The sequence below is a fragment of the Plectrocnemia conspersa genome, unplaced genomic scaffold (assembly GCF_051122295.1).
Source record: "Plectrocnemia conspersa isolate PC_06_02 unplaced genomic scaffold, ASM5112229v1 ptg000005l, whole genome shotgun sequence".
NCBI lineage: Eukaryota > Metazoa > Arthropoda > Insecta > Trichoptera > Polycentropodidae > Plectrocnemia > Plectrocnemia conspersa.
The window spans coordinates 21201324-21255237 of record NW_028277169.1 but is presented as its reverse complement, the minus strand read 5'-3'; the positions used below and the strand labels follow the sequence as shown (position 1 = coordinate 21255237).

Sequence of the window (53914 nt, the reverse complement as noted above, 5' to 3'; positions counted from 1 at the left end):
GACCCAGGAAGCATCCGGCGCCACCACGCGCCTCCAGCGAGAAGCCACCGAAGTGCTGCCGTAGACCAGGCTCGAGTGGACCACGCGTGACCCGTCACGCACCCGTAGGGCTACGCCCCCGCGACTCCGAGCTCGAACCGCATGCTCGGGGCCCGTCACGCGCGCGCCCTGTGTAGCTGCACCGACGCACCACAGGGCCCCGAAAGGTGCTCCCGGACATGCCCGTTCTTCTCGCGCCCCCTGGAGCCCTACGCGCCGCCCGGGTCTACACGTGTTCCACTCGGCTTGGAGCGAAGCACGCCGCGCGTCACTGGAGGCCGCGCCGCCACACCATACGTCACGACTTTGCTACTTTTGCGCCGCCAGCATTTAATCAACAGCAGCGCCAAGGCCCCCATACCTCCCCCTGGTTATAGTTCGCAATTGTAAATTGCTAGGGCCGGAGCCGTATGGGGGCCAATATAGATTTGTTATGGCCAAAACTGGTCGGCGCAGAAATAGCGGTGTTGTGACGGCTCTCTCTCTTCCGGCAAGCTTGTAAGGGTTCGGACGCGTGCCGTCGCGCGTCCGCCCCATTCTTATAATGTAAACCGTAACCTCAAATAAACATATTACTGCAGCGGCTCAATCTGTGTCTCATTGCCAACTGCCATCATCACAGCCCCTAAAAGTTTTTAGTAGTTTAAATGTTTGTTATTGAATTATATGTGAGTGAACGGTGGACGAGGTACCACCGACTGCTGTCTTCTCGTCGAGGTCCACCAAAAGAAAGTGTTGCCCTCCGCCACCGTCACGTCAGTGTTACCAGAGTGCTGCCAAGCTTTGTCCATAATGAATGAAAATATCGCATTTTTAATTTCCCATACAAATTCAGCAAATTTATGTAATACAACCTGATGGAATATTTATTATTTTTTCAGTTATATTTATATTGAATGCCAAACTAAAAAATGGCGGTTTTGCTCAGGCACTACAAAATATTATTAAAAATTGTATTTCTATTTACATCATTTTCTCACTACTCGAAATTATTTCATACTTGGACCAAATATTAAATTCAAGAGTTTTGACGTCTCTCTGTCATCATACAGTTGTTATAATGGCGTTGCCGCACGACTTTAAAATCGGTATTATGTCGAAATATATTAGTACTTTCATTAATGTTTTTGCGCAAATCAAAGAAAATCGGATTTAACAAATATGAATATAAATTTCACAAGTTCTAAAAAAATATATTGTAAAATTTTGGTGTTTTTTTTATAACATTCGAAAGACATACATACATGATAGTTATTCTTATTAAATATTAAGTTTAATCTTTGCAGAACATGATATTGAAAATGACAGAGATACATTTGATTCTGTTGGCACAATTAAATTTAAAGTTGAGGTAAATAAAACGTAATATGTAGCTCGTAAATATCTTTATGATATTAAATACTGTTTTTTTTTGTAGGTAAAAGATATTAAATACGAATATAATAGCAGTGAAGAAACATATATAGATAACGTAAACGACATGTTTGAAATTGGTTAAGACTTATTTATGTAATGTATAATGTTACATTTTAATATATTTTAATTATTGTTAATATGCTTTCAGAAATGAACGATGTTAAAGATAATCTATTTAAAAATAACTCAAATTATGTGGACATTTCATCTCAGCAAATTTCAAATTTTAAAGTAATACTGCAAGTAATATTTAAATATTTGTTTTTCTACTTATAACTTATCTAACAAATAAAATACAATTTTAGAAACAAGAAAAAGAAAAACATCTTTATGTTCAACATGGTGAAGTCGATATTACTTGCGATTCTTATAAATTTGAATGTAAGAATTGTGGTAAAACATTCAAAACCCAAAGCATACTTTCTATACATATCGATGGTTGTAACTTTCATTGTAAGAAATGTGGAAAAGTATTTAAATTTAAAAGCAGACTTACAGCACATATGATGGCGCATAGTGATGCTCGTGACTTTGATTGTGAAAAATGTGGGAAATCATTTAAAACAAAAAAAACAATTTCAATACATATGAAGATACATAATAACGCTGATATCTTTGAATGTGAAAAATGTAGAAAAGTATTTAAAACTAAAGGAAATCTTTCAAATCATATGAAAACTCATGGTGTTGCTCTTGTTTTTGCTTGTGAAAAGTGTGGAAAAATATTAAAAAGTAAAAGCACATTTACAGTGCATATGAGAATTCATAGTAATTCTCGTAACTTTGAATGTGAAAAATGTGGAAAAGCATACAAAACTAAAAACGCTATTTCAATGCATATGAAGATCCATAGTGATGTTCATGACTTTGAATGTAAAAAATGTAGAAAAGTATTCAAATTTAGTAATTCATTTTTAAGGCATATGAAGATTCATAGTGATTCTTGTGACTTTGAATGTAGTAATTGTGGAAAATCTTTTAATATGAAAAATGCACTAACACGACATATGAAAACTCACAGCGATGCTCATAATTTTGAATGCGGAAAATGTGGAAAAGCATATAAAACTAAACACACACTTTCAATGCATATGAAGATTCATAGTGATGTCTATGACTTTGAATGTAAAAAATGTAGAAGAGTATTCAAATATAGAAACTCATTTTTAAGGCATTTAAAGATTCATAGTGATTCTTGTGGCTTTGACTGTAGTAATTGTGGAAAATTATTCAATATGAAAAATGCACTAACACGGCATATGAAAACTCATAGCGATGCTCATAATTTTGAATGTGAAAAATGTGGAAAAGCATTAAAAACTAAAAACATACTCTTAATGCATATGAAGATTCATAGTTATGCTCGTAAGTTTGTATGTGCTAATTGCGGAAAATCATTCAATATAAAAAGTCAACTTTCGCAACATTTAAAAACTCATAGTAATGCTCGTAACTTTAAATGTGAAAAATGTCAGAAATCGTACAAATTTAAATTCGAACTTTCGCGACATATGCACTCTCATAATGATGCTCGTGTCTTTGAATGTGAAAAATGTGGAAAAGCTTTGAAAACAAAATGCGGTATATCAATGCATATTAAAACTCACAGTGATAAATGTATCTTTGAATATGATAAACATGAAAAAGAAAACAAATTACTCAAAATAAATTGATTATTAATTATAATTTTGAAACGGTTGTATAATAATTCCTATTTATATTTTTCGCTGTATTTTAATAAATTTGTAAAAATACGACACCTGACTTATTATTTATATGGTTGTTATAATTTATCAATTTTAGAGAAAGTCACTTTTATCAGTAGTAAAATCAAGTCATTAATTTTTTTCTAGTAGTCTCATTAGTTGGATGAAACAAATGCTAAAATTGCAGCGAAAAATGTCTAGGCAAAAAAGAGCCAAATAATCTACGATTGCTTCTTATATTTAATTAACGGAACAGTGAAGACATAAAACTATTCTAAGAACTTTTTTAATCCTTTGGATGGAAAATAATGTGGGCTCATATTTGGACTGCAATAAAAATGTTTCTGCATACTAATCATCTAGTGAAAAAGTAATGTTTTTGTTTATTATTTAGATTGGCGCTGTCCGACTTCTCTTAGGCTAGTGCGTGCCTAGCCTTAGGCCGGTTTCACACATGCCTGGTGGATTTGCCCGGCACCGGGCTGGCGTCGTGTAGTGTGGGTGGTGTTGTATGGGCAGTGTCGGGCCGGCGCCGGATGGATTCGTTCGGCACGTCTGAAATGGTCAGTACTAGCCCATACAACACCACCCCCACTACAAGGCGCCGGCCCGGTGCCGGACGAATCCATTCGGCACGTGTGAAACTGGCCTTAGTCTACGGGCTATTTTTTCTTTTGAAAACATTTCGTGGGCCAAAAAGTCTTTTGCCGTTGGGAGCTAAAAAAAGATCACCTCAGGCACATTTACGAACAAAAATGTCTGAGATAATCTTTTTTAGCTCATTTTTTTAAAATGCAATTTTAAAAACAAGAATTGATCCGTGGGCCGCCAGTTGGACAATGTTGGCTTGGATCAATGCGGTAAAGATAAGATTAAAAAATAATGTTTTATTAAAATATAATATTTCTGAATACAATGAAAAATCTGAAAACAAAAAACGACTGTCCCTGGAATAAACCTTAATTAAACCGATAGAATATCTTTAGGCCATTAGGTAAAATATCGATTGCACAACTCGAGGAACACAGAAAAAAAAAATATAGAAGTGATCGAAAGAGGTTGCCACGACGAATTACATGCGAACTTGTTTAATCGATTATTGATGTTTTTTTACTGTTTTAGCAGTAATGAAGTTTAAAAGTGGTGCAATAATATAATAATATTTTACATAATTACTGTTTCTTTGTTGTAATCAGGCTTTCAAACTGAAACTGAACCGAAAACCGAAAAAATCGTTATTTTTATCGGAACGAAAACCTGAGCTGATCCGAAAAAAAATATCGGTTTATTTCGGTTCGGTTTATGTCAAGGTTTATGTCGTTATATTAAAAAAATATTTGGAACAAATTATAATTTAAAAAAATATTAATTTCAATCACAAATGAACAAGCACGATCATTTTTATAGTGAAACATCCTATGAAAAGGTAGACAATTTAGAGGATATTTTAAGAAGTAATGAATTGGCCATAGAGACGTAGATTTCCTATTTCTACAGGTGTGGACATTGAATTCATATTGAATAACTTTAACCATGTACCAAGATTAAATTAATTATTATTATTTATAATATTGTTTTAATTAATATAGTTTGATTCTAATATAAATAATAGAATAAATAAAAAAATTATACAAATGAAAAACATTTAAAAAATAATCACTCAAAGCTGAACCGAAAACCGTAAAAACCGATATTTATTCCAGAACGAAAACTGGAACTAAACCGAAATATATTTTTTTAATTCAACCGAAACAAAAAAAATGGTTCAGTGCCCTCGTTGTAATATACGATTTTTAAATATCTTTTTTACATTTGATAATGAATTTCAAAGTTTTTTTACATTACTGTCCAAATTATCCTGTTTTGAATCCTATATTTTAGTTTATTTGAATATAATGTAATACTTATTCAAAATATAACATATTAAATATTAGTTCATATTTGTAGAGGAATATTTTGAAGTTTTTAATTTCTAGATGAATATTACACTAACTCTAAAAATACAGTCATATACAATCAAAACACATAAAGAATAATTCAATTTCAGTTCCCAAATTCTTTTAAAGAAAATTAAGTACTTCGGTCTTTTTTTAGTTATCGAACATTTGATGTATTTCATTTTTTATGAAAAATAATATTAATTAAATTGCTGCCTTTGGACTTTTCGCAGTAGCCGATCGTGAAATAATGGGACCTGTGAACTATTCATGCAAAACATCTAACGTTGCACCCGATGTGTGGCCAGTTTTGTTGGAACTATATGTCTTTCACATCAAAATCTTCGATTTCGTGCCAAAAATAATCGGTTATCAAGTGCCTATAGCGCTCACCATTGACTGTTATAGTCCGACCTTCATAAATTTTAAAAAGTAAGGCACAATGACGCCGCCCGACCACAATGCGTGCCTCATCAATAAAGATTTTTTTTGATGCTAGAATCTGCTATAACCAATTGCCAATCAGTGTAAAGAAATGTCACACAATTTTATTTTCAAGGTCGTCGATGACGGCAAAATATTCCTACCGACTTGGCAGATATATTCTAGACAGGTCTTCTTTTACTAAGGATTTAGGTGTGAATTTTGAAGAACGTTGAAAATTTAGCCAGCACAAAAAAAAATTTAGACAGGTAGACGTCAAACATATAATATCAGTTTTAGATTTGGTCTAGATATTCAATAATTTTGAGCAGCATGGAAATAGGGTAATTAAAAATGTTTTTACGAAATATTCTAGAGATCCACCAAAACAGTTTTCTTTTTATCGACTAGAATACTAAAAAACAAAGACGATATTGGGAAAGGGGGAGGGAGGGTTCTCCTCTTGAATTTGTCCAGATAAATGCGTCATATAATAAAATAAAATAAATCTTACTGAAATCGAAATATTAAAAACGACCACTAATTAGCCAACTTTCCTCCCCCTGAAAAAATGTGAGATCAGAAATTTTCGGGTTATCCTTCAGAAAAATCTTAAAAAAACAGCCTCGAATCAATCCCGAAAATATGTTTTTAAATATAGCATTTCTGTGAAATCATATCGGAATACATTTTCACCGGTTAATATGTAGGGGTCCGTTTATACATATTACTGCAGCGGTTCAATCTATATCTAATTGCCACCCGTCACTATTTTTACTAGTAAGAATATAATTTTTCTGGCAAGTGTTAAATGATTTCAACTATTCCATACGCAGTAATATATACATTCACATACTTATCATTCTTTTTTATATTGTATGCGATGTATAAATGTTACAGCAAATGTATATTTTTTAGTGAAGTCCAAATATATTTTTACCCAAACACAATCTACACGAATTAACCTAATGAAAGTTCTAAAACTAATTATAGCTTTAGAACTTTCATTAGGTCTAGTCCAAAATACAAACTAAGCCAACTCCTCTCTCGGGGGAAAATAAGTAGAAAAAGAACTACAGACAGACGTCACATTTTGCATATTGCTTCATAGTCTGTTTGCACTTTGATATTACACTATGTTTTAAAAATGTATTAGTAATCCTTACCGATATTATTACGAACTACTGATATGAAAATATTAGTCAATGTATATTCAAACCGCATGTTGGTCAATAGGAGGGCGCAAAAATAATATATATATATATAATAATAATAGCTTTTAATTAGAATTTTAAACAGTAACGTCATTGAGGAGAGGGAGTGGGGCAGCTGGTGATAATATTATGGGAATAGTAATTGCCTTAAGTCTACCATAAAATTAAACAATTACTATTTACCGTTTTGTATCATTTTTAATTACAGCAATTTATTTTATATGGATTAAAAATCTATTTTCTACATTTTTATATGTATATAAACGCAAAAAAATTTCTAATTTAGTCATTAAAAAATTATTGAATCAAAGCTAACAATATTTTTAGCAACCTTGTACATAAAAATTGCCAATGAAATATAATTTAAATCCAGAACTGAATCTCCAATGAATTGATATATTATAACTATTTCCATACTGCGAGTGTTCAGTAGTTACAATTTAAAACAAATCCAATTATTTTTCAGTGAAGGCATTGACATCTGCTTACAAAGATCGATTATTAATTTAGTTAAACTATAAATTATTCTTTCATATTTTTAAAAAAAAATAACAAATATGTTTATCTAGTTGTCAGTCTTTATATAGAGAGAAATTAAATCGAAACTATTTTTTAACTGACATCGTTATAGTGATCACATATGAATACAGCAGTTTGTTTCTAAAATTCGTAAATTAAAATAATAAAATTAATAATAATGAGACAAATGCTGTATTTTGAGCTTAGATTTATTACAGTATAGCAATAATTATTATACATAAATTACAATACTTTATACATCAATAATTAGTTCAATTTTGTTACGTCTTTATCATATTTACCATGTTCAAAGAAAGTCATCGCTATGAGTTGTCATAATATGTTGTGAAAGTTTAAGTTTAGTTTTAAATGTTTTATTGCAAATATAACATATAAATGCATATGCGTCACTATGAGTTCTCATATGCATTGATATACCACATTTTGTTTTAAGTGCTTTTCCACATTTTTCACATTCAAAGACATGAGCATCGTCATGAGAGTGCATATGTCGTGAAAGTTCGAATTTCAGTTTGTATGCTTTTCCACATTTTTCACATTCAAAGTTACGATCGTCGCTATGTGTTTTCATGTGTCGTAAAAGAATGGCTTTATTTTTTAATGCTTTTCCACATTGTTCACATTCAAAGTTACGAGCATCACTATGAGTTTTCATATGTCGTGATAGTATGGATTTAGTTTTAAATGATTTTTTACAATTTTTACATTCAAAGTCACGATCATGGCTATGAGTTTTCATATGCAATGTAAGTATTTTTTTGCTTCTTAATTCTTTTCCACATATTTCACATTCAAAGTCACTAGCCGCTATATGAATCCTTTTATGCACTAAAAGTGAATTTTTAGTTTTAAATGCTTTTCCACATGTTTCACATTCAATGTCTCGGGTATCGCTATGAACTATCATATGCTCTGATAGTCTGCTTCTAAATTTATAAGCTTTTCCACATTTGTCACATTCAAAATTACAAGTATTGTTATAACTTCTCATATGATCTGTGAGTATGTTTTTGGATTCTATTACTTTTAAATCTTTTTCATAATCGAATATAAGAGCATCACTGTGAGTTTTCATATGTTTTGAAAGACTTGATATAGTTTTGAGTGTTTTCCCACATTTGTCACAATCGAAGGCATGTGCATGAAAATGAGTTTTCATATGATTTGAACGATTTATTTTAGTTTTGAATGCTTTCCCACATTTTTCACAATCAAAGTCCCGAGCATTGCTATGTGCTATAATATGTGCTAAAAATCTACTTTTAAATTTAAATACTTTTCCACATTTTTCACAATAAAAAACCTGAGCATCGCTATGAGTTTTTATATGATTTGAAATTTCGCATTTAGTTTTGAATGTCATACTACATTTGTTACATTCACATTTATAATGCTGAGAATATGCATGTTTTTCTTTTTCTTGTTTCTAAAATTGAATTTATTTATTATCATATTTATTGTCAATATTTACATAAATTAAATTTTCAAAATATATTTTAGTAATACTTGCGTTGCCACTACGACATTTGAAATTTGCTGAGATAAAATGTCCATACCATTCATATTATTTTTAAGTATGTCTTTAACATCGTGCATTTCTGAAATAATATATAATAACCAATAAAAAAAATATACTATTTTATATTTTGTAAATATTTGTAACCTGTTTCCAACATGTCGTCTACATTGTCTATGTATGTTTTTTCACTGTTGTCATAATATTTGCATTGTTCAAGAAACTAAAAATAAAACAGTATTTCAAATCATAAACGGGTTTTACGTGCTACATATCATATTTCATTTACCTCAACTTTACATTCAATATTTTTAGCAGAAGGAAATGTTTCTTTATCATTTTCAATATCAGCTTCTGTAAAAAAATTTTTTTAAATAATATATAATTTATGTTTCTTACTATTAAAATGAAATAAAAACACAATATGAATCAACAACGATTAACTGAAGGCTTGTGAAATAAACGTTATATAAATGTAACGAAGGTAAACTTATAAAATTGTATAATTTGCTTGCTCTTATTTTGATTTTAAAGTTTTTTTGCGATATTCCACTCTTTCGTTTCAAGTGAAAACATTTGACGTGCTGCAAGATATATTTTAAACTTACGTAGTCACCGCATAATCCTCCATTGCACAATTAATATTGAATAGTTAATCGAAGGTTTCAGAAGTAGTTTAAGCGAATTGTGTCACCAAGGAAACACAATTGAAAATAATAAGATGGATTGACATATTACCGGTTTTAAAAAAGTCTGGTAACGCCATTAAAACACCCAACGTTGACAGCTAGACGTCAAACCAATAAGATCTTAGTTTTGGTCCAAATATTAAATAATTTTGAGCAGTATGAAAATTAAAAATTATAAATATAAATTTTAATTTAAATTACACCTAGTAAAATAGTGTTACATTTATTAGCTAAAACCAAAATAACGTTGTGTTTTTGATTTAAATATTAGTTCTTTTAAATAACTCTGAAAATATAAACCTGAAAATTTTTAATTGTTTAATAAGCCTTAAAAATCCCCAAAATATGCCTTACCATTATTTATAAAAATACACTATCGTTCATTAAACTCTATGTTATTATCCGTTTTTGTATCCCTGCGCCTTTATTTTCGTCGGGATACGATTCGGTGAGCTCTGTCAGAAAGTTGTATGTCGCTGAAACTACTGAAGAGTTTTGTCGACAATGAAACTATTCTCGAGGAATTCAAGTTTTGGGTTCCAGAACGTGTTCGAGAATTAAATTGAAAATTGCAGTTAACTTTCGTATATTGTAATATTGCGTTCTGACGTATACAGTTTTTAAATGTTTTTCAATAAAATTGTATGTTTGATTAAATTTTATTTAGTTCGGAATTAGGGCGTGTTTCCGGGTTAAATATACTATTTTCGAAAAAATGTAAATATTCTTCGATTTTGTTAAATCTTCTGCCTAACCTTGTCTTTCTATTAAAGATAGTTTGTAAACCCAGTCTTTGTGACCAATTGAATTTTACCTTGAGTTTTAGAAATGAAAAATCCAGAAGCGCGTCCAATGGGATGAACTCGTAGAGCTGCAATACTAATGGATTGGGGCTCGTGCCAGTACTCGCATGGTACCGGAACGTAAGCTGAAATCCAGTGCTAGTTTTGTGCCTAAGTGCTTGTGTTGGAACTTGCACGAGGGCTTGCGCGAGTGCAGGCAGTGACTTTGAAAAGGATGCAAAGTAGTTTTAATTCTGGTCGCCTTAGCAATATATAAATACAAATTAAAATTTAAAACACAAATAGAAATAAAAATACAAATATTGTAAATTATATGTAACAACAGTGTTTTATATTGTTTTTATATAAACAAGTTATATAAAAACAAAATAATTTTGTATTAATTTACAAAAATATTCTTTATATTCGAGAACGTTGAGGCTGCCAACAACGTATTCCGTCCAAACTCTGTAACCACACAATTTAACCTAAAGCCTAACACAGCGATGATGATGTCAACTAAGTGTTGCAATGTTTGTGTCTAAAAATGTGTCAATCCGTTTTTATGTATTTTTTCTCATTGTTGTTTATTTCCTTAAAAAAAAACGTTTTTTTAGTTGTCCGGTATTTTGCACCAGATTCTGGAGTAAAAGTAAAACTTCCAATCAGTTGCTAGTGAAACTACAAACATATTGACAAACTATTTAATGTAAGTTATCAAAACTAAGATGACCAGACGTCCTCATTTGAGAAGGATTGTCTTCCTCAAAAACATTGTTCTCCTTTGTCCTCCTTGAACAAAAATGTTCAAAATGCCTTTTTTTTTAGTTCCCGTAGCAATTTCTCCTTCTCAAAAAAATTCAAAGATGGCATTTGAACAATTTTTTTTGAAATGATTTTTATTGTTTTCAGTTTCCGCAGCAACCTGTCCTCCTTTATTCTCTTTGGACAAAGATTTCCGTGATAACTATTTTTTTAGAGCCCATAGTAATTTGTCCTTTCTTGTCCTTGAACAAAAGTTTCCAAAATGGGCATTTTTATGGGATGGCGTAATAGATAGAATATGCAAAGGCTTAAGTTTCGGTTGCATGAAAATGGTCACACTATGCTCAAAATAATTTATTATTAGGACCAAAAAGCAAATTCACTATAAAATAGGAAGCAGCAATTGTGACATCTGTCAACGACGAGTTGTTGAAATGGCCTTTCCACAGATTTTCAAAACCGGTATTATGTCAATCCACTTTATTATTTTTAATTTTAAAACACACCATGTTTGTTTACATGAAATATGTACATCAGCGTACGAAATGTAATAGTAAGATGCTTCTCTTTTGCTTTTCAGTTACCATAACAAAAATAAACCAAAAATAATTTCTTTGTGTATAGATTTTTAGAAACAATACATCGAGTTTATATTAGTACGAAATGAATAACAAACATTTTTTTTATTATTGTGTGACATTTATTTCGAACGTTTTTTATTATATATTCTTGGCTTTTCTTTTGTAGTAAGTCATTTAAATTAGATGTTACTTTTGTATATTAAACTTCATCTTTACAGAACCTGATATTGATAACTATAAGGAAACATTTGATTCTGTTGACACAATTATATGTAAAGTTGAGGTAAATGGATTTTCATATGTACTACATTTTCTGTGACATTTAAAAAAAATGTTTTTTTTCTAGTTGGAAGATGTAAACTGCAAAAATGACAGTAGTGAAGAAATAGATAATGTAGACGACATGTTAGAAATAGGTTAGGCATATACATACATACATATGTATATGTAAATATACTATTTAAATATGCTTAAAATATTGATTGTCATATGCTTTCAGAAATGCACGATGTTAAAGATAAAATACGTAAAATTGGTACATTTGATGTGGATATTTTATCTAATGTTGAAAAAACAACGCAAGTAATAATTTAACATATTTCGATTTATTTGCATCCGAATATTTGCAATTTATCTAAGGAATAAAATTTAAAATTTTAGAAACAAGATAAAGAAGAATGTGACAGTGTTAAATATGTTACTGTTGATATGCATTGTGACTCTTGTAAAAACAAATGCAACAGTTGTGGAGCAGCACTTAAATTTAAAAACAAACTTCAAAGCGATGCTTGTAAGTTTGAGTGTGATAATTGTAGAATATATTTCAAATTTAAATGTAGACTTTCAACACATGAGCACACTCATGCCAGTGTTCATGGCTTTAAATGTGAAAAATGTGGAAAAGCTTTTAAAAAGAAATTCATACTTTCACGACATATTAAAACTCACAATGATTCTCATAACTTTGAATGTGGAAAGTGTGGAAATGCATACAAATTTAAATTTGAACTTTTACAGCATATGAACACCCATACCGATGTTCGTAACTTTGAATGTGAAAAATGTGGTAAAGCATTCAAAACTAGAAGAAAACTTTCAGTCCATATGATAACACATAGCGATGCTCGGGACTTTGGTTGTGATACATGTGGAAGAGCATTCAAATATAAAAATGTACTTATGGTGCATATGTATACACATGATGACAGTCGTGGCTTTAAATGTGAAATATGTGGAAAAGCATTTAAAACTAAAAGCATTCTTTTAGCACATAAAATAACTCATAACAGTACTCGTAACATTGAATGTGATAATTGTGGAAAATTATTTAAAAGTAAATCCATACTTTCACGACATATGAAAACTCATGATGGTGCTCGTAAGTTTGCATGTAAAAAATGTGGAAAAGCATACACATTTAAATTGGATCTTTCGTTACATATGCACACTCATAACAATGTTCGTGATTTTAAATGTGAGAAATGTGCAAAAGCATTCAAGTTTAAAAAGGGACTTAAATCGCATGTTCAAACTCATGACGATGCTCGTGACTTTGAATGTGAAAAATGTGGTAAGACGTTCAAAACAAAAGGTGTTATCTCATCACATTTGCAAAATGTGCATAGCGATGCTTGTGAAAAATGTGGAAAAGCATTTAAAAAAAAATGGAGTGTTAAAAAGCATATAAAAACTCATAATGATGTATCTGTTTTTGTATGTCTGAAATGTAATAAATCCTTTACAACTAAACTAATTCTTTCTCAACATATTATGGAAATACATAATATGTGTGCCTGTAAATTTGTTTGTGATAAGTAAGTTATTAATAATTATATTTTTGTAATTTATAGATTAGAATTCTGTTTTATAGCAATAAATTCATATTGTTTAATGACTATTAATAGGAATATTTTGGTTTATGAATTTTTTGTTCCATTACCCACTGTCAACCAGTCGCTATCGACTGTACTTTCTATAGTCTTAAATGGGTGTTTACGCACATGGTCGTCAGGTTGCCCGAGCGACCAGGCGGTCGCCGCAACCAATAGAAGCAGGGGTTTGAATGGATGCTTTTACACGAGTGACTTTTGTGTAAAAGAAAGCTTAATTTGAAAAAATGAAATAAAGTGACATAATACTAGTTTTGAAAAAGTGCGATAACGACATTGCAGCAATTTGACAGATATATGTCAAAACTAAGTGGATTAGATTTTTTGTACAAATATGAAATAATTTTGAACATTGTGAATATGTAGGAATTAAAAATGTTTATAATGTGTATAAATGTAATATGTAATTGAAACATTATTATGTAATTCAGTTATAAATTAATATATTTTCTTTGTAATAATTTTTCTGGAAAATTTATTTCTAATTCAATTTTGTGCTTCTACAGGCAGTGGCGTAGCTAGGGGGGAGGGGGGCAGACTGCCCGGACGATACTTCTGGCCGGTCATAAAAGATATACAGTACCTGGCCATATTATTAGACCCAGTGTTTTATGTAAAGGCAGACAGCTCAATTATGTTTCAACTCGATTTTTATTATCTATGATCTTGTTATTTAATTTTACTGACATTACTAGGAAGTAATTTGCATACTTGCAGTCCCACTACATATGTCAACAAATATTGGTACTTCTGATATTTCTTCTTCAATATCAATACAAGATTGCTAATGCAATTGGATTTTCGAGAAGTTCTGTGAAGAATATCAAGAAAAATAAAGACTCTGGGGTCACTGTAGATCCAAGAAGAAGGGGTTCTTGTAGAAGGCGTCGCATTACAACCCTTAGGAATGACAGTAAGATTTGCGGTATTTGTGTTGAAAATCGAAAATTATCAGTTCGCTTATTGACCAAAAAACATAACATATGAAGGGATAATAGTTTCACAGCGAACTGTAAGGCGTCGATTGGTAGAATTGGAGTTGGACGAGAGTAAGCCGGCCCGAAAATCAAAACTCACTTCGACAATGATTAAGAAGCGTCTTGCATGGGCTCATAAATACAAGAATTTCCCTGTTGAGGATTGGAAATAGGTAATAGGGTTGTTTTGATCGCAACTAAGTATGTTACGAATAAAACAATCCCTCTTTAAAGCGTATTTTTTATTTGAAGGTATGCTTCTCACATGAAGCTGTGTTTCAATTTTTGATGGAGAAATCAAAATTTGCGTAACAAAGGTCAGGCTTAAAACACATACCAGAATGTATTTTTGTCACTGTTAGGCACCCAACTTGTGATCATGATTTGGTGAGTAATTTCTGGGAAAGGAACAGGCCGTTTTTAGATAGTCGAGAAGGCGATGCGTCAAGACCAATACAAAAAGGTATTTGAGACACGCCTTATACTACAACTCGAAGAATAGTTTCCTGGAAGCGAGGAACCGAACACGATGGTGCTCCTTGTCATAAAATTGTATCAATTGTTCAGGTACCTTTTGGCAAAGTTTTTTATTGCAAGTGCTTCTTATAGGCGAAGAAAAATTTGCATTTCAAAAGTCCAAATAATTTATTGCCTTTTAGCAAGTCTTTGTGAGTAATTTCGACGTATTCCTAAGGAGTGGTCCCCGACACTTAAATATAATTATAAAATCATTTTAAAATAATATAAATATAAAACCTAAGCAATAACCTAATGATACAATAAGGTTCATAACTTGTTTAGTCATGTAAATAATAAATAAGATAACAATCATACGAATTAAAAAACAAGATAAAATATTTTTAAAGCTATCCTTAGTTAACTAAAATGGCAATCTTATACTTATTTATTTAAAAGTAAAATGTTGTGATTATTTTTGTCAAAGGGCTTATTACAATCAGTACAGAAGCAACTTACATATTTATAAATATTTTTTAAAAATATTTCTCAATATGTAGTTAAATTTTGGTCAGCAACATTTTCACTCACTTTGGTTAGCAGATTAACCCAATAGCAAGAGCTCGAAACATATAAACGAGTGCAATTAAACGTAGCGAGGTTTCAAAATTAAACTGTGGCTCGTTGGGCAACAAACAACTGTGCGAGCAGACATCAATTATGTCACCTTTCATCACTGTGCGCCATTGTGATCGATTCGCTACAATCGAATGCAACTCGAGAATGCAACTGAAACGATACTGACACAGTCGCAGAACCTTTAACTGAATTATGCTAATTCGTCGTGACTTTAGTTAACTAATTGGCCATTAAGCAGTCAGTCGGCATTAATCATGACATGTGCTGGATTAAAAATCAAAAGTGATGATGAGCAGAAATTGCAGAATTACCTTTAATGGTTGCTAAATTGGCAACGTGTAGCAACTTGATGTATATGAGCTGTTTTATGTATAAAAAACGATTAGACGTTTTATACAGCGAAGAGGCATTTGAGAGCTTTGAGGTCGAGCATATATGTATAAAAGGTTTAGAATAATTGCAAGAAATGTAAGGGATGTATCAAAGACGAATGCGATATATTATTAAGGATAATAAAAGTACAGGAGCTTTTGGCAAGAATGCCATATTCAAGCGAAGTGTTGATATTCATCACGATAAAAACGTTTTCAAGGGCCGTAAAGACCTCGAGAGTGACGAGAGAGATGGGCAGCCTATCACATTGACCACCGATGAAAATATGAAAAAATAAGGATATTGTGCTTAGTAGTCGCTAATAAGAAAAATTACTAGAGATATTGGTATTTCATTGGGTTCGTGCGTAGCAATTTTGACTAAAATTTTAGGTATTATACAACTATACAAAAAAATGTTCCGTACTGTTAATTTTTCAACAAAAACAGCATAGTAAAGAAATTTTTAAGGATTTTTTTTAATAAAGTCGCCGATGACCCAGCATTACCACAACGCCTCATAACAGGTAAAGAATCATGGATGTATGGCTATGACATCGAAACAAACGTCCAATCGTTTCAATGAAAGCACCAAGAAGAGCTAAGATCAAAAAGCATTTCAAGTTCGATCGATTGTGAATATATTACTTACCATTTTATTTTATTTTAATGGTATAATGATATATAAATCCTACAATAAATACACCTTGTAGTTTTACGTCGTTTATGTGAGACAATTCGAAGAAAACGATTAGAATTGTATGCAACAACAACTCTTGACTAATACCACGATAACGCACCGTTTCCCACTTTAATATTGACTCGTGAATTTTTAGCCAAAAATGACAACGTCCTGATGCCGCATCGGCGTCTTGACCAGATATGGCCCGCTGTATTTTTCTTATTTCACAGATAAAGAGGACATGGAAAGAACAACGTTTTGCAACCATAGAGAAGATGAAGCCAAAATCACTGAGTAAAGGAAAGACTATACCAATTTGTACATTCCACAAATGTTTTGGGATTCGAAGAAAAACCAGCATTAGTGTAATACATTTACCAATTTATATGATAAAAATGAAAGTGAAAAGCTACTGTTTTTTTCTATTCACAACTTTGTGTAAATATTTTACTAGTTCTATAGTTTTGAATGATCCTGTACTCTGGGCCAAGGAAGTGCAAGTTACTTCAACAAAAAATCAATGGCGGTTTGTCAAATATCTGATTTAATAAGCGATTTCAGTTCATCGCCGAATTTTTAAGGGTCTTCTCGATGTCAGAACAATTCTTTTGTGCGGTACAATGCATGCCAAACGTGTTAATTTAAGTTAAACTTTCTAAAAATATAAATATGTTACAACAATTGATATTCTGGATGTTATTTAGATAGATAGAGAGTGGATCATTCGTTCCGTGTCTGCGTCGAAAAATCTCCAAATGTTACGATTGAAGTGGTAGTGCTTATTTTCTCCTTATACTTGGGCATCTGTGTCGATTCGTGTGTGCGATTCAATGGTACCGAGTTCAGGGATAAGCTCTCGGAACTAAAATGGAAAGGCAAGAAATAAGTGGGAGGTAAGAAGAATAAGTAGTATATGATGATACGTGAGAAGTTAAATAGGAGAAGATCTACGACTTATCTGTTTAGCTCTTTACTGACCAGTCATGTGTGATTTTGCTGGTATTATTAACCAGTTCTTAAATAATAAGATGGTTGTAACGCTGTAGGTGCATTGCTATTTTGTGCTTCCGCGAACCGTCTTCATAAAAATACTCGTATAGGACCGCAAAAAATCCTGTTTTAAAAGCGTTTATTGCATTGAAAAGGAAATTTTAGCGCTTTATTTCTGGTCAATTGCCTTTAAAGTTTCTTTCGGATGGCCCCGTTTGAATGCCGTTGTTTGTATACATTAGAGTCTCCAATTCGAGTAATCGAGTACTCGATACTCGAGTATTTTTGTCTATTTTTCAAGTACTTGATAATCGAGTATTTTGAAAATTACTCGATTAATACTCGAAATTAAAAAAATTTAAAATATTTCAGAAACAAAAATAACTTTAACTCGGTCCGGTAAAGGTTAACGTCTTGCTTTTATTTGGCGTTTATGCCCGAAGTCCCGAGTTAGAGCGGTTACTATCAGGTATAATTTTTTCATAGTTCCATAGTTGCATAGTTCCGGTCGTCGGCTATGTTAGTGGGTACGACGGAGAAATTTCTTTTGTGTTTTCTGTTCGACAGTCCCGACTTATCTAATTTATGGCAATGAACAATATGAAATATCAACAAAAAAATTTTTTTAGGTTTTATGACTATGCAGTTGTAGCGTAAAGTGTTGTAAATTGTTTATACTGATCTCTCAGCTTAAAATATAAATCAAAACAATTGTGTGTTTTAAAGGCATTTAAAGTAAAGTCAGTTCTTTGCGAACCGTTTAGCTCTAGAGTGAAAGGGATTCACCCAAATACATCTTCGAAGGTTATAGATTTAAATTCGTCGCATTAATCAGAAGAAGTTGAATATTGTATGTTGTTAAGAAAAAAAATCTAGTCAAGAAGAATTACAAAATGCTATTTTGGCAATAGTCGAAGGAAATAAGAGAAAAGCAGAGAAGGGAATGAAAGAAGAGAACATAAAAAAAAAGTTCAAAAAATTTTATATCTATAAAAAGCGAACAGATATAAATTAGAAGCCTTATCCAACGCGTTAATGACAATAAGACCAACATCAACAGCAACGGAAAGGGTTTTTTCCATAACGGGAATAATAAAACCAAAGGTTAGCAGTAATATTAAATTCGAGACACTTTTTGCATTATTGTTTTTAAAAAGTATGTTTGTGAAGTTAAAATAATTGTAAAAAATAACATACTAATTATTTTATTTATTTATATATATATGCACGAATTTGAATAATAGCTATTTTGGTACATTTGGTAAATACTCGAAAGTACTCGAGTACTCGAGTATTTTAAAATTTTAATATTCGATACTCGAGTAGTTGATGGTTCGAGTAATTGGAGACTCTAGTATACATGTGTGTGGGAGCAAAAAATCAATTAGTGTGGATTGTACGATTTAATTACAACATTTTACATTTATATTGCCATTCATAATTAGGTTATAAGCATATGTCATTAATAAAGAGCAGAGGACCCAAATTGGATACTTGCGGTACTCCAGAACGAGCGAACGAGTACTATAACACATACTGGCGACGCCTACTGAAGTAACGTTTAAAAGTCGGTATAGACTACGTAGACCTGAACTTCAGAATCAAGGGACTTAGTCACTGCCTTCAAGATGGATTGTGACCGTGGAACGACGCGGACGAAAACCATGTTGTTGGTCCACTAAAACTTGTTTTTAAATATATTTGTAAAAATATTAAGCGGTGAAAGGTCTAATGTTTTCGATACTCGATTTAACGCCATTTTAATAAATTTTGGGGATTTACGTACATTTTTAAAAATCAGGATACTATGAAGTTTTAGTGACAAATTGAAAATATATTGAAGAAGAAGCCTAATAGCTTTTCAATATGTACTGAGAACAAACAATTTCAATCCAAATTGAGAGAAAAATGATTTAATAAATTAACTGCTTAAAAGGCCGACTAGATTGAGTAAAAAATAATTTGTTTTATTATTCTAGCATCTAAAATATATTTCTCATGTATTTAATCTATTGAAATTGAAGTGATGAGCCAAAGCCTGAAGCGCGTTTTGCCCGGTTAGAAACTAAAAGTATTTTTAGAAGCTTTTTGCTTCATTGTGTTGCTAAGACGTTGGTTTTGTCTCTACTACTAATGACAGAAATAACTATAAGAAATACAAGGAAAGTATCTGAAACAAATGTTTTTTATAGTTTTTGGTCATGAACATGATCCGAAACCCAATTCCGAAGCATCGTCCTTATTAGCGCTCATTACATGCGCTGTTATGTCGTTTTTGGAGAACCGTAGCAGTTGTGGACACACATTTGATAGTTTATTGTCCGCTGTGACCCACATAACAATACGATTTACATACAAACATTGCGGACGTTAAAATATCTTGCAAAATTTACTTCACGTTGCTTTTATATAGATATTGTGTGACTGGTTTCACTGACAATTCCCAGAAGCGTAGCACTTGTTGACGCCCATCTTTTTTTAATTACGGATTTTAATTACTTTTATTTTGAAGAGTTGCTTCAATAGTGGAAATAAAATATTACTGTGTGAATAGGATGACAATTTAATTGTATTTTAGAGTTACGTATTATTAACATATGTATATATATAAATATTTTATTGGAGAAAAAACTTGAATTCATAATTTTCTTTATGAATGTATGTATCAAAATACTGCACAATCCAAAGTTAAATAGAAAGTTTTTTTTACTTTTTTTCATAAAACTATGTCACTATTTCAATATGTACTATGAACTCTGCAAATATTATCAATAACTCACTTTCACTTTGTAGCAAAAATTCAATTACGTATTTTTTACAATTTAATCCCATGTTACGGCATATAGAGTAAAAAACATATTTTCATTTTAATAAATATTCATTTTACATTATCGATTTATAATTCCAAACACATATTAACAATCCAATATTTAAGATTATACTCGGTTAAATTTAAAAAAAAATATTGTCATATTTTTAGAATACAGTTTTATGTAAGTAATACATAACTGATGCAGAATATATTGGACATTAATATTTAATTCTTTGTTTAAATAATAAAAATATAATTTATATATTAGTTGTATTTTAAGGGTAATTTTAGAAAATTGTATTTGTATTGTGAGATTGTGTGTTAGTAATGTAGTTAAGAATATAATACTCAGATTACCTAATAAAAAAATACAGTGCTGTTATCTTTAGAATAAAAATAAATTTGTTATAGACTGTTTATAATTATTACCTAATCATACATTAATATTACTGATCGTTTTATTTTAAATTTACATATGTTTCATATACTCAAAAGTTAACTATTGAATTTTTTGCAAAATATAAATATTATGGTCTTATCTTAAGCCTTAGATCTTAGACAACTTACTAAACAGTTTAATTAAACTAATTGTATTTATGTTGTATCTTAAATTGAACATCCTATAATTTTTATTTTTATCTGCTACTGCTATATTTGAGTTTATATTATTTTTATTGAATAAGTTCTTTATAATAAACATATTCTCGATAAAATTGAACAAAGGATCTGTATATATTTTCGCCGCACAGACACGGAAATTACGGATTCCATAAAATGACAACGTTATCAATTTGACATATTTCATAATAAGACTTTTTTTTTAACAATATTATGACTTACAATAAGTGAGAATCTAATGAAGCACATCTAAACCATATTTTGAACAAAAGGAGATCGCAAAAAATAAGGCGTCCCTGCCAAGTGCAGCTAAAGACCGGAAGGAAATAATTAATAAGATGGCTGCTGACGTCTGGAATCGGACATGACACCAGAAGAAAAATAAAAATGTATCATTACACAGTTAAACAGTCTAATAATATTTGTGTCAGACAATAACAAAAATGGTTCCACCCCGAAACATCAACATTGGTTGAAGACGATGGACAGCCGCCCAATTCTCAAGAGAATACTGCCGTACTGAATCAATTCCGCCACATCATACAAAACTACCGCTTTGCTTTCGATATAAAATAAACGAGAGCTTAGCTGAACTTATATCGAGCGGAGTTACGCCGAATCGACCGAGGCGACCATTAGAAGAACGAGAAAAGCAGCAGATTTTTTTATATCGTCCAAATTATACGGCTCAATTTTAAACTGTTGTGATTAAAAAATAATCTATACTTATATCTCAATTTATGAGGTACGGGGCTAAGTAAAAATATAAAAAAATAACACTCAAAATCATTTATTTTTGTTCCACGTGTGTATTTATGTCTCAATATATGTCTCACACAATTTTCAAGATGCAAAATTCTTGGCTATTCTTCTATTTCGAAAAAAACAATTTAGCGATTAAGTGGGTAGTGAGAGCAATGTATCGAAAAGGAAATCTCTAAAATTATCGTTTCATAATGTAAGTTTTATGACATATTTCGTTTCGGCATCCTCAAACATTTGCCGTTTAACAATAAAAAAGTGCGAGTTTTCGCGATAATTACACTCGGCATACTCGGAGGACGGTGGTACAAAAAAATGGCATTTAAGTCATTGTTATTATTTATCGTCAGTGATTTATGATCGTTAGAGTCTTGATCACTGCTCATCCATCTGTTAATGGTTAGGAAGAGATGTGGCAGATTTTTTGAATACTTAATTGATTAGATAATTAATATTTATTTTCGATTTAGAAATAACAAAAAATATTTATTATTCACTTTTGCAAATATAAAAAGAGCAAATTCTGCATGCACAGTTAGGTAATTTATAAATAGTAAATTATAAAATTTTCATTCGACATTTTATTATGTTTTTAAGTTTCTAATCCGCGAGAGTTGACAATGGTCGGCACTTCATAAAGTTTCTGTTAATCCCTTGACTCATAGTAGTAACACATTTTTGCTGTCAACAATATATTAGGACGGGTGAGCCGTTTTACGTGTTTTTGCGATAAGCAAATTCACATATTAAAACTATCCTACGTTCACGGACAAAAGGCGAATCAGGGGTGGTTAACAGTTTTTTATTTTTATAATTAAATACTATTTTAATATAAGTATATAATATAAATGATGACTTTGTGTGTACTACTGGCCAAAAATATTTAATTTAATGGAAAATATGAGAAAACCGGGTCATGAATTTGGCCAGGTATTTGGATGCCCTAGCGGCGCAAGTACAAACGCATGAGTTATTTCGTGGCAAGTCTCGTATGAATTGAATATTATTTTGGTTTAGTCGACTGCACTTGTACTTGTCATTGAAAGTTCAGGTAAATAAAATAAAACCAATGTCGTACCCTGGGGTATGATAATGACAGTTGAAACACGCACCCAATATATATATTTTAAAACAATTTGTCATATAATTTCAGTCTAATCCATCGAAATATGCGTTATATGTTAAGCCAAATCAATTAAAATGTATGTTGTAAATGTGGGGTACAATCATAACTTACAAGCGGCACACTTACCCCAAGTGACGACGAACACGTCCATTCATCGACACGATTATTATGATTCGATCAGCCTTGGTTTCAATCTTGCTTGGCGGATTGCATTCGAATGCAGCTCAAGTGTATGTAATACACGCATCCAGAATTGGACAAAAGTCACGCTTTTTAGTGCGTTTCTTCTTATTCCGAGTCATCGTCAGTAGATTTTTGTGTCGTTTACGACTTGGCATCGTTGGTTGGTGGTTCAAGGGGAATTTGAAGCTGCTTAACATAATTTTAATACGTTTCGCATCAATCAACCACGCGGATGGTGAACATATCGAATGAGGTCGAGAGAAGTTTTTACTAGAAAAAATAGACGAAAACGTTGAAGAATATATTGTATTTAAAATTTACATAAATGCATATTGACCTTTTAGTAGTTTTCTCTTCATACTCCTGTAATTGCAGTCGATTTGCAGTGATATTTATATCTTTGTTTGAGGTTTTTTACTTTTAAAACGCATTTGTTAAATATTCTTATTATTCCAATTTAAGCTGAACAAATCTGAATAATTAGGGAGCAAAATTATGAATATGATCAGAAATCACAGTCAGTAGATTTTTAGACTTTTGCAAAATAAAATGCATATGAGAATACAGATTATTTGGACGGATCAATGTAATAATTCTATATGTATTTTTATTGCTGTGTACTGCTTTCTAAAAATAGTTGAAATGTAATTAATATGATTTATCACATTATTAAATTATTTTGAATAGAACAGACAATAAATATATTTTTTCAATCATTTTAAGATCATGAAAAAAAGAAGTTTTAAAAAGGTGCATATTTGAGTAGTAGTCTTTAAAAATTGAATTGCTTAGAATAATATTGCACTTTAACATATTAACTAGTTTTGTTTATATTATCAATTTATATTTTATATATGGCTTTGATAATAATTTTTATACATCTGTAGACTTTCATAACGATAAGAATTAAGCTTTTCATAAATTAGGAATAACAATCAAATATATTCAGATAACTGATTCACCATGTTAACATATAAATTATATCAGTAATTAAATTTTAAAAAATCAAATTATAAACAGGTGTAATAATGATCATAGAGAATCTATGTACCTGCCTTGATTTACTAGGTAAATTATATTGATGAAATCCAAATATTTCCATCTTTCTTACTTGTGAATAAACGAAAAAGTCCTACTAACTGATTTTTAAATCATATATAACCAGGTTTCTTAATCGTAATCAACTAACAAAAGAAAAAAATATATCTATAATAAACTTGTTTTGTTTAAAGATGTGTTTTAATATATTTTCGATTTAAAACATACTTTTGTTACACAAAATAAATTTATTAGTGTACATTTTTTTGTGTATTATTTTGCCGCATATTTGTGACTCATTGATGTAACTTGTAAGTTAATTGCTCTTAATTTAAATAAATACATGTAAACATATCATATAATTGATTAAATTTTAAGAAATTAAGAATTAATTCTGTAAATATTGTAGAATATATCATTATAACCATTTTGATTTAAAGTGCAGCTTTTTAATAAAATATAGTTCAATTAAAATTTATTAGTATGTAATATACACATATTCATAAATATATAACATTAGTTAAACCTTGCTTTTCTATATTTTTCTATATACAGTTAAGTAAATTTAATTATAACCACATACCAAATATAAATATAAAAATAAAATAAAACCATATTATAACAACAAGTCATTATTTCTTACGTTTAATAACAATATTGTAATGAAATAATTAATTTTACTATAAATAGATAATGTACAGGATTATACCATATTTGGTTTGCAATTAGTACAACAGTATAATTTTAAAAATGATTTAAATTAAATAACCCAAGTTTGTATAATACTATTAATATTAACAGATGCACGGGCTACTTTTGAATGCGCCAGTTAAAAAATCGCATATGAAATAAGTAGTGAGCCAGCTAATAATAAAACATTTAAAATAATTAAATTTTATAATTATACTCTTTCGTATAATCAATTGGTCGTATTTTAAACAGTCTGTTATTATAAAATACAACAATATGTTATGCAGTTTAAAAATATATAAAGTTAATTTATTATTTTTTAAATAAAATAATTAAGAATTAATACATTTATATTTAATATTCAATTAATATATAAAGGTTCCAGTTAATATGCATACTATTATTCTTTGAATGATTACGATTCTAAAATAAATAAGTTTTATACAGATTTTTAAATTCTGGTATATTATTAAAAACTATGACTTTAAAAATGTAAAGTAAAGTATTTTTCTTAAGTCAAAACTCGTTCTTAAAAAAATAAATGTCAGTGATGCAGTTACATAATTGATACACACATTGCAGAATTGCTATGCTCTTAATAAAAATATACATCTATAAAAGATATGCTCAAACTTGTTTAGCAAACCCTTAAATATAATATGTACATAACAGTTAAAAAACTTAAAAAATATGTATAGTTTATGAAAAAAATAATTTGGTTAAAACAATTGTATGATATGACCTTAAAAACCTATTTGTGTCAATTCAGTATATTTAATTTATCGATTATGTATTGATAAATCTAAGCAAATAATCAATTAAACCATATAAATATATTTTTATTATAAATTTAAACTATCTATATATTATAGTATCTGAGTTGTTTCCGGTCTCAAGGCGCTTTTCCGCATATCGCCGCCAGAATCTGACCTCTGCTCGCAATTCTCGTATTGCAATACGGTTCGTTCTTAAAAACGCAGACGTCCAAGGCGGAGGTCTATCTGTGAAAAATCAACGGTCACCAAAACCATCCACAAATACTAACAGTATCATAAACATAGAGATGAAACTACGCCGATGTGCGCCTATTACTCGACACCAAGGCTCCGCATTGTCATTCAGACGAGCGTCAGATTTCGCCACAATGTTATTTCTATATTTTGGCCAAGATCAAATGACGAATCATCGTTAGGTGCCAATGGCGTGAACCATCAGATTATGCATTAATCAAGTGGTAAATAATATAATTAGCATAATTTAATTATTCCTTTTAGAGCTTCGTTACACATTACTTAGACAATAAAAAAATACTATACAGCAAAATTTTTGCTGCAAAATTGCAAAATTATTATAATATTTTTAAATACTAGACTTTAGTATTAATTTTTCCGAAATTCTTAATTTTGAGCAACAAACTAGTATTTTATTAATATTAAAACTATTTTTTTATAATTAATAAAACACATCGTTTACTTTTTAATATCAAAAATAAAATTTTAACCCTTGCAGCTAGCAAAAATAATTTAATAAGAAAGATATGATTGCATGTTTAAACATAACAAATCAATATTCAGTATAACATAATGCTTATATAGAAACATTGCTTTGGAGTCCATTCTTGAAATGCACGATTTGTATTTATTTTGTATTAACAGTACCGATAATAAAGCTATATAATAATTATGTTTACAATTGATGCTTTCGCTTTGTTCTTGGTTCCCGAATATTATTATTGTTTTTTTATCTAAAACTCTGCACTTAGCACAATACAAGTGCAATATAAATAAATCAAGCTAATTATTTGATTTATTATAAATAAATTCTTACACGTAATATTATAACTTATTATTAATCTAAATGTACATTTTCCGTTGCAGCATGACAGACGTTAGCCCAATGCGCTACAACGAGGTAAACACAGTCAACAACTACTAAGTAAGTAGTGAGACACCAGACTGAAATCAATGTAGGTGCGTGAAATTTCAATTTTAATCAAGTTTTTAATCCGTGAGACTTAAAAATCTATGTAAAATCAATGTGATCTGTGATGATTGAGAATTAAAAAAAAAAAAAAACTTTCAGGTTATTTAAAAATTTATTTAAAAATAATTTAAAAATTTATTTTTAAAAAAATAAGGGCAAAATTATGCTTAAATAAACTAAATATATACTACGTAGCATAATTTAGTTGAAAAAATGTAATTTAAAATAGTTTCAGATATTTTGTCATTGAAAAATAGAGTATAAAAATACATATATTATTTATATCGCACAGAAAAATATATTATCAATTTTTAATTTTATATAAGTATCGGACTATTTTTATCTTCGTGGCAAAAAAATGTAACGTAATTGTATCATATTGGTTTTACATTTGTTTTCTAAGCGTAAAAAGTTGGTACATCTCAGATTTTAATATAATTTTAATATTAGTACAACTTTTATTACCTCTCTACCATTGTATCATAAAAGACGTTTACAGCGTGCGTGTTATAATACTTTAGACAAATAATCAATGTCTGGCAAACGGAGATATCTGATTTTATAAATTGCAAATTATTAATAATATAAAATCAATTAGCACATGATTTATGTATTTCAGACTAGTATTTATATTATTAGTATAAATTTAAAATTTATTGTATTTATTGGAACATATGTTTATTGGGTTATTGGGTTTACCTTGTAGTGATGAATTCATGTAATCATTTTTTTGGATTTGTTTTCAACATTAAATCGTGTAAGCGCAGTTTATTACATTTCTTACTTAACTTTTCATAGCGTATTGCGATTATTCTGTAAGAGACTAAAAGGGATATTTTTAATTTGTCTAAAATATCTTACTACGCAATGAGTCACTAACCTGAAAATCGATAAAAAAATCAGCAAAAATGTTTTTCATACTACAAAACAAGAATTCGACATACATAATAATAATTAGCTATGGTTGAGTAAAGTAATTGGCCGTAACCCCAAAATGTATTATCTAACTGTTTTTTTTTAATTTTAATTTGCGCATGGCCAAATAAACATTGCCAGAAATTTGAATAGTTAAATATTTAACCGTGAATGAAATATGCGTGTAATATACATTATATACTACTATAATCAAATATCTAGTATAGAAAATATTAATCAAAAATAATAAAAAAATGTATAATGATTGATTCGTTGCAATTTTTTGCTGTTCAGTCAACGTACAAAGTTGTTGGAGATGATTAATAACTCAAGTTCAAAAGTTCGAAACGGCTTTGCGTGTTGAACGTATGTTTGTTTAGTTGGCGTTAAACAATAACCGCGATTTAACTCTGTGTGCGATCGTTAGTTAAACACGCTATTTTTGCGAAACAAGCGTGCTAAAAAAATATTTGGTTTTTGTAAGCGTACCTAAATAGGAACTGTTAAAAACTAGAACATTAAAAAACAGAAAAATATTATTGTATAATATATTATTATTTTATTTAATAAACATTGAATTATTGCTATATATTATTCGCATAAATTACTGTTTTTTTGTTACAAGTATGAAATAACTTGATAAGTGAAATAATCTGTGCAGTAAAAAAACTATCAAAACATTTATTAACTATGCAATTTCATCACTACGCTAAAAAAGACTAGAATTTTGTAAATAAAATAAAAATATATTTTGTGATGTGAAATATTTTTCGTAACGATTATAATACTTAAAAAAATACCTTTTCATATTTAAATATCTAAAAGTGAAATACAGTACTCAAAATTTGGCTTTTAATTAGCAGAATATTTACTGTATTCAATAGTTTATTTTATAAATTAAATTACAAATGATTTGAGTATTATATCAAAGCAAAAAAGTTTTAGGTTCAAAACAATGCTTCGTTTGTTATTCATTAACGCATTGGGTTAAGTTCAAGACAATGGAAAATACTTTAAAGAAGCTTTTTTATACCAGTGTAATTAGCTGCTTAGTTTTTTTTTGTTTTGTGATACTTTAAAAATATATATTTGCTATATTACTATGATATTAAAGGTATATTATTGGTGAAAAAATGTCCAAAATATATATTAGCAAAATATTTATAGTCAAAATTTTAAGCAAAAAATAACGCTTTTCCTGACCTCTTGAGGTCACTTTTCACTTTCCAGCAAGCGGTGCATCGCACAGAGTAATAACCGCAGAGTGACCCTGACGAATCGCACCGAATATCGTCTCTCGTAAGTGTCGTTTTTCTTTCTGGTCACATATTTGGTTACTGTTGGTCATCAATTGTCCGTATAAATACGGGGGACGTGTCGTCAAATGTCAACACTTGGCCACCATTGTCCAAAGTGCCGTGTCGTTTTGTGAGCCATTGACAAGATGCAGGTAAGCCAGGAGCACCAGAGACACCATTAAAAAACAACCCTTGGACTCATAACTCAAATCATTTAAACAGTTTCTAGTAGTCATTGCCCTAATTGGAGTTTTGGGGGTGCAAGGATCTCCGGAAGCTCCTGCTCCTTACGCTCCTAGTGGATGGAGACCGAGTGGTCCAGTCTTTGAATTACCAACGGAAATAGGAAGCAATCAGGTATTTACTATAAAGGATCATCAATATTATTCGTAATGTTTCTAAAAAACGATAGTGAATTTCGTGTAATTACATAATTATCTCACGCGTGGCGCGATGGTGTAACGCGAGCCACACTTTTGGAATTTCAATGAACGTTCAAGGCGTATTTTTATGTCTTCACTATTTGCATAAATGTGCATATTGTTGACGAGTGCTAAAACAATGCCGAAAAGGTAATTTGTGACAATTAGACAGAGCCTTGAATTACTTATTTTCAAATTTGTTTTCCTATTTAATTAATCGATCAAGTATTTTAATATTTTTTAATGAATAATACTTGATGGGTAAAATTATGATAAGTTTAATTAAAATTTACCATAATTCATATTATGTTTAGTATGTTTACAGTCACTAAATTGTAATATTAATAATTTAACCATTTGCTTTCTATAAGTATATAATATATAGTCTACTTAAATCTTCAGTCAATGTAATGTTTAACAAATAGATTTTAGTTTCTTGGACTCTTCTGTGACGCATTTGGCTATCGACTGTCATGCTACTTAAATCAATTTATAATATTATTTAATTAAAATTTATATTTTTGTATTCCATATTTTTTACATGCTTTACATAATTTACATACATAGTTTACATCAATCTTCAGATACTTTAATGTTTCATAAGTAGGTTTTAGTTGTTTGATACATTTCTGTTACATATTTGGCTAAATTAAATTAATTCATATTTTTATAATATATTTTTTGAGTACATAGTTTATCTTTATAATATAACACAATATATACAAATAGTTTACTTAAGTCTCCAGCCATTGTATTGTTCAATAAGTAAGTTTTAGCTTTTTATTATCCTTTTGTAATGGTTTTAGCTAACGTTTGTTATACTATTCAATTAATTCAAAATGAATAAAATAAAATTTTAAAATAATATTTAGTTTTTAAGTTATATATACATATATAATATTTATAAATAGTATAAAAATGTTCTATATTAAAAAATAGGTAATTTTTTAATAAAGTACCGATTTTTATTTTAGTAATCACAGGTTTGTTTTTTTACCGTTCGTTGAAGTCTTTTGTATTGATTTATATCTTCGGGTGATTTTTGCTATCTAAATATTTTTTTTAATACAACATAAAAAAAATAATAATACATATTTTACAAAAAAATTTCATCTCATTAAAAATAATGTAAATATATTACAAAACCCCCAAAGATATTTTATATAATAATTTTTAAACACAAGTAATTTTACATTAAAAAATTACAAAATATTTTGTAGCTTTTATAATATCTTATTGATGTTTTTATTAGTATATTATCAATATTATTTTTAAAGAAAAAAATCATTGATTAAAAAATACTTTACATTTAATTCTTTTTACTTAACTATTGAATTAAAATAATATTTGATGTAATCGTTTTACTAAATAAATAAAATTGTAGGTATTATTATAATTAAAATTTTACTTTTTCCAGTTCAATAATTCATAATTATAATATAGATCAGAAAAACCATCAAAACTTAAATAAATATCATATTACATTAAAATTATTATCAAAAATATTTATTGTGTCTTTGAAAAAGGAAAATCAAAAAACATTTTTCATTTTAATTTTCATTATTCTTAAAAAAATTGACGATAATGTAAGAAGTTTATTTAATAATTTAAAATTAATTAGGATAAATATTAGGATATTTGTTGAAAAATCAAAATAGAGTTCCTAAGGGTTTAAATTTTTTAATTACTCACATTATTTTAAAATACTATACAACAAGCACAGGGATAAAATAATTTGATTTAAATTACTATGAAAAAATATGATAAAATATGAATTTTAAATTTCATTTAAGTTTTAATCTAATCATTAATATCTAAAACGACTGTAACAGATACAAGATAATAAAATGTATGAATTTAACTATTAACATTATTATAAAACTATTATATTGCCAAATATTTATGTACATACATATATGCTATAAATATTAATAATCTGTATATATTAGCATACTCAAAACCATTATTAAAATATCTAGTATTTAACTTGCGATTAACTTTACAGGCGTTTTAAACAATACTGATAATGATTTTAAATCTTTCCGTAAAATTTAAAAGTCGAAATTTTCTCATCTACCATTCTTAAGACCTAACTTTAAAAACCATTTCATGGCGTATTTGCTTCACAATTTCAATTGTAATTTCATACTTATTTTATATTGTTTTGCCACTTTTCTATTCAACTTTGCCTTATTTTGTATTTAATATTAATTATGACATTGATTTTTAGTAACATTTATTTTTAATTTCTGCTCTTAAAGAAATATTCAGGCTAATAGTTTAAATGCAAATGAGCATTTTTGATTTTAAACGACTCATAAATCACATTCTAAATTAAATATTATGGCAGCAATTTAGTTTTAAGAATGACAGATTCGACTCTATAGAAGTGGATCAATCGATTAAAAAATATATTTAGTAATATACAATAAATATAAAACGTAATAAAACCTGCTTAAATAATTAAAAATATCTAATAGATTAGGATTTTTGAATAAAATTAAAAAAATTATCGATTTACTAAAATAATTTTACTGCTCAAATATTATGGTGTAAAAACTATATGTATATATCACACGTATCGGAGGTTAATGTGTTACAGCGCCAACAATTAATCACGTTTGTTTTAATAGCTTGTTTGAAATATGGCTTCAACGGCTACTCCCAACATTAACGGCAAATTACACACACATACAACGTGTATAATGTATCCAGATAACACAACCTAATATATAATATAACCACTGCACGTTTTCACACATTAATTTTGTTTAGCAACTTACCGAATATTTTCGGCAGCAGAAAAAAAATATAACACATCTTGTTAATCGGCCAACATTGATCGTGAATTTTCTCGAGATTTTTTTGATTATCGTTGCGCAAGGGTGGAGCCGATAAGTCCCGCCTTACGCAAACTACGGATTAAAACAAACGGCGTAAGGAGAGATGGCGATAAGAATTTTAATGGCCTTTTTCGGCGGAACGTGCGGCCTCATCACGTATCGTCGATGAAAGGCGGTCTTGGGAAATATTTAGAAGTTGGGAAATCACATCGGATGAGGTTTGGGAATCCTTAGTCCTTGATTACACGAATTGGTACAATTTTCACTTTTTGTATTCATTGTGAATATTTTATTTTGACCATGAGAAACATGCATTGAATATAATGTTTTATTCATATATTTTTATATTCTTGATCCTTTTATTTTACGCATCTAAAAAGTAAAAAAAAAATACCTTTTTTTTATATTCTGAAATATTTTAATTAGGTATTTATTTTGTTTATATATTTTAATTTTTATCTTAACTGTATGGATCCATGAAGTCGCAATTCAAATTTGAGTCCATGTTCTTTTGAAGGAATAAAATACCAAGACAGTTTTATAATTCACCGCCTTCCTGTTTTTTCTTTTATTCCGGAATATAAGAAGTAACCCCTGATCATTTTTTTCTCCTGTAAATATTCAGTTTTCTGACTCATATATTTTTATTAGGGAGCGTCATTCTTTTTCAATCCAAAATCGGCAATAAATTGTGTTTATTAGCGCATTTTATGTATTTAATGTCGATGAAGCTGATTACTTCCTCTCCGGAATATAAGGAGCACACCCCAAACCACCTGGCTCTTTGTTGCCTGAATATATTTTTGCTGAATCATTTGCCATATTGACGATGAACATAGTGAACCACATTTGGTCCGTATAAATTTATTTTACTCTAATCAAATTTGAGTGGCATTCTTAAAAAGATCCTAAAATTGATAATTGCTTATATTTTACACACTAAAATTTGTCTTGTCGATAACCCAATTTTTATAAACATTTTTATCAAAAAATCAGATTTTATAGACTATTTTTATAGAATTTTGTTAATATTTATACGTATTGAGTTATGTGTTCCATGGTTATTAAACATAGAAAACTATCGGTAAACAAAATAGAAAGCTGTAAAGGTAGTGAAAAGTGGAGCTTTTATTTCAGATTGGATTTTTATATTTATACTATATTGTATCATATATGTAAATTCAATTAAGCAATTATTTTTTAATTTAATTTATTTGTAGAAAATATTTTTTTTACAATGGATAATATTTTATCATTTTATTGAAGAAGTCCTTATTTGATATAAGTAAATATTTTATACAAATCGGCAATTTCAAATCTCAATAAATTATGACGTACAAAAATTATGTTGTATTTTATACTATAAGTTACTATTATATTAAAATATTTGGTATCAATATAAAGTATTTTTTATATACTTAATATGAAATAATTGTTTTAAATTTACATTATATTTACTATAGTTTTTTTTAAATACTAAAATACATAATTTAAATGTAATTTTTTAATATTATTTGAAATAAAAATAAAAATATTAATGCAGCTAAAAGTAGCCCAGAGATATTTATGTATATATGCTTTCAAATATATTGATATGTTAAGTACTAGATCTTGGAAATTAAAAATAATTTTCATTTAAATTATTATAAAAAGGTTAAAATTAAAAAAATAGTGTTTATGTATGTAAGTATTTTTAGAAGGGAATAAATGTTTTTTATTTATTAAAAAATTAGGCATAATTATAATTTGTTCATATAATATTTGACGTTGATAGTTGCTAAAAAATTTTGAGAATTAAAATCGGTATTTTATCATTTTTATCGAATAATATTTTTTCACTTAAAATATATTAATAATACAAAAACAGTGGTGATATTATTATTTTATTTTTTTAATTTCACAAAAGAATTGGTATTAAGAATCATTTTATAAAAGTATATTTAAAATTATGACTCAAATTCACAAGCATGCGAATTTTCCTCTTAAATATACATATTGTGGTTCTCATATTTTCATAATTTTACATTACGAGTTATATACTAATTACTTTTATATTTTTAAATAATTTTAAATAATTCTGTTAATGTCAAACTAAGAATCTCATTATAATGAATGTTATATCTCCTTTAATTTTCAGCCAGCTAAAGAATATGGCCCGCCAGCTCTCAAATCCGAAATCGAAGTTACCGAAGAAGAATTGCAATACACTGGAGAAATCGCTACCACAGAAGCCACTACATCTTTCTTGGAATACGGAGCACCAGCCACTGAAAGCAGCGAAGAATTCGGAAGCACTCCATCTTCGTCTTCGGGCGAATATGACGACTTCTTGAACGTTCAAGGTTTGCTCTTACACTTTATAATACATTTTTTATAAAAATGTTATTTCATCTAATATATTTTTTTAGGTCTTCCAGAAACTCTACCATCTGCCGAGTTTAGATCTATAAATTCGCAAAGATTCACAGCTGGTCGCAATCAAGGATTTCAACAACCAGCTAAAGTAAGACAAGATTCTAGAGAGCAATTTGGAGCTAGACTTACTGCTCCAACTCAGAACAGAAATGTCTTTAACCAAAGAAATCAATATGTGAGAGTGAATCCTCCAGCTAGGCAGGAAAATGCTAGACTCAGAGGTGTTCCGGTCTTCAATCAGAGGTTATTAAATTTTTGTTATCATTTTAAAATATAGTTTTAAATATTTGTGTTATTTATATAGATTTACTGGTCAAAGACAAACTTTGGATAGCTATGGAGCACCAGCTCAATCTTATGGTCCTCCAACTCAAGAAACGATCCAAGAATATGGAACGCCAGTTCAAGAATATGGACCGCCCACTCAAGAATATGGACCACCTGCTTCGGAAGCTCCCCAAGAAGAAGATGTTGATTTACCACAACAAGAACAAGAAGAATCACCTGAATCAGAAAGTGAAGTAAGTATTGATGGATTATGTATCATTAATATTAATTTGGCACACTATTTTTTTATTGAAATAGGAAAACAGCGAATCTGAAGATGAAGAAGAAGCTGATGGCGAAGGAAACATTGCTATTTCTAATTCTGTAGCTACTGGTAGATATGTCAATGGAAGATCTGGTCGTCTTCTCCAAGCTAGAGGAAATTTGAGAAATGGAAAATCAGCAAGGTATTTATGATGATATTTGATCTTGAGATAAATTATATTTTCATTTTATCTTATATTTTTCAGGCTGCAACAAGTTAACCAACCGATTTACACATACAACCAATTTGGACAGCTCATCAGAATTTATTAATATGAAACTTGTAAAGCACTGCTGTTTTTTATATGTATTTATGAGACCACTTGTTTTATAGCACTATGACTTTTTACAAATCGATTTTTTTAATTGTTATGATCATTGTGCAATAAATTGTTTTATTTCATACTATTTACTTTTTTTAAATTTACTATTAAATAAACCAAATTTGATATTTATATATTTTTTATTTAATTATAAATACACGTCGATTTCATTTTCGAATTGGCACAGTTTTTTCTTAAGCAATTATTTGAAACAATCGTTTAAGAAAAAATATATTTTTAATACAAAACTAGTTCGAAGATGAAATCGCTTTACATTTCAGTCTTCAATGACTTCTTCTTAATTTAAATAATATGAGCACTTTGAACTTTGATTAAGCCGTTAATAATTTCAAATCAGATAGTGTTAATAAGGTCCTTGTCCGTGTCCTTGTCCTTGTCCTTGCGAATAAGCGTTAGGCTTTCCTGAAGGATATCCGCCGTTAGCTGGTCCTCTTCCGTATCCGCTTTCTGCTTCTTCATAAGTGATTGTTGGCCTGTAACCTTTGTCATCAGCTTCGTATTTAACAATCTGTAAACATTATAATAATGGTTTATAACTTTGATAAATACAAGACAATTCATTGAGACATCTCTGAGCTTAGCCTTCAATTTAATAGCAGATTTTAATACCTGTTTTCTGCCATCGGGAAGAAGTACGTAGTATTCTCCTTCAGCTCTATCTCCTTGTCTGGATTCTTTATGACCAAAATCAGTACCGTAGTGTTCGTCCTTTACCATATATTCGAAGTTATAGTTGGCTGGTTCCTAATAAAGTAAAAAATGAGAGATTGAATCACAGCAATGTAGAATCATTGAGGATAGGAATTAATAGAAAGTATGTAAAATATAATATTTTGTATGAAGGTTTTAAGTTTTGATAAAATTATATATATTTTATCATCTTAGTTTAATATTTAGTTTAATATAATTAAAATCAACTTGATCGAAGACACAAATAACAAAAAAGCCATGAAAAATCAAACAAATAATTGTAGCTTACCATATGCGAATTTTATATATGTTATAGATTTGGAGCAAATAATATTTTTTATTATTATAATATAGATTTAATTAATAAAATAATACTTACGTTGTTTTCATATCCTTCATCAGATGACGGAGCTCCATACTTTTGCGACGGGGCACCATAGCTCTGAGATGGGGCATTACGACTTTGAGATGGGGCGCCATAGTTTTGAGAAGGAGCATTGTGACCTTGAGATGGGGCGCTATAGCTTTGAGACGGAGCACTGTGACCTTGAGATGGGGCGCCGTAATTTTGAGATGGGGCACTGTAGCTTTGAGATGGAGCTCCATAGTTCTGAGACGGGGCGCTGTGGCCTTGAGACCTATTAAAAATATATATTATATAATATATATCATAATAATTCCATGGTATTATATAATATATATCATAATAATTCCATGGTATAAATTTTATTAATAATTTTAAAATGTAAAACATAATAAAATATTTAAATTAAATATTGCTAGCAGATCTACGAATATAATAGATTTTTAAAAATACAACACTATAAATATTTTTTTAGAAGTTCAATATATAGGTTTATATGAAATATATGTTAGAAATAAAATATATTTTTTAGGGATAATAAATGTATTATTTGATACTACTTTTATAAATTAGTTGCTTTCAACACTAGTTGAAAATTATAAAACTATAAGTTAAAAAATAATGTCACTACTAAAAGTAGCTGAAAAATGAGAATTTTATATTTAATATTGATTGTAAATCTTTTGTAGCAACATGACAGGCGTTTGTATAATGCGTTACAACGAGGTAAACACAATCAACAACTACTAAGAGACACCAGACAACATTAAAAGTCTGTAAAATCAGTGACATATTGATTATTAATTATAAACTTATATTACAGCTTACTTTGCGCGACCTAGAGTATCTTTTTTTAAAATTATTTATTAGTGAGATTAGAAAAATCTAGGAAAACCTAATCAGTGATAATATATAAAAATTATACTTATATAACAATTACTCACTATGATCTCTCAAACACGATTAAAATTTAAAAAAAAAACACTAGGGTTCATATTGCATTCGAACTCAGATCTTTAAGGTATTAGTCACCTACTTTTTCCACTATACATACTTAGATCAGATTCACATTAAACTTCTAGTAATATTTTTTCTTTGATACTCATTTCAATTTTACTGTAAATTAATAAAAAAAAATGGCATGGAGAGAAGTAGTTGATTTTAATTATATTATAAGAAAATGAAATAAGGTATTTACTAAAAAGTTATTTTTTTATTACAGACAGATTCATCGATATAGTGCAGTAAAAATAGATTATATATCTGTGTATATGGAACGACATAGACATGTTTGGTTAAAGATTTTTAAGATAAGAATTTAATATATGTACATACAAAGAACACTATCTGCTGTTATAAAATACAACAATAATATTCTGAGAGTAAAAATCAATGGTTTGTTAAGTAAATTCATTTTTTATTACAAATCGTGTATCATAAATTTAATAATGTCTTTTGGGTTTTTTCGTTATTTTATTCTAACGGATACGATACTACATATAAAATAACGAAAGTACTTTTCGTTATTTTATTCTATACTACACAAGAAAAATATTATTTATGAGTTATACCTTGATGATCCATGTCCCGAAGATCCTGAAGATCCATGTCCACTTGGAGCTCCATATTGTGATGAGAGTTTTTCAGGTGCTCCATAATTTTGAGATGGCGGTAGATAACTTTCTACTGGTGGTTCAGCTTTGGCTATTAAAGCCAAAGATAGGAACAAAACACTGGCGCAGAACTATAATTTTACATAAATAATAATATAAATATAATTTTCCATTATATAACTTGGACGATATTTAGCCATCAATATAAACAATACCTTCATATTGTCGGCTTATTTTCAAGAAGTGAATATCACTCGAGATCCAAATGCTAAATGATAATTATCTGTATCAATCCAGCATCTTATATAGCCGGCCTGAAGATGATGCGATACTCGATTACGAAACGCGAGCATTTTTTTGAAGCGTCTCAGACGATTTCGCATATAAAAAAAATATTTTGCAACTCATCTCGGCGGTTTAACTGCTCGTCCTCGGTGCGAATCTAATAAATTCCGATTTGTTTTATTGTTTTTTATCCGTTGTTTGTAATTGACTGTTTGTTTTTAATATTGTAGAGAAAGCCTTGATGTCCGTCAAAATCTGACCGTGGAGGAAGGATCGGACTATCGTAGACTGATTGTGATTTTAAATGGGGCGAGTGTGATTTATCTATTACACCTACGTATGATGCATTCGTAACACATAACCATAATACATAAGTACATAGCCTTATATATATATTCATTACTAATAGTATTTATATATTTTTTACATATCTTCATTGTTGTCTAAGTCAAGAAAATAACCATTAAAAAATAGATTATAGTATTAAATGCGGATCTAAAAATAGATAAACCATTTAAGCAACATATATACGCAATCTAAACTAAACCATTTTATATTTATTTAAAGGTTATGTAATTAAAAAAATGAACGAAGCAATAAAAAAATTAACTTATTTAATAAATCATATTTTTAACTTTTACGTTTTTGTTATACTAAATAAGAACTGCTATTTTATACATGAATTTAATTAAAAAATAATTGTCTTTTGATTTTTCAATGTGTATGTTGATTTTCATTTATGATGTACTTATCTTAAATTGAAATAAAGTTGTCTATTATATTTATAAATAACACTATACATTTTTATCAGTAAATTTATTAAAAAAATTACTCTTTTTGAGATATCATCAATGTTGGTACATATTTAGTTTTTAATACTTTGTTATAAAAATGATATATAGTACACATTGACTTAATTTATAACTGAGTTTTGTGCTCCAAATTGTATATATATATAGATTCGAAAAGAAAACCTAAGTTTTATAAAATTCTGGTATTATGATTCTTGTGCAGTGTAAATATTCTAATGCGCGTTCTTTTTTTATAAAAGAACCCAAAAAAACAATTTAAAGAACAATTATTTTAATTCCCTAGATCATCAATAAATAATATACTTTTATGAATTTAACGAATACGATGCGATTTTTATTTAGATAAATGAATAAATTATGCAATACATATAATTTTGTTTTGAGTTAAAATTGAGGTCAAATTGTAAAATTTCTCTCTCTGCATATTTTTTTAATAAATCTATTTCAATATATTGTAAATATTTAAGATATTCATATCTAAAAAAATATTTATTAAAGCGTGTTAATAAAGCTAGCTTCTTATAATAAGTGGAAACTACAAGAAAAAACAATTTTACAGAATAATAGAATTTATTTATTTTTTAGTACGATACAATAGAAACAAGATTTATAATAAGATTTTTTTACTTAGAAATTTAAAATTAAATTATTAGTATAAACTATTATAAAAATATTTATTATATTTCTTCATTTTTTATTATTTGGATTTATATGTTATTATAAATAATATGCTTAGTTATTTTATTTAATAAAAAAAAAATATTTAAAAAATGTATCTGAATGTATTTTTGTATATGATAAATTTATTTTTTTGTATATGATAAATTTATATTAATAGATTGAAAATTAAAAAATAAAAGTGGTTCTTAAAGAACAATATTAGTGAACTTTTCGTGTTTTATAAAATATAAATATTAATGAGAAGAGAATTATGATAAGATAATAATCAGATAAGAATCATGATTATATAAGTTAGAAAACAAAAAGTAACAATATCCAGCATAGCTAGCGAGTGTGCGAATACCGGACCCTCAACTTTTTGGAATTTAAATATTATTTTTGGTTCGTTTTGATTTATAAAAATATATTTCAAAATTAAATTGTTCAGATTAGACATTATTATATAAGATTTTCAATGATAGTCAAAATGCTACAATCTATAAAAAACTACTTAACATTTTCAATTTATTTGAAAATAGGTTTACAACTTCACTAAATATTTCCAGAAGAAAACACTCTTAGATATTTTAGCTATCGATTATTTCAGGTATGCAATCACATATTTATAATAATGATGACATCCATGAAACTACACATTTATAAGCTGTCCGTTGGCTGATATCCATATATAGCGTTCCCACTGCGACAGCGCCGATTAGATAGACATTAACTTTCAATCCTCATACATACTAAGGATATATTACACGTTCACGTTTAAAACATACTTGGTTTATTTTCAATTCTTAAAATCTAACGTATATGTGCATTAAATCGGAAGCAATGATAATGTTTTTGTGATATAAAAGGAAAAACTCACTTTTCGGCCTCGGAGCCCGTCGCTAGGAATTCAAAATTTGAAGATTTCATTACGAAGATTGTTTTATGATTGTTTATCTAGTTTAATCAATGTATTCTTCTAATCCTCAACACAGTATGTATATATTTATTTTCATAGTTATAACACACCTAGCTAATTTGCAATCCGATTATTTATATTCAGTCAAATGACGAATTAATGAAAATTATTGTCGTGTAGCAAAATTTTATTATTAAATAATAATTGTTTAAGACTGTTGCCACGCTACTGTCGGCCATCTTGTTTGATATTTGAATGCTTATTTTTTATTGGTCGAAACAACAGAACGAATTACTGGCGCCTCGAAAAGCAATGAAGCAATTTCAATTTTTATTATTATTTATTATTAAATATATTTCATTTGTTAACGTGTATTATTATACACCGTTCATACAAAGCGATACGATTACAGAGTAGAACAATTATATATAAGATTTTAGATGGAGCACCTACTAACATAACATTAAAATGTTTTATTATTCTTATCTAGATCTATCTCATGATAATAATTTATATATATTTATACATTAAAATCATTAATATACATTTATTACAAGACTACTTGATAATTGCACATTTATTATATAAAAAAAAATGGTGCTTAATAACTCTATTCTTAAAATAAATATTTTTAAAACACATAATCATTAATAAAATATATTAGCTTGAAAACTTTTTTGAAACACACTTATGCTTTAGAATTTCTAGAATTCCGCATATGTATACACAGAATTTTAGCTATAATTTTTAAAGCTACAGTTGCTTAAAGAGTTGAAATTTGAAAATATGTAGTTTGCAAGATGCAGTACTTTAAAATATAACACCTCATTTCTTACTAGATGTATATTGTAGATTGCTAAAATATTGCAAATATATTTTAATATCTAATTGAAAAATATATAAGAAACACATCAAAATTTCTAATTAAAAAATATTTAATATCAAGATTTTATTTAACGAACGATTTTAAGATATATGTTTTATTATCATGTAAAAATATAAAAAAAATATTTATTATTTATATCTGTTCTACCTAATTTTGATGAAAAATGTAAGTTCTACTCAAACGGATGGTATATTTAAAATTATAGACAGATTAACCTTTTATCTTTTAAATGTATTGCACTGTGGTACATCCTGCATCATCACTAAAATATAATATAATTGAGATATATACATATTTCCATAAAATACTTTAATATAATATAATAAGAACAAATACATATTTATTATAGTCATAAAACTGAATAGTGTTATGTGCACATAAACTCATTTATTATTATTTGGCCATAATAAGTAATAATTTGATTATTACTTATTATTATTTAATCGTCTATTTACTATATTAGCATTATATGATTATAGAATAATCATGTAATAATTAAGCAATACTACCATTGCCCATATTCATAAACATTATGAAAACCATCCAAGTCTGTTTTACTCTTCCCGATACTTACCTCCAATAAATTTGATTCTGCACTTTCACATCGATTGTTAATCTTTATTTATATATAGTTATGCATGTTGTTCGTATTAGTATAATATATCTGAAAAGTGATTATATTTAAGCCTCATAAATGTCGATGAAAAATAATAAAACATTCTAAGCTGACTTTTAAGATGTATTTAGCTAATCAATACCTTTTTATTTGTAATCATAATATACTAACTAGATAAAGTGTGCCGCGAGAGAATCAAAGAGATTTTACGTACAATATTGTACGTTGGGCAAGCGGAATCTAGATATGAGATCATCAAAAAGATCAACACCTCAGACAGGTTGGATATAGCCATTTTCGAGTAATGTTCGGCCAGATAACATAGAAATTATAGCGAAATTGCAGAACGAGGTCGTCAATCAACCGTCCAGATCGTTTCGTATTGATTGATCGTTTTTTTATGTTTTTTTCCCTTGCAACTATACTGTATCATGAGATCTGAATTTGAGATAATTACATGAATATCACGCTGAAGCTGCGTTAATGAGCTGCAAATAAGTAAATATAAATTTTAATATATCTTTAGTGATTTAGTAATTGCGTAAAAGATGGTAAAAAATATTTATTATTCCTAGATAGTTGAATGATATGTAGCTAAATAAAATAGTAAATTATCTTATAGTTACTTTATTTAATACAAAAATATAGTTAATTACAAACCTAAATAAATTTATGATTACACTGCATATTAAAATTATTGCCACAGAGATAAAATTATTCGATTTATTTGTAATATAAAACAATGCGTTTATTTAAAATCTGTCATTTGTTTTTTCATATAATGTTTTCTATTTATTATTAGAAATGACCCAAAGAATATATTAAACTTAACAAATTTGCTATTTTTATATTATCAGCTGTATATATTTTTATTTTTGGTTTCAGTTGACTAAGTTTTTTTTTTGCTTAAAATGTTTATAACAAATGTCTTCAACGTGTCTTGTACCGAGAAGGGTACTTCTTGTAGAAAAAAAATATTTAGAAAAACCTAACTTGTAAGTACCATTCATTTTTAAAGGTGTGTATGTACTTATGATAATATAGTTAAATAATACTATTTTTTATTTATAATAATAGCATTACATAATACGAATTTTGGCAAAGGAAAAGATTAGAATAACTCACTGTCATTGGTTAATATTCTAATTAGGTCTAGTTTGTTTTAAATACCGTAAATTTTTACGAACATTTTCAGTGAAATTCTCGTTTAACAAAACTTGCGCTCTGACAAAATATTTTTATTTCATTACTATATGATACGAAATATGCATAACATCGATGTAAAGCGATGTTTTTGACTTATTTTATGTTAAAAACTTAAATATTAATTATTTATTAAGTAATATATAAAATATATAATTATTTTTATTTTTCAGATTCTTCATATTTTGTTGCAATTATAATAGTGACTTTATGACTCTTAATGAAAATATTGAAAAAATAACATCTGCTAGGTAATATATCCCATTAATGAAATCTTTTTAAATTTTTCAATGAGGCTTTTTATTTTATCTGAGTGAAACTTCTTATATTATTTTTAACAAAAGCTTGAAAACATTTTTGCTTATATTGTTTTTAAAAAAGTTGATAATTGACGTTGATTGTTGACAATTTTTTCAGGGTTATAAAAGTTTTTCTTGTTAGCACACGTCTGTGTAAAATGTAATAAGTAGCAATAATTTTTTAAATACAATACATGATCTTTTAAATACAATATAGCACGCAAAATTATAGTAATTTTAGATATTATATATTTTAAGATGACACTAATACAAATTAAAGATAATTATCTATTTTTACACGATTAAAATTTTTCAAAGTTTCACTTTTCTCGAACTCTTAGGAAGTTCATCAACTATTTATCAATACATAAGCTTAAACAAAATACTGAAAACATTTTTGTAAAATAATAATGCTATGAAATATGTATTGTATTACTTTATATCGAGTTTAAGGATCGAGATTATAAATATATAGTATTATCAGATATTTTATATTTTCAGAATACACCAATATTAATTATAGATAATTAACTATTTTTTACACTTTTAAATTTTTTCACAAAAAAGGTTTACTTAGGAGGAATCTTAGAAGGTTCATGGAGCTCAGATTAAAGTATTGTATTTTGAATGAATTATTTATCAGCACATAAGCTTCAGCAAAATACTTAAATATTAAATATTATTAGATAGATAATGGTATGAAAAATATATATAGTGTATTACTTTAAATCGAGTTGAAGGATCTATATTATAAATAACACAAAATAATTATTTCTTATATAAACTTTTGAGTTGTTATTATGAGTCTTGTTTTTATAATGTAGTTGATTTTTTAATTAATTACCATACATTTTGTATTTTTTTTTAAATATATGTCTACTTTACATATTAAAGAATATTTTTAATAAATATAATAATAGCAATTCAAGCTTCATATTAATTTATAAAAAAATAATTAAGACACGTAATTGTTAATACATATTATTATCTTTAAATTTTCAATGTTTTTCTTATGATGGTAATACGATTAAGATACTTATTTGAGTTAATATAAAATAAAAAAATATAAAAAAATATTTTTAACGTGATATGTTGATCACATTTATTTAAATAATAATATAAATAATACATTTGTACAATTACATAGTTATATATAATATATTATATATGATTATGTATATTAATTATTAATACATCTCTTACAGGGTATATTATGCAACGCACGATACAATTTATCGCGTCGCAAGTGGCACTAAATTAAAAATAGTAACATTTTAAAGAACTCAGCAGAAAATAAAAAAAAATAAAAAACACAAAAATAATAAAAAGAGTTCTTTAAAATATTGTTCCAAAACGATCGAGTTAATTAATCCGATCAAATCGTCTAACCTCAATAGAATGGCCATGTTGTCGACAAGATTAATCTTAATGAATAAATAAATATTTTTTGAGAAAAATAATAATATAACAATAGAGATCTACGAATTGAGAAGAAAATAGATTTATAAACGTATGACTATAGATTTTTAAATAAATAATTTAAATTTTGATTGCTTATCAATCGACTCAGAACAATTCCAAACATACGTATGACTAATGTATTAATTGCAGCGAAGCTCAGTGTTTTATTTAGTATGGTCCTGAAGATCCTGACTGATATCCTTGGTTGGCTGGTCCTCTTCCGTATCCGCTTCCAACGTCTTCGTATGTGATCTTCGGCCTATATCCCTGTTCGTCGGCTTCGTATTTGACGATCTGTTCAAATTAAAGTGTCATAGAATTGTAGATAAAAGGAGCGCTTCTCAAAGTGTGTTGTGTAACATTTTTACTTTAATAAATAAACAAGTTAGGCAACTGTCATTACAGACCAAAACGTAATAATTAAGCCTTTGATGAATGCGCACGGCTCTTTTCAAAATGAAACTAATGCAATTGATGTTACAAATTTCGTTTTTATGTGCTAATTTTTAAATTCTATAAGAACACATTTCATATGCAAATAGTTTACATAAGATGAGTACTAAATTTACAACTAAATCTGAATTAAATCAATTTATATTGATATCTATATTAAATTATATTCGTTGAATTATGTGTAACCAAAATTTATAATGTAAAAGTAATATTTTATGAAAAAATAACCTGTTTTCTGCCATCAGGAAGAAGTACGTAGTATTCTCCTTCAGCTTTATCTCCCTGTCTAGATTCTTTGTGTCCGAAATCGTTTCCAGATTCTTCGTCTTTTACCATGTATTCGAAGTTGTAGTTAGCTGGTTCCTGAAATATTATAAAATTGTTAATGGATCCAAAACATATCGATGTATTGTATCTGATATTATATATTAATTAGGAACTAAAATACATACGTTGTTTTGTTCATCGTCATATCCGCCGCTGCTGTAGCCTTTGTTGGCAGGCAAGTAGGTGTTGGAAGGGGCGCTGTAGCCTTGAGAGGGAGCTCCGTAGTTTTGGGATGGGGCACTGTAGCTTTGAGATGGAGCACCATATTTTTGGGACGGTTTAGGGGCGTTGTAGTTTGAAGACGGCCTAATAAAAACACAGTTTTAAAACTAAGCTAAAGCTACATAATCTATCAATCATACTTGTTGAACAATGCTTGGGTCTGTCCGTTGTAGGAAGAAGAAGGACCGCTCGGAGCGCCGTATTGAGACGATGGGGCACTGTATTGGGATGATGGGGCACTGTGTTGGGATGATGGGGCTCCGTATTGGGAAGATGGGGCACTGTATTGAGATGATGGAGCGCCATATTGGGATGACGGAGCACTGGGAGCACCGTATTGAGATGATGGAGCACTGTGTTGGGATGATGGAGCGCCATATTGGGACGATGGAGCACTGGGAGCACCGTATTGGGATGAAGGAGAACTGAAGGAAGATGGAGCGCCGTATTGAGATGAAGGTTTCTGGGGAGCTCCGTATTTTTGAGAGGGTGCATTATAACCACCGCCGCCTTGTCTACCTTGTCCTGGTGGTAAATAACTGTTCACTGGTGGCTCTGCTTTGGCCACAAGGGCGAAGGCGAGTGCCACTATCGCTAAAGAGAACTAAAGAATGATAAGATTATTATTTATTATTTATTAATTATTATAATCAAAACTACCTTCATATTTGGTATGTGGTTTATTCGTATGATTTAAGGTGGCTGGACCTGTAATATTTTATATTATATTATACGTGAAAATAGCAATGTACGATAGATAATGTAATACTGGTTTTAATTAAAATAATGTTTTATTGATTGTATATGAAATATTTTGAAAGTTCATAACACAGATTTATTGCAGAAATATAACTTTTGATATCCTTGAATATTTTTTTAAAGCTCTTTACAATTTATCTATGTATAAAGTTTAAATATTTATAATCAGTTTTTTGCCATTTCACATATTCTAATGTATATTTATAATATGTATTGTGCATTTTAATTAGATACGGTTAAAAATAATCACATGAAAAACTTAAAAATGATTTAATTGAATGAGGATCAAAGAACTACACGTTTTAGAAAAAGAACTAAGAAGAACAAAGAATAAGGCATATTATTAGCGAAATATTAAACATAGGTATTCTTATATCTATAAATATAATAAAGGCATTTTTATTAGCAAAAAATATTAACGTCTATTATTTTTTGCGTAAAAAAATAGCGACCTAAAATATTCACAACGATGAAATCTAAAGTGAAAAATTAAAATAAAAAAAATACAATATATACTGTGTATCTATTAAAGTCATTTACAAAGCAAAAGTGTTAAGAATAATTACTTTTTTTAATATTACTGTATATAAATACAGACTCTATGAAATATAAAAAAAATAAGTAAAAAGTAGCAACAGATTAAAATTTCATACTAATGGTAATATTCTTTAAATATTTTTTTATGAATATCTTAGCTTTGTGACAAATATTTTTTATGCATCGTTAAGTATTAGTCATATATGATTTTAAAATAAATATTAAGTCTCTATAGATAGTAGAATGATAAATGTGTATACATTAAATCTTAACTATATATAAATTGAAAATAAGATAATAACATATATAAATATCAATTGATATCAATGAATGGCTAAGACACAAACCCTAACAATTTAAAGTATGCTTTTGATATATATTAATGTTAATTTTATATGATTTAAAATCAGTATAATTACTGTATCAGAAAGACGACTTTAAAGATTCAACCTAGTCAAATTTAAAATCGCATACTATTTAATGCATTTATGTCAATAAAAATTTAATTTAGATAAGGTTTTGAATCTGAATATTGATTGCGATGTTAAATCTAAGACGACTCGAGATGATTTGAAACAATCAATAAAACCCCGATTGAATGCACGAGTACTGAATGAATGATTACCACTTGGGATGCTGTGAGCGAATGATAATGATCTGGATCATCAGCGAGTATTTATACGGTCGGCACAGAAGATGAGACTAAGGTGTTTCGAAACGCGAGCGCTTTACTTTGAAGTGGTGGTACGGTATGATTTCGCATTATGAATTCCACCTGGCCGTTTTGCAATTGTTTAAAGTAATAAAATTATTAATAACAATAATATTCAGATCGCGATCGATCCTAGCGCGATTGTGCAAAATTACCTAATTGCTGTTAAAGTTAATGGGATCCGCTTTTAATATCCGCTGCAGCTCGATTCATCTGTGCATATTGTGTCACTAAAATATAAGTAAAACTTAAGATTTTATGTATGAAACAATGTATCGAGATCAGTTATCAGAGTTGGGTATCGAAATAACAAAAACCGGTCAAGTGCGAAGAAAAAAATTGGGGTTAAATTTTTTTCTGTATGATTGTTATCGGCGTAATTGAGATATTAACACCTAAACTCAGATTAGGCGTCTGATTTAAAAAGCATTATAGAAAATAAGTTTTTTAAAAAATTATAAAGATTCACCTGACCTTATGTGCATTTTTTTATATTTGTCTGTTGTGCCATTGTTTGTAATCAATGTTAAACAATCAATAGTTTACAAATCGCTTATTGTTAATTATTTGATTGATTTACGTCGAAAACATTAATTAACATGCCATGTCATATATTGGCATGCCTTTTATAGACGCTAAACTTTTGTGTTGTCAGTTGAATGAATGCAATATTACAATGTCGTAAGTTTCGTAACAATCGCAAAGTATATCCTTAAGCGTTTAAAAAAAAATGAATTATCAAAATTATTCAATAAAAGTAAATTAACATTATTTAAATAAATTATTATATAAAATTAAAAAAAAAAAAAATTGTCTGTATGTTACAAGAAAACCTCTCAAATGGTGAACAGAAATGACGTGACATTTACACATGTCATTCTAGCTTTAAGTTAAAATTTCTACTTTTAAGTTGAAAGTTGAGAGTTGAGTTGAACAGCGATGTGCTGACTACCGATTACGTGCTACTGCAATACACAATGACAGGATGCTAAAAATATTATATATATTGAACAAAATTAATTATAATGAAAAAATAATGAGGTCGAATTCGTGTAATAAAAGTAGTTTTATATATAAATAAGTTAATAAATTTTTGTGGCAAAAATGTTTATCAAGCTTAATGCATATCTATTAATTTTTAAATATTATAAAAACGATAAAATTGTGTATGTAAATAATATTACATTTATTACAAAATTAGATTTATGTATGACTAAAATAATAAAAACGAATATTTTGTCTTGAACAACATTTTGTACTGAGATTTTATTGGAAATTTTTTTTTTTCGCTATATAAATTCATAATTGTATTACATTAATAGCAAAAGTTAACCTTATACGAATTATTTTCTATTAATTAAGCACAAAATATTGAGCCAATAAAAAAATGCTTCTATACTTCATTATCATAAAATTATTGATCAGTTTAAATGTAAAAAAAAATAAAAGAACATAGCTTTTTTTAACGTATAATTATTCATTTATTTATGAAAATAAATATTTTGAGTATTACTTGAATCTGTCAGTATTTTTTTGGTGATTTTTTAGTGTAAAATTGTTATTGTTTTTTTTTAATATGTGAAGAAGAAGTAAATTAATTTTTTAAATAATTACATAATAAATTTTTATACAATTTTAATTTGAAAAAATAGAATTATTCAATAATATAGAGATTATCATATGCCTAAGCTTTGTTTGGTTTTTAACGATTACAATGTATTAAAAATACATATTACTAATTTAGAAAATTACCAAACTTAAGATGAAAGAAAATACACAACATAATATTTGTATGGTATTGACTCAATAGACGATTAAAATTATTTATTAAATTCTGAAATATTACAGATATGAGTCCAGATGTGTTATCATTTTAAGAAAATATATTACACTATTTTTTCATTGCACAAAAACAGAACTCACATGATAGTCGAGAACAGGGCTGAATTAAAACAAAAAAATTAGTTATTGTTTTGGTTTAAAAAGTGTTTTTATTTACTAGCAATCGGTTTAAGACTAGTTATGAAATATTACTTAGCAACAATGAATTATCAGTACATTTTAAAATATAAATATTAGATATTAAAAAAATAAGGGAAACAACAAATTGACTATTCTTCAGGTATAAGTGTATTGTATATTCACTGTATCTAATGCATTATCAATATCAAGTTTTAATAATCCGAAAGTAGATGAGAGCACTTTACAAAGAACAAATTGTTCATCGATTATTTTTTTAACCTTTAAATGAGTTAAAAAACTACAATGTACATTAGTATATTATAATTAATCTTAGAAATAAATTCTCATTGTTCAGGCAAACAAACGTTTCAGATTTATTTAATCATATGCATATATGTATGTTTTATAGTATTTTGCTATAACGATTATAAATAATTTATTGTATTACAATATTGCATTTTAAATAGAGTTCAAACATCACGTGCCTTTGATAGTGTAACGCCGCTGGGGGCGTTACACTACCTGCGCAATCCAGACTTTAAACGCGACACGCACATAAATCTAAAAAAAAAATAAACATCTATATATCTATTATAACATATTTATGACTGTGTCCATCATCAATCATCTTCGGCATCAACCTGTCAAACAGACAAACCGAAACTACACCTGCATCTATCACGAACCTTACACACATCCTCAAAGTGCATCTGCATTCAGAAACAACATCCAAACAAATGTTCAACATTTCGCAATAAACAAATGTTTGTTTTATATCACATGTGGTGAGCTTTTGTTGTTACCGAGCTTTTGCAATTTCGCTAATTGTGCTCCGCTTTTGGCTAACTCGATCGAATAATCACGATGATGGCTCTCTTTGTGGATGTTGGATGGTCCTCGTCACGAACGACCTTCGGACAATTAAGAGTGGATGTTGCGAAAATAGATTGACGAAAAGGTTGCGCAATGTTTCTATATGGGTGTTTGGATGTGCGAAATCGGGCACTTCCTACACGAGCCTGGTTAAAGTACCGCCAGAGTACTTTTAACTGTATAGTGTTACGTTAACGCAAGGTATTTTGCAGTATGTGGATGTTAGAAAGTCGGTTGAGTGTTTGGAGTAATAATTGTTTGCCATCATGGTGATTAAGTCGTCGTCTTGTGATTCAATGATGTTTACTATTAATTCGAGGAATGCACTTGATCATGCTTATTATATTGACAGTTGCATATGAAAATACATAAATACGTAAATTAAATTAGTATATATCTTATGGAAAATAAATCACATTACCTCTTACATGTTATCAGGTAATTCGACAAACGTCTAATAAATATACTAAAGTAACTTAACATAAAATATGAAACAAAATTTATTAATGCATTATAAATTATTATCTTTAATATTAATACGAGAACAAATTAAAATAAAAATATACCATTAAAATTTATATTTTTTTTATTCTTCTGTTACACTATAACAGGAATTAACCCAATGCGTTACGAAGGGGTAAACACCATCAACAACTACTAAGTGAGTAGTGAGACATAAGGTTAAAGATATGTATGTAAATCAGTGATATATATTTTATTACTATATGAACTATATCATTATTACAGCTTACAATCAATACATGTATGTCTGATTTTATTTAAATAATTTATTACCATATTCATCCGTTAGATTAGAAAAGTCTAGAAAAACATTATTATTATTATTATAAAATAATTAATTAATTACAAGTACATAGACACGATAAAAATTGAAAAACATATGGAATTTAAAATCAGATCTTTCAGATATTAATTACTAAATTTTACCACTAGTGTAATTGTGCTTGTATTAAAGTATTAAAGCTGAATTTTAATTAACATTAAATACTGTACCTTGAACTTTATTTTTTTAGTATTAAATATAAAATAGAATAGGTTTATTAAACAATGGTTAAGAGTTAGATATACGCTTGAAATAATTTAAAATTAATCGTTTTAATGTTAAACATTTTTAACTAAATAATTCGAGTATGATTTGAAATTTACCTTCACCTTTGTGTCTAAGAAAATTAATCTAATATTCAGAGGCTCACTACTTGATCTACTATTATAAATCTGCACTTTGCTTTTGAACCACTAACTTTATATTTTAACTCTTTGATTGAATCAGGGCTGTTTTGAATAACAATTAATTAGTAGAATTTTACGGCTCAACTTTAACTTTGATCTAGTTATCTATTACAGTCAAGGTTGAGATATTTGACCAGTGAATGTCATTCAATCAAATCTCTTCGTGATATGGCAATGCGATATTGGCACACTATAAAAATGCACGAGTTTTGACAGTAATAAAATTCTATGCATATCCTGTGAGAAATCTAACGCCAATAAATCGCAATAACCGACATTTTTATTGATCGAACTGCACATTACTGCAATAATTATTCAACATGCACTTTTAATTGATCAATCGGTCAGTAACTAAATTTCGCAATGCGATAAACATGCTCTTCTTGGATGCTAAAACTCTCCTCTCTCTTTGCCATAATAAAATATATTTATAACGTTTACCATTCTATCGGTTAGCACGTGGTCATTGCTAATCAAACGCTTGTAATTAAATTACTTTTATTTTTTCGTTTCAAAGTTTGATTAACCCATTGCGAAATTTGCCGTGGGTGCACTTCAAATTTAGTATTGACCAAGTCTTGAGATGTGCATCGATCGTGCTCATCAATCATGGCTTAATACATATTTAGTTAACGTATTGTATGGATTAAAAAAATAGATGTTCAATTGTAACCTTCTTTATTACAAATATAATGCATATAATAATAAAGCTTGTGTATTTATTTCTTAAACAACAATGAAAGTAAAATATTTTATTGAATAAAATTATATACTTTGAATATTTATTATGATATCTTAAAGATTTTTTATTATCTTATTAACCTTTTCAACACGTCGATTATAAGTCATTGATCGACGTATCATCGCTCCATGTAATTGTTTCTTAACACATATGCACCTTGACGAATACAATGAACGAAAAGAGAAGTGATCGATTAGAAGCTATCACGATCGTCCTCTAATTCGACATGCCAACTTACAATGTACGAGAATTAGAGCGCCACTTGTTAGGTCCGAACACCTGAACGCCCATAATCTGCCAGTAGCGCTCAATATGTGTGACCTATGACCCTAAAATATTCTCAGCGTTATGAACAAGGCTTTTAAAAAAAATAATGTTAAATTCCAATTAAAATATTTAAGAACGATCATACATATTTTATCCTCGCCAATTTGTTTCAATTTGTATTAAATGTTATAAGTCAGAGTTCCACAGCTTCTTGACTGCATCGTGATTCTAAATTGCTTTTTAAATCATTTTCGAATATGTTAATGGCTTCAAAGGTCATCTCATATAATATATCACGTTTCTCATGGTAGTATATTTGTATGGTAGCTACATTTTTGTGATAAATAATCAG

At 28.5% G+C, this 53914-nt stretch overlaps 5 protein-coding genes and 1 long non-coding RNA gene across 9 annotated transcripts; 3 read left to right on the top strand and 3 right to left on the bottom strand.

Annotated features, from left to right (window-relative positions):
- Window positions 1-950: 950 nt before the first annotated feature.
- Window positions 951-3212, top strand: LOC148235155 (uncharacterized). The gene is made up of 5 exons (XM_088186534.1): window positions 951-1127; window positions 1326-1390; window positions 1457-1532; window positions 1604-1686; window positions 1761-3212. Exons 1-5 carry the CDS (start codon window positions 1100-1102, stop codon window positions 3126-3128), a joined length of 1620 nt encoding a protein of 539 aa, XP_088042660.1. The 5' UTR covers window positions 951-1099; the 3' UTR covers window positions 3129-3212.
- A 4233-nt stretch (window positions 3213-7445) lies between these two features.
- LOC148235154 (uncharacterized) lies at window positions 7446-9614 on the bottom strand. Of its 3 annotated transcripts, none has more exons than XM_088186582.1 (5): window positions 9530-9614; window positions 9081-9145; window positions 8939-9014; window positions 8786-8873; window positions 7446-8701 (listed from the first exon to the last, which is right to left on the bottom strand). In XM_088186582.1, the coding sequence occupies exons 1-5, from the start codon at window positions 9555-9557 to the stop codon at window positions 8635-8637; spliced, it is 324 nt and encodes a 107-aa protein (XP_088042708.1). In that variant the 5' UTR covers window positions 9558-9614; the 3' UTR covers window positions 7446-8634. The 3 variants fall into 3 exon arrangements, 1 of the variants encoding a protein (XP_088042708.1); XR_015809688.1 differs by having other exon boundaries at window positions 8560-8701; window positions 8782-8873; window positions 9530-9596; XR_015809689.1 differs by having other exon boundaries at window positions 8560-8701; window positions 8782-8873; window positions 9400-9537.
- Window positions 9615-11394: 1780 nt separating this feature from the next.
- Window positions 11395-13249, top strand: LOC148235153 (uncharacterized). Of its 2 annotated transcripts, XR_015809691.1 has the most exons (5): window positions 11409-11489; window positions 11827-11891; window positions 11955-12024; window positions 12108-12190; window positions 12269-13249. It is a non-coding gene; the product is annotated as an uncharacterized LOC148235153 (long non-coding RNA). The 2 variants fall into 2 exon arrangements; XR_015809690.1 differs by having other exon boundaries at window positions 11395-11489; window positions 12108-13249.
- Window positions 13250-28969: 15720 nt separating this feature from the next.
- On the top strand, window positions 28970-35763 carry LOC148235152 (uncharacterized). The gene is made up of 7 exons (XM_088186558.1): window positions 28970-29189; window positions 29260-29394; window positions 34440-34644; window positions 34711-34960; window positions 35022-35238; window positions 35303-35451; window positions 35515-35763. The coding sequence occupies exons 1-7, from the start codon at window positions 29184-29186 to the stop codon at window positions 35579-35581; spliced, it is 1029 nt and encodes a 342-aa protein (XP_088042684.1). The 5' UTR covers window positions 28970-29183; the 3' UTR covers window positions 35582-35763.
- A 133-nt stretch (window positions 35764-35896) lies between these two features.
- On the bottom strand, window positions 35897-38568 carry LOC148235151 (uncharacterized). Its single transcript, XM_088186574.1, has 5 exons — window positions 38535-38568; window positions 38278-38450; window positions 36722-36980; window positions 36262-36396; window positions 35897-36160 (listed from the first exon to the last, which is right to left on the bottom strand). The coding sequence occupies exons 1-5, from the start codon at window positions 38538-38540 to the stop codon at window positions 35996-35998; spliced, it is 738 nt and encodes a 245-aa protein (XP_088042700.1). The 5' UTR covers window positions 38541-38568; the 3' UTR covers window positions 35897-35995.
- Window positions 38569-45479: 6911 nt separating this feature from the next.
- LOC148235150 (uncharacterized) lies at window positions 45480-47168 on the bottom strand. Its single transcript, XM_088186564.1, has 5 exons — window positions 47120-47168; window positions 46600-47063; window positions 46363-46543; window positions 46139-46273; window positions 45480-45751 (listed from the first exon to the last, which is right to left on the bottom strand). Exons 1-5 carry the CDS (start codon window positions 47123-47125, stop codon window positions 45626-45628), a joined length of 912 nt encoding a protein of 303 aa, XP_088042690.1. The 5' UTR covers window positions 47126-47168; the 3' UTR covers window positions 45480-45625.
- Between the last annotated feature and the right edge of the window lie 6746 nt (window positions 47169-53914).

Excerpts from the sequence above, each read along its gene's own strand:
- LOC148235155 (XM_088186534.1), top strand. The coding sequence starts at position 1,100 with ATGGCGTTGCCGCACGACTTTAAAATCG. Across the intron at positions 1,391-1,456 it reads CAATTAAATTTAAAGTTGAG|GTAAAAGATATTAAATACGA; the intron begins GTAAATAAAACG and ends TTTTTTTTGTAG. Across the intron at positions 1,533-1,603 it reads AAACGACATGTTTGAAATTG|AAATGAACGATGTTAAAGAT; the intron begins GTTAAGACTTAT and ends ATATGCTTTCAG.
- LOC148235154 (XM_088186582.1), bottom strand. The coding sequence starts at position 9,557 with ATGGCGTTACCAGACTTTTTTAAAACCG. Across the intron at positions 9,146-9,529 it reads ACCAGACTTTTTTAAAACCG|AAGCTGATATTGAAAATGAT; the intron begins GTAATATGTCAA and ends ATTTTTTTACAG. Across the intron at positions 8,874-8,938 it reads AGACGACATGTTGGAAACAG|AAATGCACGATGTTAAAGAC; the intron begins GTTACAAATATT and ends ATATTATTTCAG.
- LOC148235152 (XM_088186558.1), top strand. Across the intron at positions 29,395-34,439 it reads CGGAAATAGGAAGCAATCAG|CCAGCTAAAGAATATGGCCC; the intron begins GTATTTACTATA and ends TTTAATTTTCAG. Across the intron at positions 35,239-35,302 it reads CACCTGAATCAGAAAGTGAA|GAAAACAGCGAATCTGAAGA; the intron begins GTAAGTATTGAT and ends TTATTGAAATAG.
- LOC148235151 (XM_088186574.1), bottom strand. Across the intron at positions 36,981-38,277 it reads TCGGGACATGGATCATCAAG|GTCTCAAGGCCACAGCGCCC; the intron begins GTATAACTCATA and ends TATTTTTAATAG. Across the intron at positions 36,397-36,721 it reads ATGAAGGATATGAAAACAAC|GAACCAGCCAACTATAACTT; the intron begins GTAAGTATTATT and ends TTACTTTATTAG.
- LOC148235150 (XM_088186564.1), bottom strand. Across the intron at positions 46,544-46,599 it reads ACCCAAGCATTGTTCAACAA|GCCGTCTTCAAACTACAACG; the intron begins GTATGATTGATA and ends TGTTTTTATTAG. Across the intron at positions 46,274-46,362 it reads ATGACGATGAACAAAACAAC|GAACCAGCTAACTACAACTT; the intron begins GTATGTATTTTA and ends ATAATATTTCAG.